Source organism: Equus asinus, chromosome 11 (genome assembly GCF_041296235.1).
Source record: "Equus asinus isolate D_3611 breed Donkey chromosome 11, EquAss-T2T_v2, whole genome shotgun sequence".
NCBI lineage: Eukaryota > Metazoa > Chordata > Mammalia > Perissodactyla > Equidae > Equus > Equus asinus.
The window spans coordinates 18584344-18656432 of record NC_091800.1 but is presented as its reverse complement, the minus strand read 5'-3'; the positions used below and the strand labels follow the sequence as shown (position 1 = coordinate 18656432).

The window sequence follows — 72089 nt, the reverse complement described above, 5'->3', positions numbered from 1 at the left end:
TGGGCCCCATACATCACAACTGGGTTGATAGTGGCTCATTTTGGCCAACGTAAAGCAGTGAACAAAGTCAGAAGGCTTTAGTATTACCACAGAATCCATCTCTTGGGGCTTATCCTAACTTACCTTCACCAAGAGCTATTTGCCTTAGCAATAAAATGGAGTTAATCATAGCACTTGACTTACTAAATTATGAGAATCAAACGAAGTCAAATGTTTGAAAGTTTTTTGAGGTGCAAAAATGTGGTAAACAAACATAGGCTCAGGACTCTCTTGCCTGAAATCAACTTATAGATGCCACAGAAGCAAGAGAGAGTTTGAAAGATGCTAAAATATAAATGTAACACACACATGCTGAGAGATCCTTGGAGAAGAAAACAGGCTTACTTTCAAGTGGGGGTTTTGGGACAGAATGTTAGCCTGGGACATTATAGAAAAGGTATAGGCTAAGAGCTTTCTAGATGTGTATCACTAAGTGAATGGATATCGACAATGTCCTATAAGAAAAAGATTAAATATTATACATCAGTCAGAAGTAACAAACTAAATCTACATATAACCACATTGAATGATTTTTAAAACATAGTACTGAGTAAAAAATATGCATATCTATAGCAAAATACTATTTGTGTAAACTCATAATGTGCATGCACAAAAAACAAAACACTCTACATTTTTTCATACCACATGCGTATATTTGCAATCAACTGAGTTTCTATGGGAAGAAGCGGAATGCCATGTAGAATGAGTTTTAAAAAAAGGAAACAAAAATAGAACAAGGGAGGAAACTTAAACTTCACTATGCTGATCATGTTTCATGCACTAAGGAATATTATTATCTCCAATCCACCAATTCCACAAGAAATAAAAACGGAGGAGAAGAAAATAGAAAGGAGCAGGAAAGTAGGGAGCACTGCTCAAAATTAGGCTATGCCTCCCCCCATCTTCACTGTCGGTACAGAAGAGCATCCTATGAGGGTTCCACAGTAACCATCCCAATAATACACGTCATCTTTAACAGGAGCGAATTGTCATTTTCTTTTACTGATATTTGTATTCATAAATGTATGTGTATATATATACACACACACACACATATACAATTTCTACTTATGTCTTTATTATTGGCTTAGAGAATAAAGGTATAATAAAGAGACTACAAATAGTCTGACACCATTTCTGATGTTTGACCACTAACAGCTTTCAAGCTCACCGCTCCCTTTTCCCCTCTTGACTCACATCTGGAGAAGCCAAGAAGAAAGCCCACAAGCACTCTGTCCCTTGGTGCTGGTGGGAAATTCAAACCAAGCAAAACCAGGCCCTTGTGTGAGAATACTCACCCTGGACCCACACCCTAACTCAATCAAAGTCAAAGTCAGTTCCCCTTCCTGCTCTTTCAAGCCATTTTTGAACCTTCTTGGGAATTTACTTTGCTCTCCAGAGAAAGTCTTATTATATAAGTAATAAATTTCTTTATATCCTCTTGGTGCATGTGTGGCAGCATCTGTCTTGACATCCAGACCAAATTTCAGTACAATCCTGGCCCCTCTCAGGACCACTACAAATCAAAAGAGAAAATAAAATATATACAGGCACTAATTTCCATTCACATGGTCATTCTAATGATGACGCTGGCCTGAGGAGCCAGCATATAGTAACAGAAAGTGGCTAAAAAGAAAGATGCATTGATTACCTTCATCCTTCTACTTGAAATTACCGTTAACACTGAAGGCAAAAGAAAAACATTTTTATAATTTTATCTCTATTTCATTTTTGAATAAAATAAAAATAGCACTTAAGCAAAAAATGTCTTTTCTAAGCCATAGGGAATACATTACTATGGTAACACGATCCCCAACAGAAATAGCTACACTGATCTTGACATACTCAGGATTAGTTTTCTCTTGATACACCACAGTGGCATATAGATAAGACCTGCAAAGACTTTAAGCAGAACATCTAAGCTACGATATAATGCAAACTCATAATGAGGTTATATGAAACTTTACCTTCGGTCACCGTGCAAAATAATCAGAGACTCCTTTTTGGACTGTGCACTTTACATGTTAATAAGGGATACGGAGCATGGTTGCTTTTCCAGGGCACAACAGCGGAATAAAAACCTTGTGAGGTACTCCACACTTTTAAGTCAATGACAACTATCTATGTCTGCTGGAAGCCCAAAACAAAAAACTAAAACCAAACAACAGCAGCAAACATCTTGTACCTTTCTAGACAAAATACTAAAAAAAAGAATTTATATATTTATTTACAAACAAATGTGGAAAGTTACTGTATATCATCCTGATACATTTGAATAATATTCCTACATTTATGTGTGTGTGTGTATACCCTTTGTTCTTTTTAATTTGAACGCATTCCATTTTGAAGACTTGCCAGTTTAGCATCTCAGTGTTGCCCTGACCTAACCGTACAACCCTTGCTGTAAAATTATTCACCAATAATTTGTCTCTTGTCCATTCGACCCGTCCCTTCTCTGCAGCTGGGCTCTCTCTGTATCTCCCCAGAGTTAATTTCCTGAACAGGTTGAGTAGGTCCTTCTACATATTTTCCTCCGCCTGGAAGTGCCTTAATCCTCTAACTCCAAATCTTCCTTTACCTGCTTTACAGTTTAAAAAGCACGTTTACACATAGTCCGCTTCATCTGCAACACAAAACAACTCTGGATGTTTTCACTTTACTTTTGGTGCTGTTGGACAACGGTTCCTTGAGGTCAATCACCATGCCCATCAAGGCTGAAGAACACTATTGCTTAGTGCCTTTTGAGGGTCTCAGCTAACATAAATAGGGAGTTAGCAATTTTGAGAGTAATGTTTACTTCTGTCAACTTTGAAAAGGCACAGAATTTATTGCATTTGGACATTTACTTAAAAACTTCCTCCTACTTTAAAAATAACTCCTAAAACATCTCGGAGAGGTTGAAAGGTCAGATATTATTAGCTGATATTCAGCTAAAGAAATTGAAGTGCAGGGATGTTACGTGACTTTTCCAGTGATCTCACAGCTGAAGACTAGTTAATCAAGGGTTCAACCCAGGCCGTCTGACCTCCCTGTAGCAGCCCCTGTAAGATATAAAGCACTGTCTTTCTCTTTGCCTCAAGTCTTTAAGTTTTCATTTCTTTACTCTAAGTCTTTTTACTTTTATTAGTGCTCAAATCTTCCTTTAACTTTTAACTGTCATGTATAAGTTTCTGTGAAAGAATGATCCAATATAAAGGTTATAGAGAGGAATGAAAGAAGAGAAATGAAGGGAAAATAATCTTTGCTAAAGGATAGACATGGTACCAGTTTCATAAGTTTACTTAGAATTCTTCCTAATTTTTCTTACCAGAATCTGACCTCAAACAGAAAGATCACAAACTCATTTTTACCTTAAAAAATAAACAGCTGATAGCAGGTTAAAGTTTTACTCCTGCTTTTCAGAGAAGCTGTACCTTAGACGAAATTCTTTAAAAAAAAAAAAAAAGACTTCCATAAAGTAGAATTTCAGGCTACATCAAACAGTGGAAGATGTTAGAAGGATGAAGAATTTGGAAGAGAAGGAAAGAATTTGGTGCCTGAGAATATACTTGGTAGGAATTTTCCTAGAAGCCTTTCATGCTTTTCTCTACTTTAGATTTGATGGTTTGAGTCCCTACCAGTCTATATGCCAACTGCAAACACCGTCAATCTCACCTTCACACCTTACAACTGTGTGAAGTTATATAACACTATTGGAATCAAAAGCGATCCTAAGAATCATCTAATCGAATTTCTTTACTTTTAACTAATCTCAAAATACACAAACTTTATATTGAGTTCTAAATATTTTATCCATTCAAGAGATTTTTACATGCTAAATTAATTAGAAGTTGAAAGCATTTGTTGGGTTAATTTAAAGGCAACAACAAAAAAGTCAAACTGATGCACTGTGTTAGAATCACTTGGACCAACTATAATTCTTATATAATTAATAATTTATCCCTCTCTTACAAAAAATTTTCTCCAGTGTAGACTATTAGATTTCTCTGTTTAACAAAGATTTTTTTGAGTCCTAGACCAGGGAAGAGGCATGGAAAAATTAAACTAAGATGCGTGGTATCACGATTATTCTTGCTAGCACCCAGGTTTACAATGTCCACATTAGATTCAATTTTTGGGAGACTAGAGAATAAGTTGGATAAGGTTCCTTTCCTCCCTCACCCTCACTTCCCACGGTGATCTAGCTTCTGTCCATATGAGCTCAAAGGATGGTAAACTGGGTACCTGTATCTTTTTTAGTGTGGTTGATGTTCAAATTCAGTCTGAATGGCTACTCTTGGTTTAGTCCTTAAAAAATTGTCCTCAAAATGGACTTCTTTAAAATGAATTTTGAAATTAAAAAACATGTTCCAGTCACTTTTACATGAATACCTGTTCAACAACAGGAAGCCACAGCTCTATAAATCCCTTGACTAGTATACAATCCATGTCAGGACATGGAAAAGACTGTGAATGCCATTAAAGTACCACTGTTATTTATCTCTGAAAATTTATAGTATATATATGGATTCTATACTTCTGTTTGAAGCTAGAGAAATATACTTCTAATTCTCAAAACATCAATTCATAGTTCCCAGAAAGTCTACAAATCTAAATAAAGATAAATACAAAGAGATCCAAACCTAGAATCATCATAGACAAGTTGCCCAAAACCAAAGATAGAAAAAAAAAACATAGAAAAAAGATACCTTGTTTTTATAGGAAAAATGATAAGAAAGGTAGAACATCTCATCAGAAACATTGCAAGCCAGGAAACAATGAAAAAAACATATAATTGCTAAAAGGAAAAAAGTTAACCAAGAATTTTTATAAATAGAAAATATTCTCCAAAAATTAGATGAAACAAAAAACAAGTAAAAGCTGAGAGAAGGGGCCAGCCTGGTGGCATAGTGGTTAAGCTCACATACTCTGCTTTAGTGGCCCAGGATGCACATGTTTAGGATCGTGGGCATAGACCTACACACTGCTCATCAAGCCATGCTGTGGTGGCATCTCATATGCAAAATAGGGGAAGATTGACAAAGATGTTACCTCAAGAAGAATCTTCCTCAAGCAAAAAGAGGAAGATTGGCAACAGATGTTAGCTCAGGGCCAGTCTTTCTCAGCAAAAAAAAAAAAAAAAAGCTGAGAGAATGTGTCACTAGTGACTCTCACTATAAGAAAGGCTAAAGGAATTTTTTCAGACTGAGGGGAATCAGAGGAAATTTGTATTTACTAGAAGAAATAGCACAGGAAATGATAAGATAAATGTTACTTGTCTCTTTGCTTAAATGATTTAAAAACAATTAATTAAAACAACATTAATAATATTTTGAATTTATGACATACGCAAAAGTGAAATTAAAGAAAATATCACAAATGATGGGGAATAAAAAGAAGGACAGTGTCGTTAAAATTCTAATATTATATATCAACTGGCATAATAGTAATTCAATCTTAAACGTCTTAAGTAAGTATATTATAAACTCTCGAGCAACCACTAAAATAAGTAAACCAAAAGATATAGCTAAATACCTTGGATACTTAGGATATATGATGGAATAGTAAGCAGCTCTCAATCTAAAGGAAAATGAAAAGGGAAGACTATTGCAAGAAAAAATAGATGGTACTAAAGGAAACATCTAGAAAGAAGGTACAATCACACTCAATCATATCAATAACTATATTAAATGTAAATAGGCTAAACACTCTAATTAAAAGACAGACATTATCAGAATGAATAAATAGCAAGACCCAACTGCATTTTGTTTACAAAGGATAACGTTTAAAAACATAAAGACATAGAAGTGATGTCACCAAGGTGGTGAAACAGGAGACCCAAGTCGCCATTCCCCCAGCCAAGACCAGCAATTAGACAGCTGCCCACAAAAACAAACAGTTCTGGGAGAGCTCAGGAGTCCATTTAAGAAACTCCAGCAACACATTAGACAGAAAAATCTGAGAATAACCACACAAAAATAGAAGGAAGAACAACTTCGTTTTGCCTGTCCCCTAGGACAGCACCGCTCAGTGCCGAGAGGTAACTGCCAGTTAGAAAGAGCTCTCCTCACTGGGAAAAGGAGAGCAGAGTGAGCTACCAGCCTCCCCAGCTTTTCAGGGCATCATACAAAGGACCTGCTTCAGTTTCTCCCACTCAGAGATCGGCAAAGCTGTAACATATAGACAGCTAGGAACAAGGAGGAAGAAGCAGGGACTACCAATATCAGCCAAACACTGAGAGCCACTGTAGTTCTCACTGACCTGCACTGCACACTACACTAGAAGCTTTTGCACTAAAGAATTAACAGCCAGTACAGCCACTGACGACCCACTGCAGATGTCACCAATTTTTTTTCCCAGGAGTTTTAATGTTCACAGAGGCCAGCCTCCTGAGTCCCTCTCCACTCCTTCCTTACCCCTTCCCCCACAACAGAGCCCAAGATCAACACCAGCAGCCATCCAAGGTCTCTTTGGCTGCATGAATGCAAGACACCAGCCTAGACCTGCACTGCTGACCCCCACTGCTATGCCTTCTCTCTAGTCACTGGTCTGTACCACTGTGCTTATCTGCAGCTAGCCACACCCAGCTATGTACCTGCATGCCCCTGGCCTGACTCTCACCACTGGCCTCTATTGCCATACCTAAGCCCATAGGGAGACCCTGTAGCCACAGAAGTGCACACCAACAACCAGAGCCCCCACAGCTGCTTGTGGACCTGGATCCAGCCTTATCTCCTGTCATTGACCTGTACCACTGGGCTCACTTGCAGTTAGCCCCACCAGCTGTGCATTTGAATGCCCCCAGCCTGACTCCCTTCACTGGCCTCCACTGCCATCCACTCACCCAGGAAGAGACTCTGCAGCCACAGGAGTGCACATCGACACCAGGGCCCCTGCAGCATCTAGATCATTCACACTTGGCCAAGGCCCTTCCTGTTGGCCCTGGCTTCCACCACTACATATGTTTCTACAACCAGCACCTACCATTACACACGCACCTGCAGCTGGCCCCTGCAGGCGAGTATGTACCTACCACTGCATACTGCTAGCTCCGGCCACTACCACTGCCTTCCCTGGTCCTTAGCCACATGACCTGGGGTCACACTGAGGGCCCCAATAGCCCTTGCAGCTGCTGAGAACTCCTACAGTGCTTTCCAAGTGTCCTACAGTTGTCAGTGCTGTGGACCCCAGTGACCTGAGCCAAAAAGATATCATACCCCCTGGACCCGGAACCACCACACAGCCCTACACTTAGTGCCCTGCAAAACTGGATCCAGCGTCACAATATGCTCTAACATTCCCCCACCCACAAGTGAAGGTCTTTTCATACCAAAGTCAGTAAATAAAGTCTGGAAGAAGTGACTGCTTCTTTGAATGCATAGGCATCTACACAAGGCTACAGAGATTGCAAAGAATCAGGAAAACATGACACCTCCAAAGAAATATGGTAAATTTTCAGTAACAGACCTCATAGAAATGGAGACACATGAATTGCTCAACAAAGAATTCGAAATAGTTGTTTTAAAGATCCCCAGAGAACTACAAGAGAACACAGATAAATAATTTAATGAAATAAAACAATACAAGAATAAAATGAGAAGTTCAACAAAGAGATATAAAACATAAAATAGAAGCAAACAGAAATTTTGGAGCTGAAGAGTACAGTTGATATCGAACCTGAAGTGAGTTTGCTCAGTGGTTGTGCAGCAAGCCAATCTCTGACACCGGGGATAGCAGAAGAAAGTAGGAATTTTATTATTGCACAGTGCTGAGCAAGGAGAGAGGGCAGCTAACGCTGAAATCCCAAACTCCCCAAAAAGCTAAAAGGAAGGGTTTTTATTTGGGGTTTTAAGTAGGGGAGGGGGAGCATATGGCCTTGCTGGTCGGAGCTTTCCCACCAGCCTGTATCTCTTTGCAGGGAGGAGATAATGAATCCAGGTGCTTGTCCTGGGTAGTGTCTGTCTCCAAAGAGGACAGTGGGTTCTGGAGCCAGGAAGCCAGAGAGTAAGCAGGGAATGAGTGTTTTGGTTTTAACCCCACATATGCTGGGTTTAATGTATGGAAGCTGATATCAGGGTCAGTATCACAGTGACTGAAGTGAAGGGTTCAACAGAGAGTTTCAAGAGCAGACTGGACCAAACAAACAAACAAAAGAATCAGTGAGCTGAAAGATAAATTAGTTGAAATTATTCAGTCAGAATATCAAAAAGAAAAAGAATGAAAAGGAATGAAGAAAGCCTATGGGGCTCAGGGGATAAAATTAAGAGAAACATTCATGCATTATTGTTGTCCCTGAAGGAGAAGAGAATGTGAAAGGAGCAAGACGCTTATTTAAAGAAACAATGGCTGAGAACTTACCAAATCTAGCAAAAGATTTGGACACTCAAGTTCATGAAGGTAATGGGTCACCCCAAAATTTCAATCCTAAACAATCTTCTCCAAGAAACATTACTATAAAACTGTCTAAAATCAAAGACGAAGAGAGAATTTTTAAAGCGGTGAGAGAAACCATTTTTTTCTTGTATAAGGGAACCCTTAGAAGGCTATCAGTGGATTTCTCAGCAGAAACCTTGCAGTCCAGGAGAGAGTGGGATGATATATCCAAAGTGTGGTGGGAAATAACTGCCAATCAAGAATACTTTACCCAGGGGCCGGCCCTGTGGCCAAGTGGTTAAGTTCGCATGCTCTGCTTCAACAGTCCGCAGTTTCGCCAGTTCAGATCCTGGGTGTGGACCACTTGATGGCACCACTCATCAAGCCATGCTGAGGCAGCATCCCACATACCACAACTGGAAAGACCCACAACTAAAAATATACAACTATGTACCAGGAGGCTTTGGGGAGAAAAAGGAAAAATAAAATCTTAAAAAAAATTTATACAAAAAAGAATATTTTACCCAGCAAAGTTTTCCTTCAGAGATGAAGGCAAGATAAAGACTTTCTCAAATAAGCAGAGACTGAGGGAGTTCATCACCAGTAACATGCCTTAAAAGAAATGTGGAAAGGAGCTCTTCAAGCTGAAATGAAAGGATGCCAGTGGCCAGCTGGTGGCATAGTGATTAAGTTCACATGCTCCACTTTGGTGGCATGGGGTTTGCAGGTTTAGATCCCATGTGCAGATGTAACACCACTTGTCAAGCCACACTGTGGTGGCATCCCACGTAAATTAGAGGAAGATTGGCATAGTTGTTAGCTCAGGGCCAGTCTTCCTCATCAAAAAAAGAAAGAAAGAAAGAAACATAAAAACATATGAGAATATACAACCCCCAGGTAAAAGTAAGTATCTAGTCAGATTCAGAATACTCTAATACTGTAATATGGTAGTGTGGTAACTCTAGTATAAAGGTTAAAGGACAAAAGTAATACAAACAACTATAGCTACAATAATTCGTTAATGGATAAACAATAAAAATTGTAAATTGTGACATCAAAATGAAGTGTGTGTGGAGAGTGAAAAGGATAAAGTTTTTTATGTGATCAAAATTATCAGCTTAAAATAGACTGTCATATTAATAAGATATTTCATGTAAGCCTCAGGGTAACCACAAAAAAAAAAAACTTATAGTAGATACACACAAAATAAAGAGAAGGGAATCAAAGTGTAGCATTACTGAAAATCATTGAGTCACAAAGGAAGACGGCAAAAGAGGATGAAGGGAACAAAAGAACTACAAAACAGCCAGAAAACGATTAACAGGATGGCAATAGTATGTCCTTACCTATCAATAATTACTTTAAATGTATATAGGTTTAATTCTCCAATCAAAAGGCATAGAGTGACTGAATGGATAAAAACATAAGACCTAGCTATGACCTGCCTAGCAGAGATTCACTTCAGATGTAGGACACGCATAGGCTCAAAGTGAAGGGAAGGAGAAAGATACTACATGTGAATGGCAACCAAAAAGAGCAGGGTAGCTATACTTACATAAAGATAAAATACACTTTAAGTTTAAGTTGAAAACTATAACAAGAGACAAAGATCATAATATAATGATAAAAGGGTTCATCAAGAGGATATAACAATTGTAAATACATATGCACCCAACATTGGAGTATTTAAATATATTAAGCAAATACTAACATATCTGAAGGGAGTAGCAGACAAGAAACAATAATAGTAGGAGAGTTTAATACCCCACTTTTAAAAATTGGTCATACTGACAGGAAATGAATAAGGAAATATTAGACCTGACTATTATTTAGACCAAATGGACCTACTAGACATATACTGACATTCCATCAAATAGCAGCAAAAAATACATTCTTCTCTAATGCCCATGGAACATTCATGAGGATAGACAATACATTAAATCACCAAACAACTCTTCACAAATTTAAAAAGTTCAAAATCATATCAGGTATCTTTTCCAACCACAATAGTAAGAAACCAAAAATCAATAACAGGAGGAAAACTGGATTTTCACAAATATATGGAAATTAAATGACACACTCCTGAATAACCAATGAGTCAAAGGTGACATCAAAAGAAAATTTAAAAATATCTTGAAACAAATGGAAATGGAAACACAACATACTAAAACTGTTGGGATGCAGCAAAAGCAGTGTTAAGGGGGAAGTTTATAGTGATAAACACCTACATTAACAATGATACCAAAAATATCTCAAATAAACAACTTAAATCTATACCTCAAGGCACTAAAAGGACAAAAAGTCCAAAGTTGCAGAGAAAGGACTTAATAAAGACAGGGTAAGAAATAAGTGAAATAGAGCATAGAAAAAGTCAACAAAACTAAACGTTGGATTTTTTTAAGGATAAACAAAATTGACAAACCTTTAGCTAGACTTACCAAGAAAAAAGAGAGAGGATTCAAATAAAATTAAAAACAAGTCATTACAACTGATACCACAGAAACACAAAGGATCATAAGAGACTACTATGAACAATTATGCTTCAACAAATTGGACAACCTAGAAGAAATGGACGAGTTCCTAGAAACATGCAACCTACCAAGTCTGAATCAGGAAGAAATAAAAAATCTGAACAGACCAATAACAAGTAAGAAGATTGAATCAGTATCAAAACATCCCAACAAAGAAAAGTCCAGGACTAAATGGCTTTATGGGTGAATTTTACCAACATTTAAAGAAGAATTAATACCAATTCTTCTCAAAGTCTTCAAAAAAACTAGAAGAGGAGGGAACACTCCAAAACTCATTTTATGCAGCCGCAATTACTCTGATACCAAAGCCAGAGAATACAAGAAAAGAAAACCGAAGGCTAATATCCCTGATGAATGTGGAAGCAAAAATTTTCAACAAAATACTAGCAAACTGAATTCAACAGTACGTTAAGAGGATCAGACACCATCATCAAGTGAGATTGATCCCTGCAACACAAGGATGATACAACATACACAAATCAATAAACGTGATACCCCATATTAATAGAATGAAAGATAAAAATCATATTTTCATTTCAATGTATTTTTTTAAAAAGCATTAGACAAAATTCAACAACCTTTCATGATAAAAATTCTCAACAAATTAAGCATAGAAGGAACATATCTCAACATAATAAAAGTCGTGTATGAGAAACCCATAGATAACATCAAACTCAATGATTAAAAGTTGAAAGCTTTCCCTCTAAGATCAGGAATGAGACAAGGGTGTCCACTTTCACCATTCCTAATCAACATAGTACTGGAGATCCTAACCAGAGCAATTAGGCAAGAAGAAGAAATAAAAGGCACCCAAATTGGAAAAGAAGTGAAATTTTCTCTGTTTGCTGGTGACATGATCTTGTATACAGCAAATTCAAAAGACACCACTGAAAAGCTGTTGGGACTAATCAACAAATACAGTTAATTTTCAAGATAAAAAATTGACATAAAAATCAGTTGCATTTTTATACACTAACAAGTACTATCTGAAAAAGAAATTAAGAAAACAATCTCATTTTTAGTAGCATCAAAAACAAAATATTTAAGAATAAATTTAAGCAAGGAAAGATTCATACACTGAAAACCATAAGACATTGATGAAGGAAATTGAAGACACAAATAAATGGAAGATGTCCCCTGTTCATGTATCAGCTAATATTGTTAAAATGTCTGTACTACCCAAAACCATTCATAGATTCAATGCAGTTTCTATCAAGATTTCAAAGGCATTTTTCACTGAAATAGAAAAAACAATCCTAAGCTTTGTATGAAACCACAAAATATCCCAAATAGCGAAAGCAGTCTTGTGACAGAACAAAGTTGGAGGCATCACACTTTCTGATTTCAAACTATATTACAAAGCTATAGCAATCAAAACAGTGTGTACTGACATAAAAACAGCCACATAGACCAATGTGAATTGAGAGCCCAGAAATTAGCCCACACATATATGGTCAATTAAATTTGACAAGGAAGCCAAGAATCCTAAATGGGGAAAAGATAGCTTCTTCAATAAGTAATACTGGGAAAACTGGATATTCACATATAAAAGAATGAAATTGAACCCCTGTCTTACACCACTCACAAAAATTAACTTGAAATGGATTGAAAACTTCAATATCAGACCTGAAATTGTAAAAATCCCAGAAGAAAACATAGGCAAAATTTCCTTGACATTGATCTTGGCAATGATTTTTTGGATTGACACCAAGGCAAAAGTTTTAAAAGCAAAAATAAACAAGTGGGGCTTCATCAAACTAAAAAGCTTCTGCACAGCAAAAGAAACAATCAACAAAGTGAAAAGGCAGAATATGGAATGGGAGAAATATTTACAAATATTTGCAAACCATATATCTAATAAAGGGTTAATATCCAAAATATATAAGGAATTCATATACTTCAATAGCAAAAAAACAAAAACCAAGCAATCTGATTTTAAAAATGGGTAAAGGACATAAAGATATAGAGGAGAAAAAGATACACTATTTAAACACAAATCTACAAAACACTGGTGTAGCTAATTTAATAACAGATAAAGCAAAATTCCAAAGAAGGAAAATTATCAGGGATAAAGATTTACAAATCATAGTGATTAAAAGGTCAATTCATACAGAAGACATAAAAATGCTAAATAAGTGGGGCCAGCCCGGTGGCATAGTGGTTAAGTTTGGGCGCTCCACTTTGGTGGCCCAGGGTTCTCAGGTTTGGATCCTGGAAACAGACCTACACACCACTCATCAAGTCATGCAGTGGCAGCATCCCACATATAAAGTAGAGGAAAAGTGGCACAGATGTTAGCTCACAGATAATCTTCCTCACCAAAGAACGAAAGAACAAGAAAACATCCTAAATAAATGTATTTAATATCAGAGCTTCAAAATCTATGAAATGAAAACGGAAAGAACTGAATTAAGGAGTAAACAAATCAGAATAATTAGAAAATTTGCAATCAAGAAGATGCTTATGGATCCACCCCAGCCCCCATCAGTACCACTAGTGTGACCTGTCAAGAAAGACTGCAGGTGTGCTCTCTGCCTTGCTGGAATTTCAAATAGGGCAGCCACTAGGTGAACATTCCACCCCTTTGGCCCTACCTCCTAAACAAAATAAAAGCCACCCCTCCTGCCCCAATTTGCTCGCCTACTTATCAGATCCTTGGTGAGCCCTTCTCTTACTGACAGTACTCTGCTTTGTGTGAATACTTTATTCTTATTTATTGGTGAAGGTTTGTATCATCTGTCTCAACATCTAAATAAATTCGTAAGTGACAATCATACCTGCCTGTAGGAGGACTGATCAGAAGAGTTTTCAATACTCCTCTCCCAAGAATTGATGTAAAAAATAAGTAATCATAGGGGCCGGCCGTGTGGCACAGCGGTTAAGTTCGCACATTCCACTTCTGCGGCCCAGGGTTCGGATCCCGGGTGTGGACATGGCACGGCTCAGCAAGCCATGCTGTGGTAGGCATCCCACATATAAAGCAGAGGAAGATGGGCACAGATGTTAGCTCAGGGCTAATCTTCATAAAAAAAAAATAGTAATCATACAATCGATAAGGATGTTGAAGAATTAACACTATCCACCAACCTGACTTTATTGACATTTAACATTTATTGACAAGAAACATTTACCAAGATAGATCATATGTTGGGCCATAGAAAGTCACAGTTAATACCAAAGGATTAAAATTATACCTAGAATATTCTATTACCAAAATAAATTTGTCAGAAATCAATAACAATAAGACTTTTAGAAAATATCCAAGGTTGAATAAGACAAGATCAATATATAAAATCAATTTTATTTATATATACTAGCAGTGGACAATTGAAAAATTAAATTGAAAAAATTCACCATTTGTGACAGCATCAAAGCAAAAAATACTTTGTGAAGACTCCTCTCTAAAAAACGCACACCGATTTACAGTTGCAAAAATTAGTTGCAACCACTAGAGGTCAGACATTTAAATCTGCGAAACAGTGCTCCAAAACTACAGCCATCCAGTTTAGAACTCTGCATCCTTATTTTCAAAATCTTTTCTAAATTTTCTTCCATTATTAAGTCATTTCCTTTCAAAAAGCTCAAAGCGTTCCACACCTGAGTGGATAGGTGTTTGACACTGTATTTAATTCACGCAGCAAAATTCCAAAGCAAAGTGCAATACAGAAACACAGGAAGATGAAGCACTAACAGCAGGGGGATTTTCTGAAAATAAACTAGAAATAAAGCAACTATTAGATATATAGTCCTTACACATACATTACCTAATTGAACCACAGGTTAGAGATCTTCATGGGCATTTCTAGGTCTATGAGGTGTCCCAAGGTCCTAAATGCCATTCTCCCACGGTCACAAATATTTAGATCCTCCTGTCATTGAGGAGTGGAGTCTATATGCTCTCCTCTTATATTTTAGATGATTTGTTACAACTGCAGCCATTAGCACATGCAGCTGAGGATCTCCACGTGTGCTCTGAGGCCAGCTCCTAAAAGACCGTGCATATTCTGTTTGTTAGGTGGATGGCTGACCTGTTGTATTTGAAGTGCAAATATTCTGAGGCCACCATGCTGGAGTAGCCACATAGAGACGCTCCCCTTGACAGTCCCAGCTGAGCTCAGCCTTCCAGTCATCCTTGCCAATATGCCGGGCATATGAGTGAAGACACTATCTTGGAAGCAGAGTCTCTTCAGTCCAATGTGTTCCAGCTGGCAGCTGGCAGCTGGCAGCTGCCATTGGAATCATCCCAGTCATTCTGGTCTTCCCAACTGAAGCCACAAACATCACAGAGCAGGATGGATTATAAGCAATCCCACTGTGTGCTGTTGGAATCCCTGACCCTCAGACAACTTAAGCGCAATAAGTTGGTTGCCATTTTATGCCACTAGGTTTGAAGTGATGCGTTAGGCAGCAATAGGTAACTGGAATACCCCAAGACATTAACTGAGCTCCTTCTCTTTTATTAAAGCAGAAATATCCAAAATGGGTGTCAACCTGGGCAAACAATTTGTTTGTTCTTCTCAATTACCCTCTGGCTATTAAGAGTGTGTTGGGGGGTGGGGTGGAGAAAAAGCTGCTGCATGATAAAAATATGTGATGATAGATGTTTAAATACAAGTGAAAAATTGACATAATGTTTCAAAGTTGAAGTTGCCAAAATATTCTTTCAGGCTGAAGAATTATTAATTTATAACTTCTATGATTTTACACTGATAGGCTGCTAAAGTTTCTTATCAGAGCAGCACTATCAGTTCTCACCCAAAATAATGGTTTTCCTACCACATTTTGCTTTGTGTATGAATTCCAAACAGTGTTAATGTACATGAGTATACCCATTACAATGAGTATCTGTTATCATTGTTATTATTCTAACCAATGTCTGCATACTTAAGAGTTTCTTCTACTTAAACAGAAAATGATTTGCTAAACACAAAAATGTGCAGCTGTGTATGTTTGTTTCTATGAAACTTAAAAGCAGACTTAAAGAATAAAGATTCTTTTCTCGTTGAAAGGCCCACGCTTCCATCAACTACTATAGGCCTTTTTTTTTTTTAATAAGAACCATAGAATCAGTCTCTATATCGACTTGAATAATTTTCCTCCCCAGAAACTTTTCTAACAAGGTCACCTTCTTTCTTGTTGTTCATTACATACCAGGAACCTATGATGTCCAAAACCCTGTGCAGGTCATGCATATAGATATAACCTGATATCCTGTGACCTGTCTAATTCCACTTTTCCACAAGTCTGGATGTCTCTAAGAACAAGAATAAAAATATAAAGCATGTTGCACATTTGTTAACATAAAATGAATAACAGCTCTTTCCATTTTCGTTCCTGCACAGTACTAACACGGTCCCCCAAGATTGGTTTGCACATAAGAAAATTGTAGCGAATAAAAACTTTCATCAGATCCATGCATTTAGAGAGGAAATCACACTTCAAGTAAACTTGAGCAAGGAAAGCAGGAACCCTCATCAAGTAGCAGGAGAGAAAGAAGAATCTCTAACAGTAACAGCAGTGAATCTCTGAGATTGGAAATCATGTAAGAACAATATCTGGAGAAGCGAAGAAACAGTTTATTTTAGAGCAGAATATATTCAATGTCTTAGAGGATAACAGACAGATTATGGGTGAAAAATGAGAAGTAATTCAACTTCAGTTGGTGTTTTTCCTGGAAAGATGTCCTAGAAGCTTTTCAGGTCTGGAGACATAGAATATAGACCATGTAAACACTGGAAATAGAAGACGAAGAGAAATGGAGGACAATGTTGACAGAGACAAATAAACAGAGGGGATATCGGCAGATAGGGTCTAAGTGTAGGAGCTGAGAATATTTGTATTTCAGAGGGAGAAGGCCCAAGAGGTGATAAACGGATGATTATGAATAATGAAGTTACATAGTGCAAACCATTTCTTCAGCAGACCAAATGTGCCAGATGGCATGTTGAAACTCCAGGACTATAATGAATGGATGTGTCTACAGAGTTCTTTTAATTGCAGCAATTACCCAGCCCTTCATCTTACAGTCTGATCCGAAAGAACATTAGAAGTTATTGTGCATGGGAGCCAGATGACAACTAGGGTCTTAATTGTCTCTGAAACAAAGTTGTCCAGAGCTAAATGAGAGAAAAGATGAAAGGTACAATGTCAACAGTATCAAGTGTGCCAGAGATGATAAATGAAGAGTCTATAAATGTGAGGGGGAACCAATGAGTGAAGTCAGACTATGGAAGTGATTATTTCCCAATCATTTATTTGAAGTAGAAAAATCCGTCAATTTCTTATTCACAATTTCTTATTCTCGTCACTAGACTATGTGAGTGTAGCACAACAACAACAACAAAATCTGATAAAAGTGAAGCAATTCATTGTTCAGTCACATACATACAAAAATAAGACTATATTTTTCACTTTTTATCCAGATTTGGTATCATTTATTGTGGTCAGTCTGAGTCAGCTTTAAGATATTTTATATAAGACACTGTTAGCAATCTTCAGTTAGTTGGCATTTTGAAATTCACGTAAAATGTTTAAGATTTTTTCATGTCAATTTCTTATTAATTATTATTTTAATTAAAATGTAATAGATGGTGCCTGTGCTTCTAGAAAAGTGTACTGCACTTTCTCCACTAGATGTCTCCAGAGAAATATAAGTAAATACTGCTAATTAGAAATGCTGCTAATAAGCACTAGTTTCAGAATTTCAAAAACACTCAGCTCAATTAGAGACAAATAGTTACATTGATTACTTAGTATTAGGGTGAGATTTGTCACTTGACAAACTTCTGCACGAAATGAGAGTCAAAATTTATACAGGAAAGAAGGCATAGTGCCCACGTTCGTTGTAGAAAGACTTCTTGTCTATTCCTAAATGAAATAACATTACAGAGACATCATTTATTGTCTACTTTGGGGTCAAGTTAGTTATCTTTTTCTCTGAATATTATTTTATTATCTTATCTATGTTAAGCAAGAAGATGCCAGCAATATCTCCAGGTGTAGGGAGGAAATCCCTGGGAAATATATTGGGAGCGTAGCTCAGGACATCTGCCATCTTGTAGGCTTTTCAATGTGTCAGCCACAAATATCTGAGCCTGTATATTGCCCCTTTGACCTCTTCAAATTGGCCATTGATTTTCAATTTTATTTTAGCTGTATGAATATTTTAAAGAGGGGGAAAATCACAAAATTTAATTTTTGCTTAATGTGAATTTCTTCTACGGTTGGCTTAGTTCAGCATAATCTAATAATTTTAAGAAAATAGTTTCCCTCTCTCAAAGGAAACAAAAATCACCGGATCTTTGCCAGAACTTCATTTTACAGAGCTGCAAACCCAGGTACAGGAGAAGGCTGAGACCCTCACTGGCCATGTTGCCTGGACACTGAGGAGTGCTGTCCCCAAGAAGGGGTGGCATTAACTTCAAGGCCTTATCATGTTTTACAAGTCAGTTCTATTACCTGTAATTTACAAATAGGCCAATAAGACAGCAAAGTGTTACTCAAGAAATGTTTTCAAGATCCCATAGACCATGTGTTAAAAAGCAGGGGTTTAGAAATAACTTGGGGCGCATAACCACTCAATCATTCAAAACTAAGGAAATTCTGTTTTAAAAGATCTACTCTTGGCCAGCCCCAGTGGCCTAGTGGTTAAGTCCAGAGCATTCCACTTCTGTGGTCAAGGTTCAGTTTCTGGGCACAGACCTACACCACTCCTCTGTGGCCATGCTGTGGTGGCAGCTCACATACAAAAAGAGAAAGACTGGCAGCAGATGTTAGCTCAGGGTGAATCTTCCCCAGGGTGAATCTTCCCCAGCAAAAAAAAAAAAAAAAAAAAAGTCTACTCTTGGCTTGACTATCCAGGTTTGTTCAATCCATAGGCCATATCCAATCCTAGAGAGTGTAAGGCAAGTTTAATGTCGGTTACATGTTAGTGATAGCAAGCATGCTATTACAATGACTTCACAGTCTCCAGAGGCTACAAGTCTTGCTACAAAGATCCACTGGATAATTTGCAAACTTCCAGTAAATTAGTGCCCTGAGAGCTGGAAACAAATGTCTCTGTCTTCAGACACCTTATTTTTCTTCGGTTGCATAATAAACCATTTCTTTTTCATTAGCGACTTGCATTTCCGGGTCAGACTTTGCAACCCTGAAAGTCAGATTTAATTGCCAAGATTTCAATCTTCCCCCAAAGTAGGAAGAAAATTATGTAGCCAGCCCAGGGTCAGGATCCTTTCAGGAAACAGAGGAATAAGGGTTTTGCACGGAGAGAAAGAGAGAGACAGTGAATGACCTTTGATGGGTGCTCTGAAAGGAAAGAATTGTGTCCCTCTCAAGATTTTTCCATCTTTTCTCTATAACTTAGACTGTCTTTTCTTCTCATTCTCTGGAACTGTTTCCTTCCCTCACCCTACCCCAAACTGTCACCTATGGACCAGGGTTCAATTATTAGCCTCCTTGAAGCCAGAATCCTGGCTAAAGTAGTTGCTTGGACTTTCTCCCACTATACAATATCATATATCACATTTCTAGGCTGGGCTCAGCTTTTTAAGTTGCAGTGCTTTAACGTTTTCATATTAACCCTGAAACTTTCCTTCTTTTGGAATATTCTCCAACCTCTAAATTTACACGTAGTTTATATGCACAATCTGGCCCTCATTTTCAAGACCCTCCTTGATGGCGTTGCTCATCCTGAGTGTAAAGACTTCTTGAGGGCTAGCATTTGTTGACTTACACACTTTCCAATATGATGCTCAGGATGGACATATTTAAGGCTCTATTACTTGAAACTTTGAAAAGAAAGATTTAAAAACCCTCTTTTTATTATATGAGCTATATCATACTTTTTACAAAAAGTAAACCTATTATATGAGCTATATCATACTTTTTACAAAAAGTAAACCTATATCTCCTGTCAGAAAGAAGCCGTCTTCTTTTGAAATATGAATGCACATCCATTTTCACTACTCATCTCATGCAATTATTTGTCCCTTTAGACCACTGAAGGAATCAGGATGAACAGAAGCCATTGATTCCAATGAGTAAAATTGTGGTCACAAGGAACAACCAGGTCAAAATTGTTCTCGAAAATAATCAATGTAATTTCAGTTTATTGCAAGCACTAATAAGAGAGCAAGTAAAAGGAAATTATTTATTCTGCCTTCACCCCTATACTCATAACCAAGTCTATCTATTTTCATTCTTGACTATATTTAAAGAACTCTTTTATACTCTTGATACATATTTTCCAAGTCTATATCTCTTCCTTTCTACACCTCCTTCCTTTCTGTCCAACCTCACTCCATTGGATTTGAGCAGATTTCAGCTTCATTACAGAAAAGCTTATAAACAGTTGCAGCTGTCTAAAGTGAAAAGGGTTGCGTTAATAGTGGACATCCAAGTAGAGAATGAATGACTATTTATAGTGGTGATGTTGGAGAGATTTCTATATTTTGAGTTTGATTTATTCCTCTCTAATTCCAAAGTTCTATTGTTATGTCCTAGAAGATAAGTAATCTGCGTTATAATGTCTAACCAGCCTAGAATTGAAGACTTTTATATACTATGTTATCAATAATGTTCTAACAGTTAATTTACTAATATTAAGTAGACCGTTTTTTCATAAAAGTCCTCCCAGCCCACTCAATAAGCAATTACTGACCACCCACAATTTGCACAACATAAGAGTAATAGAAACTTTTTATATAAAGCAAGCCAGTGACATATAGATGAATTTAGAATAATTGCATTCAGAGAAATACAAACAATAGGTTAATTCTCTTCTTTCTATAGTGGAGTAAGGAAAAAAATATCATCTGTCTTTTACGCCATCTTCTCTCCAGTTTTTCTTTCAAATTGCTCTTTTATTTTCTATAACTTAATACCATGATTTTCAGATATAAAAGAGGCCTCTGAATCATATTTCAGAATTTACTGTTTCATTGTATGCTTTCTTAATAAACTGGCAGCAAGTTGCAGAATTATTTTATTGCGCCAAGACAAAATCCTATAGCAAGCTTAATATAACTCTCCTGATACTTGGAATCCTTTCTGGCCCAATCCAGCCTCCCCAAACATCCCTTCCAATTGGACAACCTAGAGATTCAATGTCAAATTTCTCTATATTGCCAGTGGGGAACCAAAACTGATGTACCAGCATAGCAGGCACAATTTGCAACAAGACATATTTGAATTACATTTTTATTCTAGAACAATGTGTAACTTGTTTATTCATGGAGATTCATTGCAGATATCATTTCAGCATATTGTTGACTTCTGACATTCAGATTTCTTTTATCGAAAGTGTTCTGCACACTTGACATATCATGTGTGGAGTGCTGAGAATTCCCTTGGGTAAGACATGCATAATGTAACATTGAGAGACTTTAGTTATGCTTGATAAGATCAGAAGAATTCTGTTAATGTCCATGTTTCTTAATATGTATTTAATTATTCAATTACAGTGGGATTAGTAATAGTTGTTTCCAACAGGAGAAACTTTTGTCCAGCAATTATCAGTAGATGTGCTGCCTAGAGATGCTCAACATCATGTGAAGCATGTAATGAAAAAACAATGAGACACAAATGTTTCTCTTGTTTGCTTCATTTCAGAAGTTAGAGAAACTTGCCGGGACTAGATTTATATTAACGCTATCTATTCTTTGATATTTGAAAAGAGAAGAGAAATGGGAGCTATCTCCCCAGTTTAGCAAGATTGCAAGGAAAAGGTGGTTTCTTCTACATGTTTCATCAGCAAGTTAGAATTATTCCACATTTTGCGCAAACTTTCAATGTATTCTATTCAACATTTGTTTTTAATCAATAGCCGTTACTCCCATGTAATTATCAAACTTACATCTACCTTTATTTTCTCATGAAGAATAATAATCTTTCGGTTCTGATGTGAACTGAATGTGACAAGATGTGATAAGATGAAATCATGATCTCATTGAGCTCAGGGACATGCACTCTGAAAGAGACAGATTGCAGAATATTCCTTACAACCCAAACAGAATCATTTCCCATTTAAAAAAACCTCTCAATTACAAAAGAATAAAACTGAAGTATGAACATACAATGACTCAGTTATTAAAAATAAAGAGGAATATAAATAATATAAAAATAAATATCTTCATAACGAGAAGAAAAAGAGGCTCAATGTGTTCAGTAAACATAACTGACAAAAGTGGATTTTAGCTGGCAGCTGGAAGTTGCTGATGTTTTTTGGAGAGAGTTCAGATTCCCAGGTTGATACAGTGCTCCCTCCCACAGCCCTCACATGTATATAAACTCTGAGCTCTCCAAAGCCCACTGCCAGTTCTCTTCGTGAACTAACTCCAACGGAGAGACTAAAGATGATTCCTTTCTTACCCATATTTTCTCTCCTCTTGCTGTTTGCTGTTAACCCTGCAAACGCCAATGGCCATTATGACAAGATCCTGGCTCATAGCCGTATCAGGGGCCGGGATCAAGGGTAAGTTAGTGGTTTGGTTTTATGAAACTTTTTTTTGCCTTAGCTTGTTGTATGTGCAAGTATACAGAAAGTTCTTTATATATATCTCAGGGTTTTTGCTACTTATTAGAAAGTAATAAGAAATAGAAAAAATGAGTATTTTGTGATTTATATATGCATTTTAAAATTTAAGATTATTGTCAAATAACACGTATAATTGCTTTTTATGAAACATTATATAATTTTAATCTAATTTTAAAAATTTAACAGGGCATTTCCTTATGATTCAGTTTACTTATGTTTTAATTTCCTTCCAAAAATCTGGAATGAGGTTTTCAAAACTAGAGAATCTATGGTTAGTAGCTTTCATTACATAAACAGCTTTGAAATATCTCACAGGATGTTAGGAAAAATTTGATTTATGTATGAAAGTTAAATAATGGGTAATGTTAACTAGTTCTCTGAATTCTTTGAAGCGTTTAAGAATGCTTTTAAATTTTACATACTATAAAATTGAGAAAAACAATTTATATTTCATATAATAAATTCAACTATAACAACATTTTTAAGATTATCAGACATAATTTAGTAACTTAACCAATCATTTATAATTTCTTTTTAAATGAATCTTGGCTCTTCTTCGTATGTCTCAGAGGGATTTTCATGATGTTCAAAAGCTCCCTTGCCTTACAATGCAAATAAGTCTTCTATCTCTTTAAGAGAGAAAAAAACACTTAAAATTCTGGCAGAGGATGTTCTGATCTATTGCTTCCATTCAAAGAAAACCATATTATTGTGCAACCATATTATTTAGTTTAATTTTAACAGCCATTTACTTCTGTGATTACTTACCTAGAAAATTACAGAATATAGTTTCTTTGGACATAGTACAACTTGTCTCTTGCTCTCTCATCCTTCATTGTTCCAGAGAACCCTAAAAGGATCCCCACATCCAAAATGAGCACACATTTGGCTTAAAAAGGATTAGTGGGTTATCTATTGTTAAAAGTAGTAAGACACATGAGAACAAAATTATGTTAAACTTAATGCTGCTTGAATATTTCTATTAGATGAACTTTTGAAACACTGGTGTTTTACTCTCAGGGATGTATAATTTTCTCTCTCTTTCTCTCCCATAGACTTTAGTTTTTCCGGTGATTCAGGAGGATCAGATCAAGAATCAGATTTGTGCAAGATTAGAATCACCTCCTTGAAAATTGAATCCATATGTTAACGTTTTTTTCTTTTACCGTCTGACCTGTAGATATGAAAAAATAGTCATCATTAGGATGTTAATTTTCTTTCCTTCCCTCTATCTTCCAGCCCAAATGTCTGTGCCCTTCAACAGATTCTGGGCACCAAAAAGAAATACTTCAGCACATGTAGAAACTGGTATCAAGGTGCCATCTGTGGAAAGAAAACGTAAGTCTCATATTTTCTTTATGTGCCAGTTCCAAAGACACCATCATGATGTCTATGCTTTTCCTTGGGCATAGGCACTGTTTTTCTTGAAAATACTCTCCAAAATTAGGAGGTTTTTTTTGTTTTCTCTTAAAAAAAATGGATCACACGCATGAATAAAGAAATTTTTTCTGCATTTCTCCCTATACTGGTGGAACTCTCATTATCCTTGAATCTATGTGTCGTAGAGGTCCAACAAGGCAAACCACATGGCAATGTGATTTGGTGAAGAATCAGTGTGCAGACTGACTGTCACTTCTACTCCTGATTTGGCCCTCTTTTATCTGAGGCAAGTCAATTAACTATGCCTCAGTTTCCTCATTTTATTTAAAAAATAGGCCAAAAGAACAAATTGATCTGAAATATCAGGGGTTTTGAGGCACAAATTAATATTTCCCTCAAACTGGAAATTATCTAAAGTACTCCAGTGTATCTCAGAGTTTTCATCAAGGCTTAAAGTTGGTAAGGACTTAAATTTCATCTCCTCGTCTAATCCAGTCATCCCATTCCAAACTGTCAGATCCCCAGGGGTCTACAAAGGTGCTAAAGTCTACCACTGTAATTACTATTTCAATAGGCAAAGAGGTAGTTACTATTAACTTAGTTATATATTTCACTAACTGATTTAAAATTGGAGAACATTTTTTGTTACTTGATGGACATGTTAATTATCAATAAATACTGATAAAAAATACAATTCTGGGCATATAAAGTTTGAAAACTTCTCATGTGGTCCAAATTCTTCATTTTAAAATGAAGGAGCTGAGTCACAGACAGAATAAGTTACTAAATCAAAAAGGTGAGAGATGTCCTCCTCACTCAAGAAAACAGAGGAAATGGCTCCTCCTTGCTTCCTATTAGTTTGGACCCCATCCTCCATGAGGGAAACCTGAGAACGAGTGTCTGAAGGAGAATCTGCTGAGCACGTCATCATTAAACTTCCATTGTCCTAAATAGGGTGGAAGGATTGGAGGATTGCTAAAAATTTATTCCTAACAATAATACTGGTACAAATACTAAATACGGAATCATTTAACCTCTTGGTGTCTTTGTTTCTTTACCTAGGATATATGGATTTGGTACTTGCAGAGTTTCTGAAAGTAGAGCGCATTGATGAATATAAAATTGCTAAGTAACTCCAACTCTCAATATCAGTTGTCCTTAAATTTAAACTATTTTAAACAGACGGACATATGTAGATGAAAAAGGGGTTGTGAGCAGATGCCTATTTAAATGCAAAAGACTATCTTTATTTCCAAATAAGGATCAAGTATTCAAGGCATAACCTTAGCTGGACCATACCTCCCCATGGTAACCAAGTCTAGAATACCACAGGACATTGCTGTCCCTTCCCACTCATTGGCTTTACAGAGTTCCAACTGATGTTCCTTTTTGACTTGGACATTATTACTATTTTGTCCAAGTTTGCAGACATTTCCCAGACTTGAGTCATTCACACAATTAGCATATAATTCAGTGGTTGCAGTGATCTTGGCCATGCCGCAGGCCAGGCCCCAGTTGGGAAAACCACGGCTGTGGATTCTCCTCCCTTTGTTCTTACTATTCTTGGTTACCATAAGGCATATTTGGAATTCACACCAACCACATAAGGAAGGACTCACTCTCTGAAATACTTAGGTGAAATCTTTATTACATCCTTCCTGGAAGTTCAGGAAGTGTGATATAATCTTACTTTAACGATATAAATATATTAGAGACGCCAAGGCTCGTACAAAGCATATGCCAAGATTCTTTCTAGCTTTCCATTTTAAAAGAAAAAATCCCTGCTTGGAAGTCTGGCTTTTTACCAGAAATAGAACAATGTCTCCTTTGTTTAATTATATTAGCTTACTTCCCCCAAGTAGCTTCATTTTCACAAACACATTTACATCTGTGCTCTGAAATAAATGTAAATGATAGTTGCTAGTTTCAAATAACCAAAGAAATCAATAATATTGACAAGAAGAATGCCAGATTTGCCATCTGCTAGCAGCTGCTAAAATTTCCAAAGATATCTTTACGACTTTACGCATCTGTTGACAGAAATGTTTCTCTTCTGGTTGAACAATTGCTTTGGGGATTCAGGGGAAGTAACTGTGCAGGTCTAATGAAAAACATGAAGTTTTCTAGGTTTAAGATATTTCTCACCATAGATATTAGCCTGGTAACAGAGTGTTTTGCAAACTTCCTTTAAAGAATGTCAGTGACATTTTCATGAGATTTTAGGCACTATTCAGAAAACGAAGATAAATGTCTGACTTTCAGAGATGTGCATAGTAAAGGTTTTATCTTTGCTCTTGTTTTGTCCTACTGACCACATGGGAACTTTGAGTTTTTGTAGCATAAAAGTTCTCCTGAAAAAAACCACTTTTTTGTTTTTAAAACATTAACTCAGAGAATCATACTGTTCAACTATCAGTGGAAATTGCAATTGACTGTTTTGAAATTTTATCCCATCTGGCACATTAATTCTCTACGTTAAGGCTCATCTTTGGGTTATATTAGCATTTGTTATAGAAATTTTTATTACATTAACAATTTCCTCCTCTATTCGCTATTTGACTTCAAGGATTATCAGTCCTAACCTGAAAACTATGTATCTCACTTTTTAATTGTTTACAATATGTGCTAAAGCTAAAGTATAAACAATTCTTAATCAATCCCTTGGCATCCAAATATTCAAATTTTTTTTTGAGGATCTATGTAAATAAAATTATTTCAGGGGCCATATTTACATAAAGGTCCCATATAGGTTGTGTATGAAATTATTTTAAAATTAGAGAACAATTTGAAATTGGCATTTCTCACAATTTTGTCTCTATCTTTTTATCTATTGACTATCCTTAAGCCAACAGTCCATACAGGAACTTTTTTCTCATTTATCTTTTCATATTTTATTATCTATATACATCTATCTATAAACAACATTACATTGTGGTTTTAAAATTTACATTAAGAAAATAGACAAATAGGAATCCAAGGTCACAAGCAGGACCACAAATCATGGATAATCAATTAAGGGACCTGACTTCAATCTGGAAAGCTTATTTATTTTTTTAATTATATAAGATCATATCGTGTACCATTAAAAACTCCACTTATTGAAAATTTGCTCTTATTGTAATTTTTATCATACCAAGGAAAAGTTATTTTGTTCTTATTGCTGGTGATATTTCTTCTAATATGTCCAAATTCTTTCATTCATTCGTACTTCTTAAGTAAAATTATCATAACTAGATAAAAGCTAGAAAGCAATAATGTCCAAACTAGCTAATGTATGTTTGATTACAGAATTGCAAGATAATTAATATCTAAATGATTATACTAAGCTTGTATGTCATGGAGCTCATCAATTAAAATTACAAAATGGTCTGTATTTACTCTTTGATTGTGATGTTTCCCCTATTTCCAAATGTTTGATAAATTCATCTTCATATGTCTACTGAAAGGAAATAAAGTATTATTTAAAATTTTAGTTAAAAATACCACCTCTGCTAGATGCTAAGGAAGTCCAGAAAATTTCAAATACAATTTGATAAAATGAAGATAGGATTATATTTTTTATAAAGTGGAAAAGGGAAGCAATTATACAGGCAATTTCAGGTTGCTATTGTCCCTCAAAATGTAGTAAATTAGACACAGTTATTTTGGACATATCCTTGTTTGCTTGAACGAAGCAAGACAAACCATTTCTGGTCTGTTGCCTTAGTTAATTATTGCCTGTAGATAATAACACACCTTGTCAATTTTGAACAGTGTAGCATTTTCTTGAATATTATATTCTAATAACTTGAAACAAACATTTAAATTATCTTTTCCAATTTTATAAAAATAAATAGAAGACTTTAATGGTGGTCTTTAATATGATCAAATTAACAACACTACTGGCCATTCAGGCCAAAAATAGCATTTTAGTTAGCAATGGGATAGCATTTTATTAGTTAGAATAGGTTACTGTATCTCCTGATGTTTCTAGTTTCTAATAACCTTAGACTAATGGACATTTCTAGCTATTTATAGTTTGCATTGTTTTATTTGAGATTCACAACTACCCCGCGAGTAAGTGTTGTAGCTGCTACATCCATGTTAAACAGTCGGGGAAACTTAGACTCAAATTTGTTGAATGACTTGCTCAAGATCACATACCTACTAAGTAGTGGAACTGGGGAACAAAACTTCATTCTTCTGGCTCAATATTCTGGAACTTTTCCACCATGCCTTGAGGCTATAGAGAAAAATCAAACTAATATAAGTACCCTGGGGTCAGAAAAAAAATGGTTTTTAGATTCTCAATAAACCATGGTGATAAGTGATATGTTGTGCTAAGTTTATGTCAAAGATGTTCTATGTAGTTTTCCATTTTAATATTAATTTTCTTCCGATGTACAGGACTGTGTTATATGAATGTTGCCCTGGCTATATGAGAATGGAAGGAATGAAAGGTTGCCCAGCAGGTAAAATTTCAATTGCTGAATTAAATGAGGAACTTATCTTGTATGCAGAAAAAAGTTGAGGTAGCTTGTAGAGAAGCCAAGTGCATGTGTGCGCAAGTGTGCAGGTGACCACATTTAGAACCATGATAAATCCAAGACATACCCCCCCATATCTTGATACTAATTATGAATTTATTATGGTGATAAGGCATTAAAACATACTTCTGATACACTGGGTGCTGGAAAATACAACAGAAGCTGAGTCATAAATTTAAATTAGTTCAACTTTCCTTCAAGAACAAACATCCCCTCTACAAAATCCCTCTGTTTGAACTTGTCTAGAAACATGGAGCTGACTGCTCGGCAAAACATCATCTTCTCTAACTGAACAGCTCTGATTTTATAATGTTCCTCACACTGAAAGCTGGTTTCTTATAACTCTGGCAACTAGAGAAAAAAATAATTCATCTATTTCCTCTTTGACATGACAGCCATACGGATATTTAACACCAATCATCACACCTTCCTTCCAGCTACCCTCTCCTCCCCAACAGAATCTCCTCTTCTCTGGGCTAATTAACGGCAGTTCTTCTGGGCATATAGACTTTGGAGCCCTCACCGTCGTGAACACCAACCCATAGTCTTTAATCCAGTCATCTTTTTTAAATATGATCCCAGACTGTTGTGTGTAATCCATGTAGATCCAAGCAGGTGAGAGAACAGCAAGACAAATAGCTCACTTTTTTGGGCCACTGAGCTTTGGTTAATGTCATGGGTAACCATGTCATATCATTAGCTCACATTGAATTTGCAATCAATTAAAATTAATTATAGATCTTTTTTACAGCATTACTATCAAGTCAGGTCTTTCTCTAGGATGTAATTTTTCAGCTTAGGCAAAGGACTTACATGGAACTCTGTTACATTTAAGCTATTAATTTTAAGTCATTTTCCCTGCCTTTTTGGGTCTTTCAAAATCCTAATTCTATAATTTAATTGATTAATTGTGTCACCTAGGCTCGGTATATTTACAAATATAATAACCATTTCTCCTATGATATTATCCAATCGTACTCATTTTCAAATCAGATAGGGTCAGAAAAAAATAAGGTGTCTGCAATAACCTTCAGTTTGATATTCACACAGTAATCTTTCTTCTGAAGTTCAGGAGAGATATTCTGGAAGTATTAGACGCTTTAATCTGTTTCCTTCCTAAAGTTATGATGAAAAGAAGCAGATCTACATATTTCTTTTAGGGACCCAAAACTATAAAAATCATATTCCTATATATATTATATTATATTAGTATTATATTAGTTAGGAACGTTAAGCCAACATGAAAAAGAATATTACTTTTGCCATTCTCAGTAAGAAATGAAGAGAATCTTTTATTTTTTAGTGAAATAATCAGAGATATTTACTGATAAGTATAATTGAACTATTATTGACATAGTAGGATTGACACCTAAATAGATTAAATGTTAAACCAGTAAACCAGGATGATAATTTAAAATTCAACACAAAGGATATATGAAATAGTAGTTTTCAGTAGTATTTTATTATTTAGCACTCAAAAGGTAACTTCCATATAAAACTGACGATTCATAAAATTTTATTGCTAAAATTATCAGTTAAATATATTGGGAACTTAGTGTAAAGTTTACATGATTGTGAAATAATCCTCTTGGAATATTATCCTAAGTGCTTATTCATTTCTTCATTATTTCAGTTTTGCCTATTGACCATGTTTATGGTACTCTGGGCATTGTGGGGGCCACCACGACGCAGGGCTATTCTGATGTCTCAAAATTGAGAGAAGAGATCGAAGGAAAAGGGTCCTTCACTTACTTCGCACCGAGTAATGAGGCTTGGGACAACTTGGATCCTGTAATTCATTGTTTTTATTAATATAATTATTTTTGTTGTTACTGTTATTTCATTTTAATTGATTTATTAACTTGTAAATTAAAAGAAATTTCATACCTTTCTATTGTACATATATGAGGATACATAAAAGGATGAGTTATGGAGGGTAAGGAGTAAAGCATTTTAATTCATCCATGAATGGACTAACTCTGAAGCATGTTTATAGACTAAGAAAAGACAGGCAAACCAAGAGTGTTACAGGCACTTATCATTATTCTATTTTACTCCTTTCTTCTTTCTTTTTTGACTGTGAAGAAATTTATTTAATTTTAGATGACATATCTAATAGAAAGGTAAGTGAAGAAGCCTAGTGGAATTTAAAAATTTATTACAAGCTATACTATATAGATATAATTATTATTTTAATTATATATGGCTGTTCAGACATTGACAGATTTATAAACATGGATGTGGATATTTAAATAAAGTGTTGTAAGCAGTGCATTTGATTTTCAGAGCTTTTGTGTGTGATCTAATTTACAGCACACTAAATTATGACTCAATTTCCAAATCTGTAAAACTGGTATAGAAATATATTCCTACTTTCTACTTGATATGAAGATAAATTGTTAATTACTACTGGAGTAAAACAATATTTAGTAAAACTTAGGCAGATTCTCTAGATATCGTCTTGCTACATTAACTGTATGCTTTATTGCTTGCTTTATAGAACTCTCTTCTGGTTGTCTTTGACCACATTTCTAATGACCTTTTCTGATTCCTTTTTCTGACTCCTCCCCTTCCTTACCTTAAAATGGGTCTTCTTAAGGTCTCTTCCAAGAACCAGACTCTGTTCTTTATATGCACTTCTGATGCCTTCAGCTACCACTTTAGTGCCTTTAACCATGAAATCTGTGTGTCTTGTACTTGTTCTCCTTCGAACCCCAGGAGAATGTTTCTAATATCCATCTTAATATTTCTCCTTGGATGCACCATCTGCATCCTTAAACAAAAAGTTATCTAAAACATATGCCATTTTCTTTCTTCTCATAAACAACTGCTTTCCTGTTGCCTTTTCTATCTGGCAGTACCAGCCCCAGTGGTTAGACATGAAAATTGTAAGTAATCCTTACCTCCCGTCTCTCCAATTCTTACAAACCACTGGTAGTCACCCACACCTCATGTCTCATCTTCTTAATACTCTCATTTGTGCTACGCATTATCACCAGATTAAGCTTCCTAAAGCCCATTACTTATGATATTAGATAAATAAAAAGGTATAGGATGACTGATTTCTTGAATTTGCTTTGGAATAAACATAAAATGTTTGTTAAAACTCAAATGTTGTACATAAATATAATGCCATTTTTGTTTTATTTACTACTCAAAATATTTTAAATGTCTGATAATTGCATATCCCCCCTAAGCCTTTACATTACATAGATTGTCTCTTCACCAATATATTCATTTAAAAAAAGTATTTTGTCTTTAAAAATGCCCAAGTACTCTATCAGATTCAAGACACTTAACTGGGTACCTGAACTTACAGAATTTCTTAATCAATTGAAATAATATAATTTTAAATTTGTGTCAATTTGATTGACCATATAGATAACGCAATGAGAAAGTAACAAGAGAGTAGAAATAGAGGGATTATAAGAATCTTAATAATAAATCACACTTAAATAAACTTCTATCATTTCAATTTTTCCTAGGATATCCGTAGAGGTTTGGAAAGCAATGTAAATGTTGAATTATTGAATGCTTTACATAGCCACATGGTTAATAAGAGAATGCTGACCAAGGACTTGAAAAATGGCATGATTGTTCCTTCAATGTATAACAATTTGGGGCTTTTCATTAACCATTATACTAATGGGGTAAGTTTCAATAATAAAAATTACATTTCTGAGTAATATTGCCCTTAATTTGTTTCTATACCTTTTATATAATGTCAACAAACGATAAGATGTTAGTGAATATAAGTACCATCTCATGATTTTCCCCCACAGCCAGGGCTTGGAAATTTCTAATCCAGTGACTGATTTCTACAACATCTGTGAGAATAAATGAAATTGATAGTTCATTGATAGTAGACTTAGATATTCTAAGAAAGGAAATTTTAGTAGTTGATGTGTTGGAAAAAAATAATAAACAAGAATTTATTAAAGAGTAATCAGAGAATGAGTATTCCTTTATTCACCCTCTGGCTACTACACTGATTTAGATTCTTGTGGGTTTAGATAAGAGTCTTTGTGGGAAACTTCCAACAAGGTCAACAGTCAAATTCCAGGGACAAAAAGGGTCAGTGATGAAGGAATTTTTAGGAAGTCAGTGGACTAGAATTGATCATATTTATGCAATAACAGTTTGTTTCTCTTTCCCAGAACTTACTTTATGACTAATTAGACTTCTTTATGTAATTCGCTATTCCTCTTTATATAATTTATGACTGTCTCTATGAAAGAAAGAACAGAATCAAAGCAATAATACAAATGAAAAAATGCTTTTGCCTCATGTTTCTAGATGTGTTAAGTGGAACTGGACTTGGGTTCTTAACTTGTTCTGTTTTCTCTTAGTTTCTTTTTTAGACAGAGAAATATGTAAATCTTCATCCTCAGCATTTATCTTCAGAATGCCAGTTCCTTCATGTCACATTCACTAGTCTAAATGAAAAATAGGGAGTGGGCTTACTCTCTCAGTGGTTAGTGAATAGCTCTAATTTCTGTACTTTGATTTTCCCAAATAATTATAGGTTGTCACTGTTAACTGTGCTCGAATCATCCATGGGAACCAGATTGCAACAAATGGCGTCGTGCATGTCATTGACCGTGTCCTTACACAAATTGGTACCTCTATTCAAGACTTCATTGAAGCAGAAGATGACCTCTCATCATTCAGGGCAAGTACAAGAAGTAACAGCAATTTGTCTTGGATCATTGAAATTCCCCCAGTTTCCCTGTCAGAATCTGAGAACAATAAGAATGTTATTAAACCAATCTGGAAGAAATGTAACAAACGTATTTCTTGAAATGAAAAGATTTTCATTTTACATGGAAGAAATTATCTCCTCATACGAGATAATATTATTTATGTGGACGTGAGAGCTAAAGACGTTTAGTTATGTGACTGTAGTGTATTTAGTGCTTTTATAACGTGCCCATCTAAGTTATTAAAGGTAGTGCTGGGTATTGCTACAGTCACACAAATGTTGGCAGAATTCCCATTCTTACAAAGACGATTTGAGGAGAGTTGGAAAAGACATAGCTGGTTGCGCCAAAAAGTAATGTTTTAAAGATCTAATAAGGGAGCAAACTTCCATAGTTTTCTATAGAAGGAACTCCCTCATGTCAGCCTAAGCTAAGTGTGTTGTAATTATCCTTTAGATTTGCAATGTGCAAGCCTCTAAAAAGCACATTTGTGTTTCAGGCAGCTGCCATCACATCTGATATTTTGGAGGCCCTGGGAAGAGATGGTCACTTCACACTCTTTGCTCCCACCAATGAGGCTTTTGAGAAACTTCCACGAGGTGTCTTAGAAAGGATCATGGGAGACAAAGTGGCTTCAGAAGGTACCAAAATGTCTTCCTTTTTGAGAAGCCTCCCAGAATTCCAAGAAGAAAAGGAAATGAAAAAGAGATTAAGCCGTGCCAATATTACCAGCTTTGATAAGCAAAGGCAAAGAAAAACTCTTGTTCTGAGGTGGACAATAAAAATCTTAAAAAGCAAAGTCCTTGAAAGAGTAGGCAGAGTAATCAAATAATTAATTAAAATAATTAAATAATAAGAATATCCTAATGATCACATTCTTGTGTATTGTTTTCAAGTAAACAAGCAGCAGACATTAAAAAGGATTAGAAACTGTTGAAAAGAAGTATTAGGTCATCAAATTTTAATTCGTATACATATTATGCAATGTTTAACTCTAAATTTATGATGAAAGTTATAATTGAGTTGAGAAAATTGCATGGTTCTGTTGGGCCATTATTTATTGATATACATAGATTTTGGCTTCTTTCCAGTGTCCCTTTCTTTTTTCAAATAGATTTTACATTGTGACTAGCACAGTGTACTCACTCAGTCTATCCCAAGATACATTTTAAACATTTAAGATGAGAGATTTTGAAGATGAGGATATAGATGTAATATGGTTAAGGCATAGATCCTTTCAGATGTCCTTCAAGAAATTAGCTTTATTTTGGCTACTTTCTAGATGTTTGTCTTACTCTCAGCCTCTATTAACCTCTTTACGAATTATGTACAGTTATTCTGTTAGGAGCAGAAGTGCAAGATACAGCTGCAGTGTTTTGGAATAGGTATCACTAACAAACACTACAGGCCTTCTGAGAGGAGCCATTCTTTTTGCTTTCACATCAGAAATTTCTTTCTTATGACAGTGGCAATATGATTTAAACTATTTTCTGGAACTACACAAATCATTTCATGAAGCTGATCTTCTCTGCTTCTTACTTCCTACCGAGCTGAGCTACTTCTAGTGTATAGTTGATGGGAAAAAATGTTCCTAGAACATAAACAGAATTTAAAATCCCTCAGTTGATCCTTAAGCCTTATATATGTATTGTATTTCTCAGGAGTACTTAGTTCTACAGTAAAACATGTCTTTTGAGAGTCAAATGTTATTTATTTCCCTTGATCCAAGTTTGCTCTTTTTTTTATCCTCTAGCTCTCATGAAGTACCACATTTTAAATACTCTCCAGTGTTCTGAGGCTATCATGGGAGGAGCAGTCTTTGAGACTCTGGAAGGAAACACAATTGAGATAGGTTGTGATGGTGACAGCATAACAGTAAATGGAATCAAAATGGTGAACAAAAAAGATATTGTGACAAATAATGGTGTTATCCATTTGATTGATCAAGTCCTAATTCCTGATTCTGGTGAGCAACAGTTTCGTATTCTTCTGTTTACTATTGTTACCAATTATGATGCCTCAAGAGTAAGTCCATAGAAAATAAATGTGTCATATAAAGAATGACATGTGAAGCATAAACGCAAAATAAATAGTGAGTTGAGTACTAAAGAAGTGGTCTGTGTAGGCATGGGCATTCCGTGCATGGAAATTTGGCTTTCCAGGATTTCTAACACTTAATACTTATAAAAGTTCTCACAGTGCCAGAGTTTTTCTTGAAAATGGGAGGAAAGCTATAACCACATGGTCAGATTTGGATGAATGAAAGAGCTATGGCACTTCCAAGAATAGAGACAAACAAGGGGAGCAATTGAGAATTAAAGAAAACAGAAAGAAAGAAGACAGAAAGTTATTTTCCTTCTGAAATTCTTTGTGGTTATCAACCCCAAAAAAGGAAAGGTGGAACTCTTAGCTAGGGAAGGGCACATTGCCAGTGCAGCCAATAGCTTATAGGCAACAGCCAGGAATTGATTTACTAATTTCATGATGATGATAATAACAATGATGACATTGTTCGGATGGTGATGGTTTATTTTACAGCCAAACAAGTTATTGAGCTGGCTGGAAATCAGCAAACCACTTTCACAGACCTTGTGGCCCAATTAGGCTTGGCATCTGCTCTGAGGCCTGATGGAGAATATACTTTGCTGGCACCTGTGAATAATGCATTTTCTGGTATGTACTGGATGCTGTCATTCCTGCTCTCCCCTCTTCCACACACCTTTTTTCTTCACCATGATTGTTTGAAGTAAGAAATAATGGATATTTTATGAGACGTTGATTAGTTCTTCATTGGTTACACATATCTTAGCACTATGTAGTCTCCATTAAAATGTCTTTCCTTTCAAAACATTTCATTATAATAGATAATAGCCTACAGGGAGTGAAAGTTTGTGATAAGGAGTCTTCAGTTATTCTGAAACTCTAATCATATTTCCAGCACACATATGGATATATTAGTAGTTCTTAAGAAAAATAAATGCAATTTGTTTATTAAATACCAATATAATAATATTTAGGTATAAATAGGTATATTTTGCATCTCAGAATTTGAAAGTAAGGTGTCAAATTATAAATAAATAAAAAACAAGAGACTGTTGTACACTTCTGTATCATGATGGGAGCTGTTATTTTCAGTGTTTTACCTAGTAGCTGCTAGCCAAGGACAGTGTTCAGATTAATTCAACCTGCCACTTTTTCCAGAAAACTGATTTCAGGAAGACATATTTAAATTTTTAGGCAAAATTTAGTAATTAAAAACATAAGTAAGGATCACTTTTTTGTGTTTTTCCAAATCCAAACTGTGATATAGAAAATTATTAATAAAAAATTCAAATTCCTAGAAATGTTGTTTCCCCTCTTTGTAATAATTATGTACACATATGTTGACATCATCCCACATTTAAGGTGTTATGTGCCCTCATTTTCTCTCCAGTAACAAAAATATATTTACAAATGATTTGTCAGTAGTCTTCCATGTGACCAATGGACATCAAATTCTCAGAAAAAAAATCCTTGCAAGCACTAGAGTTTAACTTTTGCCAATGACCACATAACACTATGTAGCCCTCATAGAGATGAAACCTATTGTTTGGACTGCTTGGAATCATGTTATAGCTATCTGATGGAAGAGCTCGTAGAGTTCAAATTGGTGCACAGAATTCCTAGCCTTGAGCACTTAGTTGATGTATATTACATAAGTTCAGAATGCATAATATCAATAGTATTAGACATTATCCATTTTCGTGATTTTCTCTTACCAGGAGAAACTTTAATGCTTTCTGAATAAAATAATACTCTTTCTTGATGAATTTATTTATAGATGACACTCTGAGCATGGATCAGCGCCTTCTTAAATTAATTCTGCAGAATCACATATTGAAAGTAAAAGTTGGCCTTAATGAGCTTTACAATGGACAAAAGCTCGAGACCATTGGAGGCAAACAGCTCAGAGTCTTCGTGTATCGTACAGTAAGTGAATCAGAATAAGATAAAATACCCACGTTGGCCACGCACTTGTCAAAGAATGCTGTTACAACAAACATTTCTTAGAATTTTATTAACGGGTTTTCAGTAGTAAATATTCATAGGAAGATCAGGGAACTGAGTAACTTGTGTGAAAAGTCTTTGAGGAAAGTACACAAAAAGTGCTATCTATTAATAATTCAGATAATTTGCCTTTGTTTCATTATAAATAACTTTATGTTCTAAAGCATTAATTATTTCAATTCCAGAAGTCACTAAAACTCCTTTAAAATAAGCTTTTGACTTACAGAGTACTTTACAGTTTACAAGGTAATTTTTACATTGGATCAAATATTTAGGATGATCTTTTACTATAAGATCACCATTCAGCAACTGAATATCTTTTAATGACTTTCAGGATAAAATTTTATAGACACTTAAAGATTTCTGGACTCTATAAAATGATTCTAATGTACTTTATCCAAGGGAAATTTCTAGAAAATATTGCTTATCAAAATTACAGTGGGACCAGCGGTGCTGTTCAGTTTCCTTCCAGGCAACACTTTCAGCTACAGCTAAAAGATTTCATAGGAAGTCAAGCATTAGAACCGAATATGACTCACAGCAGCTGATCACTGTAGTTCCCCACGTCCAAGACACACATTTTAAATGAGGCAGAAAATGGGCTGCCCTCTAAATTATATACATAAATATTATATTTGTTCAATAGTTTGACTTATAACTGATAGGGTTTTATGGTAAAGAAAACATAGTAAATATTTGTGAAGATCACAAGAGACACCGAAGTCAGGAAACTTTGTGGTTAAAGAAGGTCCTAAAGAGTTAAAGGGTTAAAGTTTCCCAAAGAGGGTCTGGAAGAATGGTTAGAACCTAGAGAGGAATAATGGAAAATGCAGACGCGGAATTATACGGAATTTTTGTTATTGACTGACAAAACTGCCTGCCTGATACATAGGGAGGCTTGGCTAGTAGAAGAAAACCAGGTTATATAGAAGAGTGAGGTTAGAGTACAAGACCTTAAAAACAGAGGACAGAAACCGTTTCCTCTGGCTTTTGAGGTCAGGTGACTTCTTGGAAGAGCCCATCCAGAAACTGAATTATGTAGCTACTCCACATAGAAAGTTTCAAGTGAGAACAGCTGAATCTTCCTTTTCTTTGCTAGGCTGTCTGCATTGAAAATTCATGCATGGTGAGAGGAAGCAAGCAAGGAAGAAACGGTGCCATTCACATATTCCGAGAGATCATCAAACCAGCAGAGAAATCCCTCCATGAAAAATTAAAACAAGATAAACGCTTTAGGTAAGCTTATTGGTTTCACTTCCACAGAAGAATGAGAGCAATTGGTGTATTTTTGTTTCACAGTTAGTTTCCAAAAGGCATTCAGTATTCAGTATCGCTGAGAATAGAATTTGGAGCAAGTCCATGCAGACATTTTCAAAATTGAAATCTATTCTTAATGCCATTTATTTCACTTCCTGGTGCAACATAATATGATTTGGTGAGTGAAAAAAAATTTCATAGACTGAACTACTCCTTGCAAATTTTCTTATAATTAAGTTTCTAAGAAATGATAGTGTATACTAGCAAATACTATTTTGTGAAATATTAGATGAAAAAAAATGCTTCTATTTTGTTATAAAGTGTGACCTCATCAAGTTTTTTATAGGATGAAAACAGAATTTAGGAAATCTAAAAATCATATGTATATTTAAATAATTTCTCCATGATAAAACTTTCTTAACAGGTAAATTGCACTTGAAACAAATGAAAATGTATGAGCAATTTTCTCATGCTTTCCGCAATACATGGCTTCTGGTCTATTCCATATGTTGTGGGTGAGCATACCTGGAGCTAAATCTAACAAAATAAACATGTGTCCTTCCTGCTTAGCATCTTCCTCAGCCTACTCGAAGCTGCAGACTTGAAAGAGCTCCTGACACAACCTGGAGATTGGACCTTATTTGTGCCAACCAATGACGCCTTTAAGGGAATGACTAATGAAGAAAAGGAAATTCTGATTCGTGAGTAGACGTGAACACCAGATATTTGGCCCTAGATTTCAGGATCTTGCTTCTTCCTCAAACATTCCTGCCCAGATGTCAACCTCAAAAATGTCCCCTCTTTCATATTCGTGGCTAGCCTTGGTTTCCTTTAATTTCATTTGGGATATGTAAGTGGTCACTCATTAATGTTCTTAATTAACTGTTTACTGGCATATTGTTGGGCCAGATATTTACCTATGTTATTTCTATTAAAGGCCACATAATTAGATGACAAAAAGGAAACAGTCACAATTTCAAAAATAATTTGATGCTTTTCTCCCGGTAAGTTGGATAATATTTTGATTGAACTGATTGAAGTGACTATATGTTTTGACATAGCATTGATACCAATTTGGGAGAACAATGACATTATGAGAAATTACAGTGTGGAGAAAATAGTTAAAGACAAAGAAATATTTTTCTTCTTAGTCTTCCTAGTGTCAAAATTTCAAAAAGATATGACATATTATTAAATAAATATATGTTTTTCCTCTTAGGCGACAAAAATGCTCTTCAAAACATCATCCTTTATCACTTGACACCAGGAGTTTTCATTGGAAAGGGATTTGAACCTGGGGTTACTAACATTCTAAAGACCACACAAGGAAGCAAAATCTATCTGAAGGGAGTAAGTTCTCTAGAATGAATTTATGATAGCACTCATTTATCATTCAACTAACTTAATGTTCATTTTTCATTAAATTTCTCATTGCCATTATCCCTTGTTTTGATAGGTAAATGATACCCTTCTGGTGAATGAATTGAAATCAAAGGAATCTGACATCATGACAACAAATGGTGTCATTCATGTTGTAGATAAACTCCTCTATCCAGCAGGTCAGTAATTATTGAACTCATTAATGGACTAAATCTTTTCAATTGAAGTCTATTTCACCATTTCTTACCAATATTCATTTAATATTCCTCTTCATAGACACACCTGTTGGAAATGATCAGCTGCTGGAAATACTAAATAAACTGATCAAATACATCCAAATTAAGGTACAGAATATTATTGGATTTCTTTCTAATGTGTTGAATGGATATTGCAGGTTTAACATAAGAGGCTAGAAATGTATACGATAACAAGGAGATGTTCACTAAGTTTGGATTGTTCTTTGTTGATTATGTACCATTGGCCCACCTGTATAAATAAATAACATAATTTCTTTAACACATATCTATTAAAAGCTAGAGGGCCAAGCAGTGCATATTTATGGCAAATGTTAAGTTGAATCACATACACCCTTCATTCAAAAAATTTACAGTCCAGTTAGGAAGACATGTATCTTAAAAAAAAGCCATAATCTTTCTATCATCAAACATTTCTTCTAATAAGGGAAAAATAAAGTACTTACTTATTAAAAAGTATCACTAATCAGAGTGGTTAAAGGCAAAGGAATATTTTACTCCTTCATCCTTATAGGGTCAAAGTATCAGAAAACACATGAAATATTATTTAATAAACCTATGCAACTATGGATTAACTATTCTATAATTTTTAGGATTCTGAGTAACAAATTCAATAATTTTTATGCCATCTGGCCCAAAAGCGGGAAATTGCAAGAAGACGTACATGAAGACTTCATTTCTATTAAATGTAATGATAGCTTCACTACTTTCACTTTAGTAAAAATTAAATTGGTGCCGTGGTTATGTTAATACAACTACCACATTTCATGTTACTAAATATAAGTATTTATTTTCAGTTTGTTCGTGGTAGCTCCTTCAAGGAAATCCCCATGACTGTCTACAGTAAGTACACAATGAATATTTGTCATATGTAACTGGCAAAATGGAAAAAAAAGAAAACACAATCATTTTCTTTGTATTTACAAACAGAGATTATTGATAATCTGGTATTTAGAACTCCAAACAATAGCAAATCTCATCCCACTTGAATCAAGGCTTGAGGTCTGGGTGAGAAGTCTCAGCCTTTGCCATTCCCTTCAACTCCAAGGAACCACTTCCCCACTCATCTGAAAAACAGGAATGATAAGATATGAGAAGCATGGCAAAGAGGCAGGGGAAAAAAAGACATACAAACATACAAAGTGGAGAGATAGCTAAAAGCCACTCCAGGCCTATCTGAAAGTTCAAAGGTGTGAACTCAGAAATAACATTGCTGAAGATTTGTAGCTCATTCCACCCTCAAGCCCTCAGTCGTCTAAGGGCTAGGCGGGAGGTGGGGTGCCACAGAATCCTAATATTTGTGAGTTGGTGGCTCAAAAATCCTCTCCAGCCAAAATTGGATGAAGGAACAAAGGATTTGCCAGGTGATATACCTAAAGTTTCTAGATTCCAATGGTCTTTTATCCCTGACTCTACCAGATTATCAAAATTAAACTTCTATTACTTAACAATGGTAAAGGGTATTTCATTTTCATAAACGAAACTCACAGTATTTCTTTTTCAATGTAACTTTTCCTTCTTTTGTCTTTTGTCTTTCTTTCATTATAGCTTTCAAAGCAGAAATTCTTCTCATTTTGTTTTGACTCTGAAATTAAGCACTCAAAATGGATCAGTAGCTAAAGTATTATTTCAATTCCCACATTTGTCCTGGCTAGAAAATTATTCTGTTTTATACCCTGATCATCCTGTTATTTAATTAGGAAAAATGTCCTTAATATTTACACCAGCTATGGAAAAAGAGTAAAGTCAATGTAAGGAGCAAAACAAAATGTCTGCTGCTCTTAGTGATTTCACTTATGTGGTAATCACATACGCAAACCAAGTGTCAGGCCAGCTCGGCACTGTTTTAAAGATTTAGTTGGAATAGTTATGATTCGACATGGTGTAAATTCCAGTATGGAAGTATACGATCCTGTTAAAGCTATATTTTATGACAAATTAAAGAATCTTCATGAGCTGTATTTATCAGAAATGTTATGTCATCTTTCTCCACTAAAGATGTGTATCTACACGACATTTCTTTACCTTTCCCACTTTTTCCATGGTAGGTCCACCACTTTCTATATGTTGGTGCAATATTTTGCTTACAATGAGCCAAAATATTATAATTCTTTTGTTTTCCTCTACTAAAATTAGATCCTTACTCACAAAGAGGATCCTCACTCACAGAGAATATTACATTTTGTGAAATTAAGCAAGTCCGTTGAATCTTGCCTACCTACTCAGAGCTCTTGAAACAGCCCTGAAATTTACATTCTGATGTCAGATGTTTCTTTAACTCCTCCCCAGGTGGATACGCTGTTATTTAGAAGCATACTTTAAATAGAAGTAGAGACTAATTAAACCAAAGATTCCATTTTTATGTTCCTTTATTGACTTGTCTCTAAAATTTCTTTACTATTTGTGCCCCCAAAATACCATGCATTTTAAATTGTTGGGGGAAAATGCTCTTTAGTATAAGTTGTCAAATATATAACATTTGAGGTGAAGAGGAATGATATCAGTATTTAATCCTAAATCTGTGACCTGTCAAAACAAGTTAAGTCTTCAGAAAAGCAAGATTGAAACAAAACTGCCAACCAGCTAAACATCCTAAACTTCAAGTTTCTTGACAATGAAGTGAAAATTAAACTAAAAGTAACTACTATTTTCGTAGTTGGCAGAGACCTCTGGATTTGACCTTCATGGAAAGCTTCCTCTATGGCAAGACCATCTGAGGAATCAAATAATTAGACACACAGATTTGATATATTTTAGCACTTCATAATTTGAGATCTCAAGAAATAAAATCTGAAGTGACTGAAATAGAGTCACAATTGAGGCCTAGAACCCATTTTAATTCAAAAATTGACATTGGTAAATATTTCAGAAACCTGAGGGAGAATGTGACAGAAACCCAAACTGTGCTAACCTCTCGCCTCTAATGTGTGATCACATCTGTTGTGAATGCACAGTTAGCTTTAGTGCTCCATTATCTAACGAAACCATCTTTTAAAGCTTCTCGTTGGAAATGACAAAAAGCCAGGAGTTCTGGTTGTGTGGCTCCAGAGGCACATTTCCAGCTACTCTGTACAACAAAAAGCCAACCAAACAGTTGGCTGCTATCTTAAATAAATTTTGCACATTATCTTAGTTGGGTGGATGACATTCATTAAAAATATACATCTATAAACTAAAAGAAGTTGAATATGGTGATAAAGCTGAAAATTAAAGGCATTTTAGCCTGGAACTTGAATACTGGAACTTAAATACTGGTCATATTATTATGTTTGTTGCTAGGGCTCATATCTGGCCGGCTGAAATTTATTTTTACTTTTAAGTCTTCTGAACTATTTTTCATATTTTCCTTTCTACATCACTGTTATCAAATGCATGAAAAAAATATATTGTCTTTTCCTTTTAGTTTTTTCTTCTAATTGAGAAAGAATCCAACAATGCAATTTAAGATATTATGAATTACATGAAATTAATTATGTTTATTTGTCTTCTGTTGCTATGCAGCCAATATTTTCAAGAAGTACAAAAGACGGTAAAGAGCTTTAGCGGTGCAGTTCAAAATTATAGATTTCTAGGTAGAATTCCTCACTTAGTGAGTATATATCTCACTGGAGCAAATCCAAGTCACTGGACATCAGAGTTCACCATCTGGACATGAGAAGATACTAGATAATGTACCATGAATATTTCCTGTATCTGACTGCCTGAACATATTACCATATCAGATAACTTAGTACCCAACAAAGACAAAAAAGGACAATTTGGTTCAGGTTGTTTCTATGTAAACATCATTTACGTTCCACTTTCTATACTTTCAGCAACTAAAATTATAACCAAAGTTGTGGAACCAAAAATTAAAGTGATTGAAGGCAGTCTTCAGCCTATTATCAAAACTGAAGGTAAAAAATCAATGTTATACATGGTTCCTTTTATTGTAAAAAAAAAAATCCATATAATGGACTGATTTCTATGAGTGTATCTACATTCTTTTTGAAACTAACATGCTAAATTTCTGTACCAATGGCATGCTCGTGTAATTGCAGAATGCAGAATGCAAATTATTTAGCAGAGTAGAGCGTGCATTCCTAATACTTTCAGTACATTTGCTTGTACTTGATTTCATTAGAACCTAATTGGCCATTGCATTAGCACTAGTACCCAGATACTCACTAAACAAATAAATCCTGAGCCTTTTTACTGCAGTTAGACTCTTTCAGAAAGCAGACGCATTTTATAGCTTTGTTTCCAATCTCTCCATATGCATCTCTTTTGTACTATTAGAAAAGGCTCTACCAAAAAAGTGCAGGCATTTTTCATTCAACAACCTATGAGAGCAAAGGAGCTGTACGTTGATGAAAGTTTTTAAAATTACAACCACACGAGGCATAATTTTAAATTAGACCACCAGGAACAGAAGAGGAAATAAGTAGCTGGTGCAGCGAGTCAAACGTTAAAATCCTTAATTCTAGCCTTGAATTTATATATATGAGAATATAAATATTTTCATATACACATATATAATATGTGTATTAAACAAATATGTATACTTCCCTCTGATCTTTCTGGCTAGAATATTAAATAGTCACTTTCCTCTCTACCCCTACTGTCTATGTTAGCGAACTCCAACATTTTTGATGCCAACTTATTTCATATATTTTAGTGATTGCCAAGGATTAGACCTTAAGGATTTTTTATTTCTGTATCTAAGCATCTTAATGTGGTTACTTGCCACAAAGAAAACACTAGGTTATCTTCTTTATTCTCTAAAAAGGACAGAAACAGTCTTCCAAAAAAGAAAGTCCTCAACTGAATCTCAAGAAAACTATTATTGTACTCTTGATTTTGGTATTCTTCTCATTCTGTGAATTGAGATGGTAACTTCTTGAATACTTTTTTCTGGTCCTTTAAAAGAAGCCATGACTTAAAAGTTTATTTCCTAGCTAATTAATTTTCTGTATTTTTATTTATTCTTGTGACTTAAAATTGAGGTATTCTTTGAAATCTCTGGTTATTTTTTAAAAAATATTATCCCCTTAGTTGATTGCTTTTATATATCAATAAAGAGAATTTGGTATTTTAAGAAGAAATAAAATCACAGAAATTTTTGTTGAGAAAATGATTCTCTTCATTTTAATGAAAAATGATAAAGCGATCCGTGGTAATACGTTTGATTTTGAAATTCTTGTACTGTTTTTAAAAATTAGATTCCCTAAGAGTTTGTATTATCGCTTGTACAGAGCTTCCATAATCAGTCATTCTCATGTGCTGTTGTTCTGATATTCAAAGGTTCCTCTCTTTTCTTTCAAGCTTCTTCATTCAATCCATTTATCTTTCCAATCTTTGTTAGCAGAATTCTATCGTCTCGGTCTTTCTTTAATTAGGAGCACAGTGGGCCAGCTACTCCATCTGAGTTCTTATAACGGGAACAAGAACGAAAAATAGGGTCATGTCACCTGTGCTTTTCAGTTCAAAAATTTTGAACTCTTCAGTTCACAAATTCAGATGTTTTACTTCCGCGTAACATAGTGAAGGAAACAAATACTTATCTTGGCAGCCATTTACAATCGTACAGCTCTAAGATTGCTCCCGGCATTTCTTCTCACTGTTTGAACTTCTGCAGGTTCTTTGATGATCCTTGGATTGTCACTAAATAAATGAGACTCCAAGACACAATATTAAGATGTTTCTTATAAAAGGTACTCAATCAAATTATAGAATTAAGAATAAATCAACTGAAATTCAATTCAACAAATGCTTATTGAGCACCTAATGTGCTATTGAACTCTCCTAGGTGCTGGGAGTAAATATGAAAAAATGCTTCTTTGGTAAAAATCCCCACCTTTATAGAGCAAGATGATGAAGAGGTTTCTGAAATTTCAGTGTGGGCTCTTCAAAAGAAATGTCGATTTGGATATTTTATTAACTCATTTCCTGTTCTTAAACTCCTTAGGTGCACTTTCCATTTGAAATTTCTACACCTTAGAAACCTGGTCATATGTTTTGATACGCAAATCCCTTGGCCCCATAGGTCAAATGTTATCCTGCAAAATACTTAATGTTTGAAAGAACTATCCTCTTGTTTTCATTATTGTAGATTGCTGTAGACTATTTAATTCTGGGTAGTGGTGTACATTGACAATTTCTGGACAAGCAAATAAATCCTCTTAAAGATAAGCAAATATAGTTACATTCAACTGTTGAAGGGTATTATAGTATGAGTTAAATGTACTGAATTTTATTTTTCTTCTCCTCTATGAAATAGTCTTGATTAACTAATGTAGTAATCAGCTTTCTAACATTCAAAATGATTTTCTCTGGGAGTAAAATCATTTTGCAAGTCAAATGCAACCTGTGTTTAACTTTTGCATTTGAAGGACTGTTTAATTATTAACTAGTAAATTTTTGGGTCATTCGCATACAGAAGGTAAGCACTCAAATTCATTTTCCCATAAAACCTGAAATTCAGTATCTTCAAGGTAGGCATAAAGTTGGGATTTTTAAATGTTCAGTCTTATGCCCATTATATGAAAAATGTAAAACACTGAGTGATTAAAAATTAAATTTAAAAATTTAATAAGGAAAGAGCAATAGACAATATCAGTATGAGAAAGTAAGATCTACACTAGTTATCATTAGAGAAGCTCAAATTTGTACATCCTAATTCACAAAACATCGCCACGTATAATACTTTGCATGATCATACTTTACAACTAAGGACGAATGGATGGATTTATACATTAATTTAAATGCTAAAACAGATGAAAGTCATTTTAGCGGCACACTAAGAGACTGAATCATTTGTTCTCATAAATACTGCCTAATTTGAAGACAATGGGAAAAGTTAAACCTGACTTTGTAAAGCCTGAAACTGCTTTGACTTTTGAGTAACAGCAAATGTTGAAATAAACCTCTGTTCTGCTAAATTTAAAGGACTGTTTTAACATGATAATTTGTCTCCTAAAACAATGCCTCAGGACCCACAATAACGAAGGTCAAAATTGAAGGTGAACCTGAATTCAGACTGATTAAAGAAGGGGAAACAGTAACTCAAGTGATCCATGGAGGTGCGTTATGTATGTTTCCTACAGCTCAGGATCACTGTGACCATTTTGAAATAGTGTTGATTTAAATATATTGAACATCTGATATTTTCTCTTGGCTTTTGTCTTATATAAGCTGTGAGAATACTTTTCTCAGTTATGGGTTCTTATTAGCCACTCAAATAAAGTACAGTCTACCTTTGGATGCATCTGGTTGGCATTAATTTAACCGTTAAGTCGTCAGGTCCAACAAAACTGTTGTTACTTTGCATGTGCAAGTTATGATTATGAAACATAATGGTAACAATAACGTCAATACAGAAGAATATATTGGACTTAGAAATAGAAGAAAAAATGGCCACTGCTAGGACTTATTATAGGGCTCTCATTCTAATGATGTATAATTCCATGAATTCTCAATAAGTACTCATTGAACAGTCAGGAAACAAGTATGACGTGGAGAGTTAGCTTGCCAACTGGCCTTCTCCCTCACCCAAGATTCGGAACGTAACTACGACCTTTTACACCTGTGCTAGCCTGAATTTATTTGAGATATGTCCCCAAAATGATTATGATTGAATTCTAAATGGTATTGCTTTGAGAAAAATATTTAATGATTAAAATGTCTAGCTTATGGCAGTTTAGACACCTTATGGGGCTAAATCCAATGCATTTTTCTTCCCCTACTCTCAGAACCAATTATTAAAAAATACACCAAAATCATTGATGGAGTGCCTGTGGAAATAACTGAAAAAGAGACACGAGAAGAACGAATCATTACAGGTAATCTTTAATTCCATATACGGAACTATGCCTGCATTATAAAGACCAAACCATAGTTAATCCTAAAATATCTCTATAAGAGTCATTAGAAAAACTAAGTCATTTTCATGGTAGTTACTAAAGTTACTTCATTTCTTTTTTGGCAGAAATGATACGATTCTAAATATATAATCTATGTTTTTCTCTGAAATGGAAATTTGTGGGCAAATCTATAAGCATGTGTTTTGACTGTGTGTATGCATACATATTGTATAATACACTATCTTCACTTTGCTATTTATTAATAAGTTTATTGAATCCTAGAAGAAAAACTATTCTCTCCTTTGATTTTCCATTAATCTTAAGCTCTACACATCTACATACCAAAATATAGGTAAATTTGTATAAAACAATTGATCAATAATTTCAACAAACCTCTGCATTAGTCTCCTACCAATGAATTACGCTAAAATTCTGAATTTAACTATCTTATCAGTATTTGTTTAAATGAGCAGTAAGCAACAATGGTCCATGCCACCTACTTAAGTAAACGAAGTTTTGATGAAACACAATGTGACCATTCATTTATATAATGTCTATGGCTATTTTCACACTGCAGAGTCAAAGTTGAATAGTTGCAACACGAACTATATGGCCCACAGAATCTAAAAAATTTACTATCTGGCCCTTTACAGAGGAAGTTTGCCTACCCCCATTTTAGACCTTTTTTAAATTGTCCCTACTTTAGGTCCTGAAATAAAATACACCAGGATTTCTACTGGTGGTGGAGAAACGGAAGAAACTCTCAAGAAACTGTTGCAAGAAGGTCAGCATGTCTAGAAAAATAAGAATGTAACTTCACCTAAGCTATCTGTATCAAATTCTGTATATAATCTTTGAGGCCTTTTATATGTTTTCTATTCTATCTCATTCCTTAGTTGAAGTTCCATACCAACATAAGAAAAAAGTCCAAAGATAGGGAATGAAATTGAAATGACAGTCCTATTGATTGTTTTCTTATATATTTGTTATATACTATTCATCAGCTTTATAAGAACATTGGTTTATCAGAAAACAGCACTAAAAACTAAGAAAGAACTGAGCGTTGGTCTGGAATTCATTCTTGGGCAGACACCATTAGATATACATCAAGTCTCCTGTCTTTATTACATAAACCAATTTCTGCTATAAACATGTATCCTCTCAGAGGTCACCAAGGTCACCAAATTCATTGAAGGTGGTGATGGTCATTTACTTGAAGATGAAGAAATTAAAAGACTGCTTCAGGGAGGTTAGTAAAAGGGAAACAACTAACCCATTTAACAGGTTCCAGAGACTGAGTTCTTCAACTTTTTAAAGACTGAGAGCATTCAGACAGATTTTTTTTTAATTAGGTTAAAAAGACAACATCATGTGCTGTCTTAGATTGATTGGTTCAACGGTAGTTTAAGTCATAGTTATGAAGAAATGATTACTAGTTTAAACAGTCTTTAAAAAGTTCTATGGTATAAAGCTTGTGGAGCAGTGAATATTTTTTTGCCTTGGTACAGATCATCGTAAGCATATTTTAAATATGTGAAAGGGGAATACTTTTAAAATTGGTAGTTGTTTAAAAGAGCCCAAATTGACATGCTTTTGATATTTAAAAAAACATATTCACTGCCTCCACAACAATAATAAAAGGCATGTTTATAGATTTTTTAAGTGCATAGATCTAGCAAAACAAAAACAAACAAACAGTGCATTTAGTAATTTTCCTTTCCAAAACTACATTCTTGGGAATGAGCATCTGTTTCTTCTAACGGTTTGAGTGATAATCTATACCTGGAGATGTAAATTATTTTGCATATGAAATTAATCTTAATCTTTAAAATATGGAATGTTCTCTGTCTATGGCGTTAAAAGGACCTACTTTTAAAAGCAAAGGAGAAAAAAAAAGAATTCAAAATCTTACACAAACTCTAAATAGTAATTATTCAAAGAAATAGTAAATGTTAATAAAGTATAGTTTAGGTAGTTGGCATTTGAATAAACGAATTTCTAGTTCATTTTATTAACAACAAAAGTATTTAGATGACCAATTGTTTTAGAGAAACAAGTATTTAAATTGTTTAGAAAAATCAAATATGCTCCTGGAAATACACTATGAATTGAGACACAATTGAATCTTGGTATTTATCCAAAGTATGGCCAAATATGGCTTTTCTGCTTAAAATTTTAAAAATTATATCACTGTGTCAAAGAAGATATAAATTCTTTTGAGACCATGTGTATTTTTGGCAGGTATTGTTTCTTTATTCTTTATTTTGATATAGGTAAAATATATAGTGTTGAGACTGTTCAGTGATACTAAAAATAAATCATTTTTATTTAACCACTGATCAAATTTCCCCTCAATAGAAAGACGTGTGTCTGAAAAATACACCATTTCCTTTCAGACTGTAGGGAGTATGCGACACACCCGAAGCCATAACTGAACGAAAAGTTCCTGTAAGATCTAACATAGAATTCACTCATCTACCCCCAAATGCTTAACTGCCTGCTAGGAAAATGTAGGATTTGAGGGAAGAGATGAAAACATTATAAAGATTAAATTGAATTCTTTTTTTTTATAGTCCTTGCCATAGTAAACAGCTTTGTGGAATGGCAGTGCTTTTTAGAGAATGAATCCATTAGTAGCTGCACCTGTATATATTTCTTTAATTTATTTAGGTTTAAACTTTAGGTAAGTATGTTTTCTTCCCCTTTAATAAGCCTCTGTTAACAAGCCCGTTGTAAACAATGAACTAAGTACTTAAGAATAACTTCAGTCAAGAGAAGATACACCTGCTACAAGTTAAGAACATGATATTCTAATTTTAGTTAATGAAATCTTTCCTTAACTCCTGTTTCTGTTCATCAGAGAGGTTGATTTTTTTTAGCTCCCAGTGTTTGGTTTCTCTATATGTCTACAAACTATCAGTTTCCACAATGCCACATCATAAATTTTTGTCAAAACATTTTCAAGCTTTTTCTTCTCATAAGAAAGACGATATAAGCAGTATGGTTACTAGTATCCGGACATTAATTGGACATGTTAGTTTTCTTTTTTCCAGCCATATAAAACCATTGGGTCATCACTGAGTTACAAGCGTCCTCTGACCTAGATCCTAAGAGACACCAATTTACAAAGAAGCTGGTGTGAAGAGATTACCTCATGCAAGACTGGCTTTTTTCGTTTCCGAGTATAGATAATTGATCTGTATCCAAACTATAGTCTTCATCTCAAAGCTTGGAGTTTTCTATCTGAACTGCTCATATTAGGGTACATATAGTACATTTTGATGACTTGAATATATTCTTCAATCATTTAAATCATGACTACTAAGCGGTCTTTTCGGTACTAATATTGTGAATGGTGACTGAAAGGCTTCAGAGCCTTCAACTGAAAAATACTCTCATGAAATACATAGAGCATAGAGTTTTTCATGCTTATCTTAAGTAGAACTGTATTTACTGAAACTGCTAAAGAAATTAAGAGAAATATCAGGCTATGGAAAATGGAACAACAAAAAGTTATTTGGGAAGGTTTTGACAAATCTTCCAGTATAACATGTAAAGATTTACGGCCTCTATAGAGAATAAGGAATCCGATTGTAGGTCTGGCTTCCAATCTGCTCTCCCACCCGAACTAAATTAGGTGGATTCTTATCTGCCTTGCTTTCTTCAGCTCAAAAGTGGGGATTAGTAATGTTACCTGCATATAAATCAATTAACATACGAAAAGTGCTTGGAATAATGTTTGGCACATATAAGCTCTCAGTAATGTTAGCTACAATCAGTGTTATGGCCTATTAACATTAGCAAGGTCTATAAAGTGATATTTTACATGCTACTTTAAATTTCCAAAGTCATATCCATGTAAAAATGCAAAAATCTTGCAAGTGATTGGGCTGAAGCACTTTGCACATTTCAGGAAACGTGGTGGAGAGGGGCATTTGTGTGGGATCATTCAGATGACTAGTTTATCTTTCCACATTTTGCTTCTCTAAACATGACCTAATACAACTGTCATTCATTTTGAGGTAGCAGAGAGCCACTGGGAGCATATCTGATTTTCTGCACTTTAATCTAGCTTTTCTTCTAAAGATGTTTGTTTGCCACAATAAACACTTCTTGTTTTGATATTGTCATAGCAAAATCGTAATAAATTAACAAGTTAGTTAATTATATGCACATTAATTGGATGCAGCCCAATTTGTGAAAGAAAATTTGAGTGAAAGGGCTTGTTAAGAAAAGTAATGCTACATTTATGATCTTGTTTTAAATTGTACAGTAATTGCTCTTTGGAATTTAATAAGTCCATTATAATCCTCTTATTCACTAATTAATAGTTGGATCCATCTTTTCCTGACAATATTTTGTAAGCCATTATTTTGTTACCAAATAATCCTGAAGTTAAGGAAAATATATCAATGGGAGCATATTCTGTAATTCTAACTTTCCTATATCACACAAACTTTCCCCCACTATCCAATCAAATAAGGTTTTCTATAGTTCTAAATTTTATTATAGTACTAATATGGTACGATAAATGGTTATACATCTTATATTCTGGGGGGAAAAGAGACACGTTGGAAATATGCTACATAGAAACAGAATTCTTGAAAAAAATTTAAATGTTTATTTTTTTAGTTGATATCATTCAGCCAAAATTACTGTTGGTGATAGTTTTATGCCTCACTTTTTATGAGATTTCAGGTAATTGAAAATATATATATATATATATAAAATAGAAAATTTTGAATTCATTGTTGAGTAAGATAATATGTAAAAAGCAAGAAGTCAAAATTTGGAGAATAAAATAAAGGGAAGCAGAAAAATGAAGTCACTGTAGGAACCACATATACTCTTTGATCTCAAATGTCCCACAACAGAATGAAAATGTGAATTTCATTTCACCAGGTGGTCTCATCAATGAATTAAAATGAAAAACAAAAACCAAGGAATTGGGAAATACTTAGTAACCATAACAATGAAAAACTTCATAGTTATGAAACACTTGAAATTCTTAAATATGAAAGCTTTTATTATTTTTTTCTAGTTAATTTTCTAAATGGTCTTGCAGGATTGGAATTAAATTTGGGTGTATGTTGGCTCACTTCCTGAATGCTTATTGTTATATTTCTAAAGTTATTAGGCCAATGTTGTTTTGTTGTCCTCAGGTTCTATAAGGTAATTATAAATTAGTTTACAATGAGAATTTTACAGAAACAGAAGTCTGATACATCACAAATAGGAATGACACGAGAAATGAGCGGATATCTCTGGGAAGATACTGCTGCTAAACTTTATATAATGTTAAACATCTCTTCATCATAAAGCAATGCTTTTTATAAAAAGGGTGATAAAGTCATGTAAGTCACTTACTCATGCAAAAATGACACATTATACGGGGCTCCAAATGCCACAATGAAACAATTGTTTTGCAAATAGTGAACATTCGTTATGATATGTGGAAAAAAATGTTTGTTTTTCTGTTGCCAATGCAGAAGTCTCACTACTTCTAAAGAAAATCTACATGTTCAAGCTATGCTTACTTAAAATTTTATATTTCTCCGCTCATCTACAATCTCCTTTGTGATGTTAGCCATCATTTCAAAGTATGTCTAACTGCAACTATTTAATTTTAGACACACCTGTGAGGAAGATGCAAGCCAACAAAAGAGTTCAAGGTAAATATACTGACTATAGTAATTTGCATATATGACACATGGTTTGTTGTATTAAGACAAACCAAAGAAAAGGAGAGTGGTTTAATATATTTTATAGGACTTTATTGTCTTGTCAAGAAGAAAAGTTAGCCAACTTTGAGACAAAGTATTTTGATGATAAGAATCAGAAAATAAATTGTTCATATTATTCACTATTAGTAAATTCTGAGAATAACAAATGTGAAAGGAAAGGTAATTGCACCCGTGTAAACTGCTAGACATAGTGAAGCACTGAGGTAGACTCAAGTAGAGTTAAGTTGAAAAGAAATCCTGAAAACCAGAGCAGAGCAAAAATAGGTTGCAGGTGGACCTGAACTCTGTAAAAATATTATTTAAGATGTGGCTACAGTTTGAAACATAAATTAATTAAAACCAGTACACATACAGAAATTTAATATAACTAGGTACAAAGTTTTGATATAATGTGTAGATTAGATACATGTATATATCACCCACACACTATAATTTTCTTCATAACTATACTTATGTGCATCTTCTAATCTTCCACTTACGCTACCTTATATTCTGATACTTTCAAAAATCAAAGTTTGTCCTTGTGGAACTTAGAATAAATTATGTGTTTGAAATTTCTAAGATAATTACATCCTAATAGTCAAAAAAAGTCGCAAGGCTTATAAATGCATTATAAGCCTAGTTGATTTTAACCCAATCCAATACAGACATTTGAAATTAAAGAATTAATTGTACAAATAATTTTTAACTGAAGGATTTATCAGGGATTTCTGCTAAACATCCAAATTCAACAAAATTTTCTGAAGAATTAAAATCGCCACTTTATTATTTTCTTATACCTTTGATCAGATAGCCTTTATTTCATCATCATAAATAGAGGATATTAAGAAATGTAATCTAACATTTATTAAAGTAAGGAATGATGGTCTTTTATCGATGTAGTTATGCATGGAATATCATATTCTTAAACTCTAAACTGTCGTCACATTTACAGTCTATATGTTCTCCCTTCTCCCTAATCAGGATCTAGAAGACGATCGAGGGAAGGTCGTTCTCAGTGAAAATCCAGAAACCAGAAGATAAAGCGTATACGATTCTAAATCAATAAACTGATCTTAAAGGAAAATTATGAGAGCCACTTTGACGTCACGAAATGAACCATCAGCACAAAAAAAGCAATCATTGGACAATTCTGAATGCAAATATATAAATTTTTTCTGAATGAGAAACGTGAGGGAAATTGTGCAGTTAGCCTCCTGTCGGATAGAAATGAGGGAAATAGAACACCATACGGGCTGTTACATCTTAACATCAAAAGTTCTGGCTAACTTTGGAATCCATCAAAGAAAATCCTTTTCACCGGATTCATTACAATTCAAATCTCAGAGTGGTGAGCTGTTATTGCATTGAAATGACTGAGCTTGAATTTATGTAATGGACGGATAAAATGCATGCAAGCAGTTACCTCTTCATGGGAAGCTAAGTTATAAAAATGGGTGCTCAGTATTAAAAACAACAAATGAAACTTTTACATCAAAAGGCTTTGCACATTTCTAATATAATGTGGGTTTACCAGTAAATTACATTATTTCTACAACTAATTTTGTACTCTTGAAACGTTTGTCATATACTTCTTGCAATACATATTTTTATCTCAAAAATTGCAATAAAACAATTTTTCAGGTATAAAGAGAATTACTTCAAATTGGGTAATTCAGAAAACTCAAGATTTAAGTTAATAAGCGGTTTAGCCTTGGGAATAGGACTTTATACCTCTTTTTTTTTATAACAAATACTCATTAAAGGAAATTGAATGAATTTAGTGTTTCTTGAATTTTTAAAACTATTATGATATATAAAGAGTTTTTACACAGTGAAGCAATCATTAAACATCATCTGAGTACATATAACCCCACAACTGCGCTAAGTTGTGAGGATTCAAAAGGTGAATCTGACAATTGCTCTCCTCAAAGGGCAAAGAGACAAATCACGAATAATCCACAACACACCGTGGGCTATAATAGAAGAGTAAACAGCACTGCATAAGCACAAATACAACAGTTGATTATTCCTAGGCTTGGGACAGACATAGAAGGAGCCACGGAGATGCTCTTAACTAAGACTTGAAGTATCTAAATCCATTGCATGGTCAAGGAGGGTAACAAAAATATTTGTTTCCTGAGAATGACAGAGAGGTCAGTTTGATCTACTCAGATCTCAACAAGTGTCACCCTTAGCTTGGACGAGTTGAAATAAGAGCAATGAATGAATAGAATCCATACTGATGAGAAACTGTGTGGTGATAGTGTACTAAAATTCTACCAAACAACAGAAGTCAGTCATTGAGAGACTAAAACTGAGGAAGGCCAAACAGAAGATACCTGTCTTGATTGTGATGTCCAGCTTGGATCAGAGTCTCAGTACTAAAGTACCACAAAACGACCTGGAAAGCTTTTTGGGTAGCTCAAAGCACTGGTTCTTTGAGGAAAGGTTTGGGTGAGGATGTGAGAAGGAAAATTCTGACAGTGCCGCTTGCTAAGGAAGTGCTCCACAACCATGGTTTTCCGGAATGCTTTCTAGTCTGGGAAAGTGGTGAGATTTATGTCTAGCATTTAGAGCCCCTTCCAGGAAACAAAATGTCCTACCAACTCAGTACTCATGTAGAGAATCTTGGGACTTCAATCTCAGCTGCACAGAACGTGGCCGTGATCTTCCCAAAATGATTCATAGGACGTGCTTACATAAGGTGGTACTAGTAGAATGTACGAAACTGTTGTTAACACAGATGGCTATTCCAAACAGATAGCATGTTGTTCATGAGCCTCTAGAAGGTCACAGGTTAATTGCATAGAACAAACAGGAGATGGATTCATTCATTCAGCACCCTTCAGGGTTTTCATCCGACAATGAGCCAGGTGTTGCAGATTTGGACTTTGAGAGATAGGAATTTAGGGAAGGTAGGAATAAGGTTGAGGTCTTTTTAAAGACTGCTAATTTTGAGGCCCAGCTTTGTTTTTTTTTTAACCATAGAAGAAAAAAGAAATCAGTATTGGCTATTAAACATACAAAACTCTAGCATACATCTCTGGTAAAGGACAGAGTGTTTCAAGTGACACAAGTGAATATCTTTAAAGATTACATTTAAGGAAGACAATAAAATAGAAATAAATAAAACAATAATACAAATAAAAAGATATAAAATTAAAAATATATGAACATAAAGAATAATTTAAAATCCCAAAATAAGAATTTTAAATAAATAAATAAACATCAATCCTACTCAGATGCTTCCTACAATTTGAAGAGGCAGAGTAATACATGATTTTTACACACAATATGTAATCTTTTAAAAATTATGAAGTTTTATTATCTCCAGTTTTATATGAAAAAAACAAAGCTCAACGAGTTTGCATAACTTTTCTTTCTTCTTTTGCCCTGCACTCTAAAATCAGGCCATTAATCAACTTACGACATGTCTGTTACCCAAGAAATAGACACCTGGGCTAGCAAACAGACTTGTTTTCGCAATTGTGTTGACACTGTGTTACCTAATTTCAGCTCTTTTTCTAACCATCCTCTGCATAAAGTGGCATGCAGCAGGTTTGAGCACACTGGACTTAAGATTGCATGTTAAAATAAGCCTTCCTACTTGATCCTGATGCGTAAGGTCCACAGCCCTAACTCTGAGAAATACTGCTTTATAGAGATTGCTGTTGAGACCACAGTCTTCAAGAAACCGGTGATCTCCTTTCTGTCACTATAGATCACAGTATTTTCCAATTCTCATATAAATTGAATCACACAGTAGGCATGGCTTCTTCTTTGCCTGGGTTTTCTTTCTCTAACACGTAGAAGTGGAATGGCAGGACCATACAGAAAGTATATGACCAACATTTTAGGAAACTGCCAAACCATACTCTAAAAGAGTTCTACTATTTGGCACGCCTACCAGAAGGATATGAGAGTTCCAGTTTCTCTCGCCAACACTTGCCATGGTCAATCTTTTTAGTTTTAGCTATTCCAAAAGGTGTATAATGATATCTCATTGTCGGTTTTTTTGAGGAAGATTAACCCTGAGCTAACATCTGCCGGCAATCCTCCTCTTTCTGCTGAGGAAGATGCCCTGAACTAACATCCGTGCCCATCTTCCTCTACTTTATATGTGGGACGCCTACAACAGCATGGCCTGCCAAGTGGTGCCATGTCCGCACCCAAGATCCAAACCGGTGAACCCCAGGCCACCGAAGCAGAATGTGCACACATAACCGCTGAGCCACTGGGCCGGCCCCTCATTGTGGTTTTAATTTGCATTTCTCTAATGGGTATTTTTCGTGTGCTTATTTGACATTTGTAAAATATCTTCTTTGGCAAAATAAGTGTTGTTCAAATCTTTTTCCGATTTTTAATTGACAGTTTTAAAAAATTATTGAGTTTTGAGAGCTCCCTATATGTTATGAATATTAGCCAGATAAATAAGGCACAAGTATGTCCCCCAGTGTGTGACTTGTCTTTTCATTCTGTTAGCAGTATTTTGAAGATACCAAAATCAAATTTATCTTTTTTATTTTATAGATTGTGCTTTTGATGTTATATCTAAGAAATCTTTTATTAACCAAAGGTTACAAAAATTTTCTGATCTGTTTTCTTTTATTTTTTTAATTTTTATTTTTTTCAGATGTACATCATATTTCGAATTCTGTATACATTACATCATGTTCACCACCCGAACACTAATTATAGTGCATCCCCTCACATCTGACCCTAATCACCCCTTTTGCCCTCCCCCCTTCCCCAATGGTAACCACCAGTCCAATCTCCAATGCTATGTGTGTTTTTCTTTTGTCGTTTTTATCTTCTACTTATGACTGAGATCATATGGTATTTGACTTTCTCCCTCTTACTTATTTCACTCAGCATAATACCCTCAAGGTCCATCCATGTTGTCACAAATGGCCAGATTTTGTCATTTCTTATGGCTGAGTAGTAGTCCATCGTGTATAAATACCACATCTTCTTTATTCATTCATCCCTTGATGGGCACCTAGGTTGCTTCCAAGTCTTGGCTATTGTGTATAATGCCGCAATGAACATAGGGATGCAAGTATCTTTATGCCTTTGTGTTTTCAAGTTCCTTGGAGAAATCCCCAGCAGTGGGATAGCTGGATCATATGGTAGATCTACCCTTAATTTTCTGAGGATACTCCATACTGCTTTCCATGGTGGCTGCACCAGTTTGCACTGCCACCAGCAGTGAACGTGTTCCCTTCTCTCCACACCCTCTCCAACATTTGTTGTTTCCTGTCTTGTTAATTATAGCCATTCTGACCAGAGTGAGGTGATACCTCATTGTAGTTTTGATTTGCATTTCCCTGATAGCTAATGATGTTGAGCATCTTTTCATATGCCTGTTGGCCATCTGGGTATCTTCTGGGAGAAATCTCTGTTCAGATCTTTTGCCCACTTTCTAATTGGATTGTTGGTTGTTTTGTTGTTGAGCTGTATGAGTTCTTTCTATATTTTGGATATTAACCCCTTATCTGAGATGTGGTTTGCAAATATCTTCTCCCAATTGTTAGCCTGTCTTTTCATTTTGTTGATGGTTTCCTTTGCTGTGCAGAAGCTTTTTAGTTTGATGCAGTCCCATTTGTTCATTTTTTCTTTTGTTTCCCTTTCCCGGTCAGACATGGAACTTGAAAATATGCTGCTCAGATCAGTGTCATAGAGCGTACTGCCTATGTTTTCTTCTAAAATTTTAATGGTTTCGGGTCTTACATTCAAGTCTTTAATCCATTTTGAGTTGATTTTTGTGCATGGGGTAAGGGAATGGTCTACTTTCGTTCTTCTGCATGTGGCTGTCCAGTTTCCCCAACACCATGTATTGAAGAGACTCTCCTTTCTCCATCATATGCTCTTGGCTCCCTTGTCGAATATTAGCTGTCCATAAATGTGTGGGTTTACTTCTGGGCTCTCAATTTTGTTCCATTGATCTGTGTGTCTGTTTTTGTGCCAGGACCATTCTGTTTTGGGTACTATGGCTTTGTAGTATAAAATCGAGGAGTATGATACCTCCAGCTTTGTTCTTTTTTCTCAGGAATCCTTTGGCTATTTGGGGTCTTTTGGTGTTCCATATAAATTTTGGGATTCTTTATTCTATTTCTGTAAAAAATGTTGTTGGAACTTTGATAGGAATTGCGTTGAATCTATAGATTGCTTTAGGAAGTATGGACATTTTAACGATGTTAATTCTTCCAATCCAAGAGCACGGAATATCTTTCCATTTCTTTGTGTCTTCTTCGATTTCTTTCAACAATGTTTTATAGTTTTCGGTGTACAGATCTTTCACCTCTTTGGTTAAGTTTATTCCTAGGTATTTTATTCTTTTTGTTGCAATTGTAAATGGGATTGTATTCTTAATTTCTCTTTCTGCTACTTCGTTATTAGCGTATAGAAAAACAACCGATTTTTGTACATTGATTTTGTATCGCGCAACTTGACTGTATGCCTTTATTATTTCTAAAAGTTTTTTAGTGGACTCTTTAGGGTTTTCTGGATATAAAATCATGTCATCTACAAAGAGTGACAGTTTCACTTCTTTTTTTTCCAATGTGGATCCCTTTTATTTCTTTTTCATGCCTGATTGCTCTGGCTAGGATTTCCAATACTATGTTAAATAAGAGTGGTGACAGGGGGTATCCTTGTCTGATTCCTGTTCTTAGAGGGATAGCTTTCAGTTTTTCTCCATTGAGAATGATATTTGCTGTAGGTTTGTCATATATGGCCTTTATTATGTTGAGGTATTTTCCTTCTATACCCATTTTATTTACATTTTTTATCATAAATGGATGCTGTATCTTGTCAAATGCTTTCTCTGCATCTATTGAGATGATCATGTGATTTTTATTCTTCATTTGGTTAATGTGATGTATCACGTTGATAGATTTGTGGATGTTGAACAATCCCTGCATCCCCAGAATGAAACCCACTTGGTCATGATGAATGATCTTTTTAGTGTATTGTTGTATTCGATTTGCTAGTATTTTGTTGAGGATTTTTGCATGGATGTTCATCAGTGATATTAGCCTTTTTTTATTTTTAATTTTCTTTTTTTGTGTTGTCCTTGTCTGGTTTTGGTAGCAGGATAATGTTGGCTTTGTAGAAGAAGTTAGGAAGCCTCCCCTCCTCTTCAATTTTTTGGAAGAGTTTGAGAAGGATAGGTATTAACTCTCCTTTGCATGTTTGGTAGAATTCACCAGGGAAGCCATCTGGTCCTGGACTTTTATTTTTTTGGGAGGTTTTTGATTGCTGTTTCGATCTCCTTACTGGTGATGGGGCTATTCAAATTTTCTATGTCTTCTTGGTCCAGTTTTGGAAGGTTGTCTGTTTCTAAGAATTTATCCATTTCTTCTAGATTATCCAATTTGTTGGCGTATAGCTTTTCATAGTATTCTCTTATAATCTTTTGTATATCTGAGGTGACCGTTGTAATCTCTCCTCTTTCATTTCTGATTTTATTTATTTGAGGCTTCTCTCTTTTTTTCCTGGTGAGTCTACCTAAGGGTTTGTCAATTTTGTTTATCTTTTCAAAGAATCAGCTCTTGGTTTCATTAATTTTTTCTATTGTTTTTTTTTAGCCTCTATTTAGTTTATTTCTACTCTGATTTTTATTATTTCCTTCCTTCTGCTGATTTTGGGCTTTGTTTGTTGTTCTTTTTCCGGTATGTTTAGGTGCACTTTTAGATTGTCTATTTGGGATTTTTCTTCTTTGTTGAGGTAGGCCTGAATTGCTATAAACTTCCCTTGTAAAACTGCTTTTGCTGTAGCCCACAGATTTTGGCATGTCGTGTTTTCACTTTCATTTGTCTCCAGGAACTTTTTGATTTCTTCTTTGATTTCTTCATTCACCCAATCATTGTTCAGTAGCATTTTGTTCACTCTCCACATTTTTGTGGCTTTTCTGGTTTTCTTTCTGTAGTTGCTTTCCAGTTTCATACCTTTGTGGTCAGAAAAGATGCATGGTGTTATTTAGATCTTCTTAAATTTATTGAGACTTGTTTTGTGGCCTAATATATAATCAATCCTGGAGAATGTTCCATGGGCATTTGAAAGGAATGTGTATTCTGTGGTTTTTGGATGGAATGTTCTGTATATATCTACTAAGTCCATCTGGTCTAATGTGTCCTTTAAGGTGAGTGCTTCCTTATTGATCTTTTGTTTGGATGATCTATCCCTTGGTGTAAGTGGAATGTTAAAGTCCCCTACTATTATTGTGTTACTGTCTATTTCTCCTCTTATGTCTGTTAATAATTGCTTTATATATTTAGGTGCTCCTATGTTGGATGCGTATATGTTTACAAGTGTTATATTTTCTTGTTGGATTGTTCCCTTTATCATTATGTAGTGACCGTCTTTGTCTCTTATTACAGTTTTTGATTTAAAGTTTATTTTGGCTGATATAAGTATTGCTACCCCCACTTTCTTTTCTTTGCCATTTGCATGGAATATCTTTTTCCATCCTTTCACTTTCAGTTTGTGAGTGTCTTTAGGTCTGAAGTGTGTCTCTTGTATGCAGCATACACATGGATCTTGCTTTTTTATCCAGTTGGCCACCCTATGGCATTTGATTGGAGCATTCAGTCCATTGACATTTAAGGTAGCTATTGATAAATATGTATTTATTGCCATTTTGTCACTTTTTCTTTTTTGGGGGGTGTTTTAGTAGTTCTTCTCACTTCCTTTCTTTTTCTCTTGCTCTCTTCCCTTGTGGTTTGATGGCTATCTTTAGTAATATGTTTAATTTCTTTTGCCTTACTTTTTTTTCCTGCTTGTTATAGGTTTCTGGTTTGTGGTTACCATGAGGATCCTATTTAATATACTATGCATATAACAGTCTATATTGAGTAGATAGACTCTTTAGCTTGACCTCTTTCTAAAAGCTCTACTTTTTCATTCCACTCCTCCCACATTGTATGTTTTTCACATCATATATAGTCTTTTCTTTAGTGTGTGTCTATCCATTACCCTCTTATCATTGAAATAGGTGATTTTAGTACATTTGTCTTTTAACCTTCATATTATCTTCACAGGTAGTTGATCTGCTGCCTTTACTATACTTTTACCTTACAAGTGATTTTATTGCCTGTTTTTTGTTGTTGTTGTTGTTTTGAGTTTTTTTGATAATTTTTTTTATCTCTATTTGTGGTCATTGCTTTCCAGCTTAAATAAGTCCCTTCAGCATTTCTTGTAGTACTGGTTTCTTGGAGATAAACTCCCTTAATTTTTGCTTGTCTGCGAAGCTCTTTACCTCTCCTTCTATTCTGAATGACAACCTTAATAGATAGAGTATTCTTGGTTGTAGGATTTTCCTTTTAGCACTTTAAATATGTCATGCCATTCTCTTCTCGCCTGTAGGCACTTGACAGAGAAGTCCGCTGACAGCCTGATGGGCTTCCCTTTATATGTCACTTGTGGCCTTTCTCTTGCTGCTTTTAGGATTCTCTCTTTGTCTTTAATTTTAGACATTTTGATTATAATATGTCCTGGTGTGGGCCTCTTTGGGCTTCTCTTGTTTGGATCTCTCTTTGCTTCCTGAACTTGGATGTCTGTTTCCTTCCTCAGCTTAGGAAAATTTTCCTCTATTATTTCGACAAATAAATTTTCTGCCCCTTTCTCTCTCTCTTCTCCTTCTGGGACCCCTATAATCTGAATGTTAGCATGCTTGATATTGTCCCAGAGTTGCCTTACACTGTTCTCATTCTGTCTAATTCTTTTTTCTCTTTTCTGTTCTGCTTGGGTGATTTCCTCTAGTTTTTCATCTAGCTCGCTGATCCGTTCTTCTGCTTCCTCTACTCTGCTATTGAGTTCCTCTAGTGAATTTCTCATTTCGAGTATTTTATTCTTCATTTCTGATTGGTTTTTTTAAATATCTTCCAGTTCTTTGCTGATGTGCTCACTGTGTTCATCCATTCTTCTCCACATATCTGGGAGCATCCTCATTATATTTTGTTTGAATTCTTTGTCGAGGAGGTCGCTAGTTTCTGTTTCACTTACTTCTTTTTCTGGGGTTTTGTACTGTTCCCTTGCTTGGAAGGTATTCCTTTGCCTCCTCAATATGTCTCTTTCTCTGTGCTATTTTCTTTGTACTAGGTGAGTTGGCTATGTCTCCTGATTTGGAGAAGTGGCCTTATGTATGAGATGCCTTATGAGGCCCAGCAGTGTGCTTCCCTTTCATCACCAGACCATAAGAACGAGGAGTGACCCCTTCGTGGGCTACTTGTGTTCTTCTGCTGTGGCAGTGTTGCTCCCACTGCAGGTATCCAGGGAGTCTGATCTTTCCTTCTCTGGCCAGCTGTTTATAAATCCGGTTTGGAGGGGCCTCAGCACTGTTGGCTACAAAGTCTATCAGCACACTCTTATTGCAATTGTCCTCTTAGTTGGGTTGGTACCCAGGGTAGCTGGTTGCTAGGCTCAGGGGCATACAGTTGTGATAGGCCTGAGGCCAACAATGCTGTTGTCAGTTGTCTTAGGAGTGCAGCTGAGTGGGGCTAGCCCTTGGCATGGGGGCACTCAGTTGTTTCAGGCTTTGGAAGGTGGTGCTGATCCTTTTTATGGCTATTTGTGAAGCACAAGTCTTCTGCTGCCTATAAGCCTCATCCCCGAATGGACCACATACCCTGTCAACACAGTCCTTGTTCGTGCACACTTCTCAACCCCCTGGAGCGTACCCCAACGCCACACTGCAGAGGCCCCCATCTCTGCCCCAGTGCTCCCCACAGTTCACCTGGTCCTCACACAAGCCTTGCCCCACAGAGGCAGAAACCCTTGCCTGCCTGTAGAGGATCGAGGCACTCAGTCAATGCAGGCTGAAAAGTAGCCTGAGGGCTTGCTGTTAGGTGGGGCCAGTCCCTAGGGCGGCTTGCCTGCCCCAGCTGAACTGGATTAAATCTGTGCTCTAGTGGATGTGGCAGACCCCTGGGCTACCAGCCCAAGGGATGCACCTCAATGGCCCCCACTGGTGTCTGTATCAGCACACCTGGACCAGCTCAGAACAACGGCCCCCACCAATGTCTCAGTCTCCAGAGAGGCCCCTCCTCTCGCCAAGATGCCCCCAGAGCCCACCAGGTGAGTCTTGTTTCACCAAAGGACAGTCAGCCTTCTCTCTGGTGATTTTAAGTTGCTACAATGAGTGAGTTTGTGCGTGGGCCCTTTAAGACGCGGATCTTTTTGGCTTTGGCTGATAGCTTTTCTGGGGGTGTCCTCACTGCAGTTAATAGCCAGCAAAGCCAGACAGTAAGACCCTCCTCTCAGTTGGGCTGAGTCTGAAGGATGCTTATAGCAGTATCACCCCCGCTCTGAACCTCACTCCTCTAGGGAGGGCTCCTACCTTAGGGTGTCTCCCACCTGGCCAGCTGAAAAGCTCCACTGCTCCCAAAGGTGGCTTTTTTCCTCTCCTGCCGGAGTTACTGACTCTTCTGCTTTTGTCAGGACTGTCCCTTGTCGTGGGGGTTCTTTTTACCCAGTTTTCAGTTTTCAATCCAGGGTGATTCTTCCCGAAATTGTTGTAACCTTGTTGTGTTCGTGGGAGGAGGCGAGTTCAACGTCTGCTCACAGTGCCATCTTGACAAGATCCTGGTATGTTTTCTTTTAAAAATTTATTAGATTTAGGTTTTACATTGAGTTATATGATCCATTTTGAATTAATTTTTGTTCACGGTACAAAGTATGAACTGAGGTTCTTTTTTTCCCCCTAAAGATAACCAATTATTCCAGCACTAATTTCTGAAAAGACAATTCTTTGTCTACTGATTTGGCTTTACACCTTTGTCAAAACTCTATATATTTGCAGATCTATTTCTGTTCCTTTCTTTCTATTCTGTTCTGTCAATCCATTTGTCCATCTTATTGAAATACCGCACTGACTGGATTAGTGTAGATTTAAAATAAACTGTGAAGTCAGATACGGTTAGTCCTTCAAGTTTGCTCACCTTTTTCAAAGTTGTTTTGGATATTTTAAGTCATTTGCATTCCCAGATGAATTTTTAACTCAGCTTGGCAGTTTCTACAGGAAAAAATAAAGTATCTGTTGGACTTTTAATTGAGATTGTTTTGAATCTATGGGTCAGTTTGGGGACAAGTGAAATCTTCACAATATTGTCTCTCCAAACAATGAACAAAACATTCCTCTCAGATTTTATGGGTGTTCCTTAATTATTTTACCAAAGTTTTATCATTTTAAGTGTACAGATCTTGTACATCTTTTGTAGATTCTCCTTAAGTACTTAATATTTTTGATGGTATTATAAATGGCATTATTTTTATTTCAGTTACTGATTGTTTACTTTCTGTGGATTGATCTCGTATTCTGCAACCTTGTCAAACTCATTTATTAATTCCAATAACTTTTTATAGATTATGTCGTATTATTTACACTGACAATCATGTGTGTGCAAATAAAGACAATTTTACTTCTTCTATTGTAATCTGAATGCCTTTGATATTCCCTGGTCTCTGTCATTGGTTGATGTTAAATAGTAGTATAATGTCGAATAGAAGTGGCAAGAGTGGGTATTCTTTTTCTTTCATGATCTTAGAGGGAAACAGTCATTCAGTCTTTTAGCGTTAACTATGATGTTTAGTTTGATGTTAGTATCACTGCTTTTTCATAGATATTCATTATCAGGTTGAAAGAAGCGCCTTCTATTTCAAGTTTGCCGAGAAATTTTCTCAGGAATGAATGTTGGATTATACCAAATGCTTTTTCTGCATCTGTTGAGATGATCATGTGGGTTTTCTTTTTTGATTTGTTAATATGGTGAATTGCATGGATTTAATTTTGAATGTTAAACCCTTCATCCCACGCATCTCATTCATTCTGGGATGAATTCCACTTGGTCGTGATATATTCAATTTGTGAAAGTTTTGTTAAGAACTTTTACATGTATGCTCATGGAGGATATCGGTCTATTGTTTTCTTTTATTGTAATCTCTTTGCCTGAGTTTGGTATCATGGTAATACGGGCCTCACAGAATGAGTTGGGAAGAATTCTCTTCTCTTCAGTTTTTAGAAAGTGTTTGTGTAGAATCATTTTTTCTCCCTTAAGTGTTTGGTCGAATGCACCAATGAATTCATCAGGGCTTGGAGTTTTCTTTGAAAGAAGAACTTAACTGCAAATTCAATTCCTTTAATAGATATAGGGCTATTCAGACTGTTTATTTCTCCTTGAGTGAGAATTGGTAGTTTGTGTCTTTCAAGGAACTTATCCATGTCATACAATTTTCAAATTTATTGGCATAATGTTCAAAATATTCCATTATTATTCTTTAAATATCTTTAGTCACGTTGTCTCTCTCATGCCCAGTTTTGGTAATTTTTGTTGTCTCTCTTTTTCTCCTAATAAATCTAGCTAGCCATCAATCAATTTTATTGAATTTCTCAAAGAATAAGCTTTTCCTTTCATTGATTTTCCATATTGTGTTCCTGTTTTATATTTCATTGATTTCCACTCATCTTTATTATTGTCTTTCTTCTGCTTTATTTAGTTTTAATTTGATCTTGGTTTTCTAGTTTCCTAAGGTAGAAGCTGAAGTAATTGACTTAAGAACTTTCTTTTTTCTAATAGTGGAGTTGAGTAGTCTGAATTCCCCCACCAGGTGCTGCTTAGTGGTATCTCACAGATTTTTGTTTATTTTACTTGTCATTTGATTCAAAGTACTTTCTACTTTTCTTTCTAAATATGTTTAAAAAGTCAGTAATCTTTTCAGGAAATTGAAATAATAAGAAAATTATCATCTATTTAAACATGTAGTGGGGCTGCCTGGTGTCACGGCGGTTGGGTTCACATGTTCCACTTTGACAGCCTGGGGTTCACCGATTCAAATCCCAGGTGTGGACCTATGCACCGCTTGGCAAGCCATGCTGTGGCAGGTGTCCCACATATAAAGTAGAGGAAGGTGGGCATGGATGTTAGCTCAGGGCCAGTCCTCCTCAGCAAAAAGAGAATTGGCAGCAGATGTTAGCTCAGGGCTAAACTTCCTCAAAATAAAATAAAATAAAATAAACATGTAGTAACTATTTTTTGCGCTCTTTGTCCCTTTGTGTAGCTGTATTTTTCCATCTGGTATCATTTTTCTTTTTATAACATTTCTTTCAGTGCAGATCTGCTGGCAATAAATTGTTTGAGTTTTTCTGTCTGAAAAGATCATTATTTTATCTGTTTTTGAAAAATATTTTTGCTGGACATGCAATTCTAGGTTGACAGTTTTTAATTTATAGTACTCTAACCATTTTATTTCACTGTTTTCTTGCTTGTCTTGTTTCTTATTTGCTCTGCATATAATATGTACTTTTCCCCCTGTTTATCACTCGTTTAAGGATTTCTCTTTATCATTGCTTTTGAAAAATTTGATTCTGATGTGCATTGAGGTGGTTTTCCTCATGTTTCTTGTTCCTAAGATTGGTTGAGTTTCTTGAATCTCTGGGTTTAAAATTTTTATCAGATTTGAATTTTTTCAGTCATCAATGATTTGCTCTGTTTCTTCCTTTCTGAGATTCTAATTACATATATTAGGCTGCTTTTAAGTTGTCACACAGATCACTGTCGTTCTTTTTATTTTTCTTATTCTTTTTTGCTCTGTGTGTTTCATTTTAGAGAGTTCCTATTTTTTTTTTTTTTTGTCTTCGTGTTCACTAACCCTTTCTTCTACAATGTATAATTTGATCCATGCATGGCATTTCTCATTTCAAACATTATGGTTTTCATCTCTAGAAATTTGATTTATTTTTTATATCTTGCATGTCTCTCCATAACTTTTTGAACATATGAAATATAATTGTATTAACTCTTTCAATGCCCTCCACTATTCTAAATTTGTGCCAGTTCTGGGTCAGTTCAATTAATTGAATTTTCTCCTTATTACTCACTATAGATTCCTGTATTTTTGCATGCCTGATAATTTGATTGGTTCCCACACATTGTAAATTTTGCTTTGTTGGTTGCTGGATATTTTCTATTCCTATGAATATTCTTGAACTTTGTTTTAGGATGTAGTTGAGTTACTTGGAAGCAGCTTTTAAGATTTTCTAGGCAGGGCCAGGTCTGTGTATACTCTGGGGTTAATTACTCCCTGCTACTTAGGCATGACTCTCCTGAGTACCATTACCAATGCCCAGTGAATTACGAGGTTTTCCAATCTGGCTGATGGGAACAGGTGTTATTCCAGGCCTTGTGTGAATGTGAGGTACTATGCCCTCTTTCAGGTGGTTCTTTCTCTGGTCTCTATTAGCTTTCTCATATGCTTGTGCTGACCAATACTCTGCTGAATACTCAAGAGGGCCCTCTGCAGATATCTGGAGCTCTCTCTCTGTGCAGTTCTCTCCTCTCTGGCCCTCTGCCCTGTGAACTCTAGCCTTCTTAGTCTTCCTTGACACTCATCTCCATCTCACCACCTCCATGCATTGGCCAGGCTCCACCTGGATTCTCCCTCCCTGCATTGTAACCTAAAAAGTCTCTCAGGACAGAATGCTAAGGCAATCATAGAGTTCATGTCACTTGTTTCCTGTCTCTCAGGTATCAATGTTATTCAGTACCTGATGCCCAGTGTCTTGAAAATGAGTCTTTGGATATTTTTCTTCCTTCCTTCCTTCCTTCCTTCCTTCCTACCTTCCTTCCTTCCTTTCTTTCTTTTCTTTCTTTCTTTCTCCCTCTCTCTCTCTCTTTCTTTCTTTTTAAATTGTTTTAGCCAAGAGAGTAAATGTGGTTCCTATTACTCCATTTTTCCTGAAAGTGCAAGACCTCTCCCATTTAATTTATTTATGTTAACTACATTTCATAATCTGAACTGCAACCTTAAATAGGAACAACCAACTGGAAAATGCTAATCATAAGAAGAGCCATATGGGAAAATGTTGATGGAATGCACACAGATCTATCATAAGTAACAGAAAAAGAATTTAAGATGAAATATCTTACAGCTAGTGTCATTGCTATACAATGTGCACAAACTCACACATACACCAAAAATAAATTGTCCAAAGGGAAATGGTAGCTGAAATTTATTTATTGAGATTTCTTTTTATACTCATCTGAACAGGTATTTCTTTTCATCTCTAAACACTGAAAATAATGTTTCTTAAAATTTTAAGCTTTTATTCATTTTTATTGAAAATAGGCTCATTGTCTTCATTTCTGTGGGGTCTTTAAGGGTCTTACAAAACATCTGAGAAATATTCATTGATGAGATTTCTACACACTATGATGAGAAAAGACTAGTAATTTTCTAACAAACTTAGGTTCCAAAAATAACACTTGGTGAACTGGACCATATGTGAATTAGACTGTTAGATGACTTCCACATTTAGCGATAAAGCAATTAACTAATGCATTTCTAAACTTTTAAGAAATCTCAAAAAAAATTGTGGAAACACAGAAAAGTCTGAAAGATAGAAGGTAATTATGGAACTTCATGAAAGATAAACAATTCTATAATTACAACCTACAACTGGTTTATGAGAACCATCAGCTTGAAAACATCTAAGAAATATTTCTTGAGAATTAAAAAAAAAACTGAACAGAAACAGGATCAATAAACACTGTTATTAAAATACTGTTTAAATTAAGGATCCACCTCATTTGAAGGAATTTTAATAAGTACTTCCTGAATGAATTATTCCTGAAAAGTAGTCCCAACTTCAGAAACTGTTTCTAAGGCTAAGGCTTTATCATAAAAATCAATCTAGATTTTTTCCTTATGTGGCAAAACAATACATTGTTTGGTTAAAAGAACTTAAATTACTAATTTATTCTGCTCTAGGAGAGCTGAATTAAATTTTTCCTAAAGTTCATTAAACACCTTCAATTATCGAGTTTCAATTATTTGAGCCACAATTTCTGTTTGCTTCTCTTTTACTCCAATAAAATGATCATCTCTCACACCCTTTAGAGTGACACCGTCCATGAACACAGCTATCAAATGACCTGCCAAAACCATATGTAGCTACATTGTTATCTCCGGAGACCCAAAGTTGCTCTCCAGATTCACCACCTTCTTAGTAGCAGTGTAAATAGATCTTTAGAAAAATGAGCATGAAGAGAAAATAAAACACATGGATCTTGTTTTACTATAACAATTATCTCTAACCAGTTTCATTGTCAAGCACAGGAAGTGCATCAGAAAAATTAATAAAAAAGAGCACTGAAAGACTGAAGCAAAAATTAACACCGTTTACGCTACAACATTCTTCAAATGAGAAATACTTTTCATTCCTGAATTGTTTAGATAATCTCCTCAGCCCTTCATTGTCTTTGTGTTTATAGTGATGGCTTTACATAGGTTAGAGAAATAGGACAGTTAACCCACTGTGTTCCCTTAAATAGAAAAATAATATAATCTTGAATGTAATTATAAGAGTTCTACCAAACCAAAAAATTACTTAATCTAATTTGAGTGTAGACCAAAGGATAGGCGAATTATGGCCAAATCCAGCCTACTATCTGTTTTTGTAAATAATGTTGTATCGGAACTCAGGCATGTACATTTGTTTATGTAGTGTCTACAGCTTCTTTCACGATACAAAAACAGAGTTGAAGAATTACGACAGAAATTGCATGGCCCACAAACCTAAAATACTTACTACCTGATCCTTTACAGAAAGAAAAGTGCCAACCTTTGATATGGACCCCAAATTAGAGAATCTTTCTGTAATTTTGTACTTAACACGACTCACATACTGAATTCATAATTTTCCACCTGGCTGGAACTAAATATTTTATAGAAATCCATCCCTTTTGCATATATGTAAGTCCTGCTTTGAAGATATTTGTGTATTAGTCAAAGGCTTTATATTTATTTCTAGTAATTCAAAAGTCTCATAGGCTTTCAGCACTAGAGAAGGAATGCCAGTATATTAAAGTAAGGTTAATACCATATAATTTGCATATAGGCAATCAGACATAGAAAACAATAATTCACTTCTTTTTGGAAATTATTATCAGACATTGGATATGCCAGCGATGGGGCTGAGGGAGCAGTCTTCTTCAGGTATCTGCACCTTCAGAGCTGTGGCTAAATTTGAAACATCATTTCTAAAGGAGGTTTTATTTGTATGACGTTTTAAAGCCTCCAACTCAGGTGTCCAAGAAATAGAATTTATTTTTCTTACTGATGACAGTCTCTATTTCTAGTCACATTCTGTGTGAAGGCAGAAAATTTAATTTTGATCAATTTTAAATCTTCTCAAGATGTTTAGATTTGAAGGCACTTGCTCCTTACATATCCAGCATAGTCTGTAGCTCCAGGGGCACGTGCAGTAATAGCAAGGTATGGAGGAAAGGGACTGAATTGCTGTGTACACACGGAAATTGGAGACAATTGCTATTTGGATGTAGTTGGATCTGTTTGCTGCTCAGCTCTCATCGTTTGTCCACATCAGCACGCCCTGAGGTGTATATGTTCCCACCCCCTCTCTGGCCATTTGGCCCAAGCCGCTGCTGCTGTACTACCCCACTGGCCCTCCTCGGGAACAAAGGTCTATATTCATGCTCACTACTCTCCGTGGCAGCAGGAAACT

At 35.3% G+C, this 72089-nt stretch overlaps 1 protein-coding gene across 6 annotated transcripts; it reads left to right on the top strand.

The window, feature by feature from the left end:
- Nucleotides 1-22176: 22176 nt before the first annotated feature.
- Nucleotides 22177-55345, top strand: POSTN (periostin). Of its 6 annotated transcripts, XM_070520560.1 has the most exons (23): nucleotides 22206-22395; nucleotides 23698-23796; nucleotides 28225-28289; nucleotides 29998-30155; nucleotides 31850-32014; nucleotides 32890-33040; nucleotides 33568-33705; nucleotides 34818-35030; nucleotides 35603-35737; nucleotides 36885-37033; nucleotides 38211-38347; nucleotides 38939-39069; nucleotides 39588-39718; nucleotides 39825-39927; nucleotides 40025-40092; nucleotides 40800-40845; nucleotides 43818-43898; nucleotides 46974-47063; nucleotides 47733-47822; nucleotides 48550-48627; nucleotides 49009-49092; nucleotides 53474-53515; nucleotides 54551-55345. In XM_070520560.1, the coding sequence occupies exons 1-23, from the start codon at nucleotides 22277-22279 to the stop codon at nucleotides 54586-54588; spliced, it is 2511 nt and encodes an 836-aa protein (XP_070376661.1). In that variant the 5' UTR covers nucleotides 22206-22276; the 3' UTR covers nucleotides 54589-55345. The 6 variants fall into 6 exon arrangements, with proteins under 6 accessions (XP_070376667.1, XP_070376663.1, XP_070376665.1 ...); XM_070520562.1 differs by lacking the exon at nucleotides 49009-49092 and having other exon boundaries at nucleotides 22182-22395; XM_070520561.1 differs by lacking the exon at nucleotides 43818-43898 and having other exon boundaries at nucleotides 22222-22395.
- Nucleotides 55346-72089: the final 16744 nt, after the last annotated feature.

Coding starts and splice junctions, on each gene's coding strand:
- POSTN (XM_070520560.1), top strand. CDS start 22,277: ATGATTCCTTTCTTACCCATATTTTCTCTCCTCTTGCTGTTTGCTGTT. Junction 35,031..35,602: donor AGTCCTAATTCCTGATTCTG/GTGAGCAACAGT, acceptor TTTATTTTACAG/CCAAACAAGTTATTGAGCTG. Junction 40,846..43,817: donor AATCCCCATGACTGTCTACA/GTAAGTACACAA, acceptor CTATACTTTCAG/CAACTAAAATTATAACCAAA.